Here is a 72,089-nt window from a genome sequence, read left to right on the forward strand (position 1 = left end):
AAGGCAAATTATTTTATTGCTTTTGTTGCGAAGGCGGTAGAAACGTAAATATACTCGCGTAGCTAAAAGAAGATTCTGGGTTCGTCAAATCTACAAGGAGAGAAAAATAAAAGGAGAATATCATCTCCTGGACGAATGCTGGTGAATAAGCGAAAATTACGTAGTATACTAAAATAGATTTTGCGCATGTGCAGATGCATGGTCGCTTATTCGTGCGACAACGGCGAATGAAGTGTGAACCGGCCTTTAAGTTTACATTGTTATTTGTGTGTTAAGGCTGTAAAAGAGAACAGAGAGAAGAGAACTTTTCTTTTGCGTACATTAACAAAGTGTCATCTGCAGGCGCCACTATTAATAATAACTATATCTGAATTTTAGCCCCCCTCACTTTTAAAACAATGGTGTCATTAAAACTGCAATTTCCCGGACTAAGGGTCTGGATCTCAGTAGGCGGGTAAGAAGTTTCTTCGGTAAGCGGGATCAATTTATGTCGATTCGGCATAATTTTCAAAAATAAACAATAGATTCTTATCACAATAAACAATAGAAACTTATCACATGGTAGTTTTCCACCCGAGGCAGTGTCCACGCTATGCTTTTAAAAGTGGAGGGCCCATGCTACTGCTACTTTAGAGTCAACCCGAGGATCAACAAATATTACTTAAAGTTTTTTGAAGTTGAAAAAGTCAGTGTTTTTAGCCAACCTAGAGCTGTGAAATTCACAAATCAGCGGGTAAAATTTAAAGATGTTTTTTAAATTTTACAAAAAAAAACTATAGATAACAAATAGTATATCATCAGATAAATAAAATCCAATTCACTAAATTTACCAAAAATGTTTTTCCTTAGTGGTTTCGAGGCAACGAATTCGTTAGCTTTGTTGACGAAAGATATTTTATCCGTAAGCCTTTTATGGAAAGAAAGCACAGCCAAAAAAAAGAAATAAATGGGGGGGGGCGGACCCTGCCAGGGAAAAGTTTTCATGATCATGCTGAAATATTTCCCCGCTAACCAAGAAAATATTACATAAACATATAATTATGCTGAATATGATGTTAAGGTCAAAAACATCAAACATCACAGGAAACGTGTATTGAATCTTCTCTTTTATTGCCGCCTCATAAGATTTTTTTGCCCGGCAAAATCCCCCTTTTCGTTTTTTTGTGTGCTACTTAATTTCACATGTATGTAAACAAAGTATGACGTTTCATCCGGGTCTGTTTTTTAATTCTAAGCTTACATACGGGTATTTTATTTTACTAACGTTTTGTGCAGCGTTTCGCCAGCGTGGTCACTTTCGGGTTGAACATTGCCGAAGATTGTTGTGTGACAAAACAAAAACAAGGTATATATATATATGTATATAAATTTAGCTTGAGTTTCATTTTTTTACTCCTAAGTTATTGAATGCAAATGTTCTTTTTTTTGCTTCATGTTCCTAATGAAGAAAAATATTGTGTTAATTATAAATTGTAGTTATTTTGGAATCTGATTTTTTTGTACTTTTTCTTTTCGTGTTGTATAGCTAGCTAGTTAGCTACCTTTAGCCATGGTCTGAATTTTCTGTGCTTGTTTATTTTTTACTCTCAAAATTTAATATCAGAAGATAGTTCTTACAGCTGAGGATACAAAGAAAAAAACCCATTGGGCTATCAAGTTTGAGTAACCTGGGGAGTAGTTGGCAATAGGTGGCAGGAGGATAGACGTAGCTTAGCTTATATAGAATGAAGTATGAGTGATAGAGGTATGGTACCTTAAAAAAACTGTGCTGCGAAGAATATGAAATTTAAAAATTTGTGTTGCGGAGTGGGTGAGAGGGCCCCCCTAGGTTCGCAAGCGAAAATTTTTAGATGCCCCTTTCGGTTGAAACCTATAAAACAAGAAGTTACCACATGCTCCATGGTAATCAATTAAACGGTTTTAATTTCGCCAAATTGAAAAAGGTTTAATTTCCTGAAACATAACCTGGGGTTTCTGCATTAGCAGTACCACATTGTGTTTCGGACGCAATATTGTATGGGCCAGTGACATTTTGACCTGATCAGAAAATGTTTAAGAATATTAAACAGAACAAAAATGGTATCATGGCATCAGTGTACAGTTCGGGTTAAGTTACAAAAACGGAAAATATTTTTTTATCGGAAAATTATTTCCTGGTTTAGAAATTATATATGAGATTTCATGATAAAATTTTTTCATTTTTCTGAAATTTTTTCTGATTGAACTCAAAAAATGAATGGTATATATAATATATATGAAGATTTTCAGTAAGTTTCCTATTACATATATATTGAAATAATTTCCGTTTCTGTAACTTAGACCGCACTGATGTATGCTCACCAGCAGGGTTTAAAAAGCTCTCCAATCCCCCTTAATGTTAAAAACAGCCCTTTGTGGCTGAGCAACGTAAACGATTACACATGACGTACTCAGGGTGTCTAGTGCACCCTGAAAACCATAAAAACCCTGAAAGGCCCTGAATATCATAAAAATTAGCCAAAAAACACTTAAAGCCCTGAATAATTATTTCTCTTTCAGTTTGCAATAATTTTTTATGTGAAAAAGTTCAGGGAAAGTAATATAACCTTATGTAGAAACTTTGTTCTATGAGTTATATTTATACTAAGTGGAAATGTTACATTCATAATATTCATATAATATTATATTCAGTGGAAATATTTTAACACTAGTCGATTAGGCCCGTGGAAAAATCCACTTAGGCAGAAAAACAATTGAAAAGTTCTGTCATTTGAATTTTGATGACATCAGCTAATATTTCAGTATATTGAAAATGCCTTTTACTAAAAAACATAATCTGAAAATGCATAAAAAGAAAGTATATAAGTCATAATTTAACAAAAAAGTTCTTAAAATCTAACACAAAATATCAAATGTCAAATCGCATGAAATCCTCCCAACAAAACTTCAGACAAAATATGAAAAACAATGGCGTGCAAGGTGTAAAATCTAGTTAGTAGAAAGTTACAACATTGACAGTCACAACCCAGACAGTTACGACAACAATAATAATAATGTCAGAAATAACACATATCTCTAATATGTATACATCTTATTATGTGATTATGTTGAAAACCTTCAATATTTTAATCTGAAGTGTCGAAAAGAAAGGCTTGCAACAGTAAGCACAGATCTATGAAATAAGTTCTTTACGCATTTTTAACATTGTCTTTTCCCTAAATGCTTATACAACAATACAACCTGAACAATATCAAAAAGCCAAACTTTAACAAACTTTGAAAAATCATTTATTCGGTTGCATACCATCCTCTCCCGCAAAAATATGCACAAAATGTAAAAATTAACCGGTTAACAAAACAATTTTTTGTCTAATGATCCGTACCGACTTTACCAAACATTTTAGCCTGAAATGTCGAAAAAGCAATGAGCAAGGAGTAAATTTCAAATCAACAAAAATCATTATTTTGAAAACATTGTATATATATATATGGTCCTTCCTCACAAAAGTTTACAATAAATGTTGAACACAAAGGTTTATGAGGAGCAAATCAAAATATGAACAAAAATCAGTTCAATTGGCATGTTCTATATTGTCTTCAGCCATAAAATCTTCCACAAAATTGATATGAAACCCATCAAATTCACCTCAGAAAAAGCAGTCATTTAAATGCATACAAAAATACAACTTGTAGAATATCAAATTATTATTTTTAGTATATATAATTGCATATGGTCCTCCCTCACAACAGTTAAATTTTTGCACTAAATTTGAAACACAAAATACAAATTCTAAATAATTCCTATGGTTTTCCTCAAAAGTTTAATCAAAATATAAAAGATGAGAGGTGAACGACAAAATCAAAGTTTGCAGAATTAAATTATTTTGGTATATATATGTCTATTGATATATGCCCTTTATAACAATATTTCAATCCAAAATGTGAAAAAGAAAAACAGTTTGCAACAAAATCAGTTATTCTGATGATATTGCATACACTTTTTCTCCACAAAAGTGTAAAAAAAGAATGGTTGTAGGAAATACTTCTGATTCAACAAAAATCAGTATTTGCATCTTGTACTCATTAAATATTATCCAAAATTTCAAAAAACTGCGTACAGAGTCCTGCCCGGTAAGAATTTATACAAAATATAAAAAAAAAAAAGTTTTTTCAGTGTTGTACTCCCTCAAAAAAGTTGAAACTTTTCTTAATTGAGACAAAATGCCATAAACAAAAACATTTTAGTCAGAACATCTAGAACAACAAAAATCACTACACTTAAGGTACCAGAATTACTACATGTTAAATAAAAATCGTTTCGTCATATTGCATGTAACCGATGTATATAAGTTTAGTTACACAAAATGTGAAAAATACATTATTTGCTTACACAAATTGTGAAAAATACATTATTTGCTTAAAAACAGTCCTTAAACTCTTTTTAAATATTATGTAATACTTTTTTAAAAGTTGTTGTGGCTTGTTAAAATGCTTAAAAAAAAAGGCTTAAAATGTCAATTAAAATAAGTTACAGTCACATTCTTAGCAAAGACCACTAAGATTAGCTTACATGTAAAAAGCAACATAAAACTGAAGCTAACATACAGCAGCTAATAGCTGGTCACTATAAACTGGAGACTTAGCTAGGTGTAAAGAACATGGCTACATATTTATAAATTCCTAGCTACCTAGCTAGTTGTTGTTGGTGTGGTTGATGCTAGCTAACAAACATGTCTCGCATCAATAATATCATCAAAACTTTAAAAAACATAAACAAACCTTACAGTAACCTTTCTATACTTCATTTATATACCATGCCCCTTTTTAAATGCTTTTGTAAAGATTTATTTTGAAGGCAAGAGAAGAGAAATGCGTAAAAAGGACAGCCATCTTTTTTGCAAACACAATTTCCGTTACTTTGTGCTAGAACTTCATTTAACAAACCACACAAAACTCGCGGCTTTTCACGACAAAGAAGACATTTTTTTTTTCGGCAACATCAAAGATTTTTTTCGGCAACATCAAATGAAAATGAAGACATCCACTTTGCCTGTCACAGACACACAGACAGACACACTTAGCGTATTATTATATAAGATGATTTAGCTCTGTTCTTGAAACCTGGAATCGAGCACCCACCCACCTTATTTATATTTTACGGTATCTTTGTAGGACACTAAAAAACAAAGAAAAAAACCTGAAAAATTACAAAATATTGGCGAAAAAACCCTTAATGACCCTGAAATTTATTTCCGAAATTCACTAGACACCTTGTATCTGCAAAATATCCAGCTAGATATGTTCTTTTGCTGAATTCGCTAAAAATTTGGTTTTTGGTTAAAAGTTGCCAGAACTAACAAATTTTGTAGATGATTGTAGTTATTTGAACATTCCTAATCAGAATTATCCCAATCTCATTGACTGCAATATGTTAGCTAGTTATAAAAAATCTGTCCTAAAAATCCTTTTATATATGCTAGCTAAGTAACTGATGTTATGTTAGCTAATCAGCTGGTTTCATGCTACACGTAGCTAGCTAGTCAGATAAGTTCGGTAGCTTTATCATAGATAGTATGCTATCTGGCTTAAGTAAGAATAAGAACTGATTCATTACATGTAAAAAATAGTGATATACATACACTTTCTTCCTTTTCTTGAGCAACCCCTTCCGTCAGTTGCGATATAGCTTAGATTAGATAATTTTGGTAGATTATACCACAAGGTATTAAACCTAGCAGAAATGAAATTTTTTTGTAATGTGTTCTACCAAGTGGGATGGCTCTGCAAGCAACCTAGCGAACTTCCAGCTAGCTACCTTAACCAAAAGTGTCTGGAAAGTGTCAAAAAAATAATTAGTTCACTAAAACTTAATAAAGCTACAGGCTTGGACGGAATTGGTTCACAACTTCTAAAAGCAGGTTCGTCAGTTTTAGTATTTATTTATCAAGTCTTTTGACAAATCTTTTATTTACTGGTTGTATACCTAAATGTTGGAAGACTAAAAGGGTCTCGCCTATTTCCATTTTGCCAATTCCTATTATTTTGAAAACATACAATAAAAGATCATGAAAATAGTAGAATGTAGCTATTTAAAATATACTTAAGAAGAAAAAAAGACGGGTTATATTAATGACCCTCTTCCAATCTGATCTAGACTGTGTTAGACCTAAACTCAACTTCCTCTGTATCAAGTCTGTCCTTATAACCTCCTGCCAAATCTTTCTTGGTCTGCCTCTGGGCTTTCCCCCAGGAACTATCAAGTCTCTACACTCCCCCCTCCATTCTTTGCAAGTGCCCCAGCCAATTCAACAAATCAGAATAAAATCAGAGTCATCGCTGAATGTCACGTTTTTCTTCAAGAACTTGCAAAAAAAAACTCTCCATAAAACAAAACGAAGACTACCCAACAGTGATTACATGGTTACAATTACAATTAAAAACTCGAACAAGCCAAGACGATGAGTATAGGCCCAATCACTTGTGTCAAGTTATCTCAAATGTCAAAACATAGTTGCTTCAAAAGAGTTCAACATGATATCTACACCAACGTCTGTTTTGTTTGGTATTTTCCATGGCACTCTCGTACCTCTTACGCATAAAATTGTTGACTTCAAAATTTCGAAGGACAGTTTTGTAATCACTGTTGAATTTTAAATATTATTGACAACTCATTTCAATAAGAATAACTTCTGTCTTGAATCTAGGACAAATCATTAATTGAAATGATCTGCTAACATTGTGTTCAAATTCCAATCTGAGGATCGAATAGCTAAAGGGAGCTCGTTATTAATTTTGATGTTTGATAGTAAAGAAGTCATTAAAGTTAGTAAACATTTCGTCATTTAAACATTTAACAACTTTGCACATCTTTTTCAATTTTATTTTTTCCCGCCTTTCGATTGATTCGTTTTTTCATTTTTGTGTAGCATTTAACTGTATGTGTGCAAGTGTACTATAAACCAGAACAGGAACAACCATTTCGTAAATTTTAGCAGCAGCATCAAAAAGGGTCTCATTTTTGAGAGTAAGCTCAATCTGCTTGATGCCTTCTTGTGCAACTTATCAAAGTTATTGCTCATTGTTAATGAAGGGTCTAATTCGTTTCCAAGATAACAAATGTGATTGTATGATTTATGTCATGGTCATCCAAGGTGATTTTTAGAGATTTTGTCCCAATAGGCTTGACTGTACCAAATGGCATTGTTTCTGTCCTTCCTTTTTTGAGATTGAATATTAATTCATTGTTGTCAAAATATTTCTTTAAAGCATTCATTTCATCAACTTGAGCTAGAGAAAAACACCACGGTATCGTCAGCATACTAAATACATTTTGCCTTCGATAGATGTTCGGGAAAGTCGTTGTAAAATATTAGGTAGATCAACGGTCCTAATATTGACCCCTGAGGAACTACACTATAAACATTTGACTTTGGTGAACACTGCCTGCCAATCATAACATATTGCAACTGACAATAGAAGTACTTGGTAAACCACCTCAACTCCACGTCTAAAACACCATACGAAGCAAGCTTTTTAATAATAAGATCGTGATTTATAGTATCAAAAGCTTTACTAAAGTCTAGAAATATTGCACCGGTCAACATGTGGATCTGTTTGCCCGATATCCAAGCTGACAATCACTTAAAAGATTGTTACTTTACCAAATTTGTAAACTGCGTACACACGCCTTTTCAAGAAGCTTTGATAAAATCGTAGCACAGATATGGGTTGGTAATTTTCTACAAATGATGTGTTACATCAAATTCAAAGTACCTTCTCATAGCTTCTAACTTCATTTTTTAAATTCTGCTTTAATTCTTTACCTGGACTTTTCTTTCTTTTTCAAAATGCTTTTTGAACCACTTTACCCTTTAACGTTTTGAACTTTTTTCAAGACGAATGAACCATTGCATATTTTTTTTGTGTATCAAGGGTTACCCTTTTTTGAAAGTCAACCGTTAAAATTATTTAAGCAAATCAAATAGAGTCATTTTATTCAGGTGACGTAAACAAAGTAAAACTTCAAAGAAAATTTTGGTGACTAAAGAATAATAAAGACAATCACTTTGCTTTTCAGACAGAAGTGCACAATATCAAGCCGAGTTCCCAAGTTTATTCTCATCTAATTTATTGTGCAGTAAAATTATGCGTTCACACTGAACTGTACAACTGTTCTAAAACGAAGTTAAAGAACAGAAATGTTTGTTAGCACTCAATAACCTTATATTGGCTATACTCTTTACTAGCACACTTGCAGTGCTAGTATTGGTTACAGGCCTATCAATAAGGGAAGAGCAATTGCTCTTGCTCACGCAAAGGCTTGTCCTATTTTGAGAAATGAGATCCGCTGAGCCATTAATTGTTTCTCCAATTCCAAAAAAAGGTTTTCTGGCTGAGCAATATCAATTCATCTCACATGGAAATCAATGTTCCCTTTCTTATTATTTACAGTAACAAGGTGATAAATATGCGTTTATATTCTTACTAGTAGATTAGGCCCGTGGAAAAATCCACTTAGGCAGAAAAACAATTGAAAAGTTCTGTCATTTGAATTTTGATGACATCAGCAAATATTTCAGTATGTTGAATATGCCTTTTACTAAAAAAAATAATCTGAAAATGCATAAAAAGAAAGTATATAAGTCATAATTTAACAAAAAAGTTCTTAAAATCTAACACAAAATATCAAATGTCAAATCGCAAATAATCCTCCCAACAAAACTTCAGACGAAATATGAAAAACAACGTCATGCAAGGTGTAAAATCTAGTTAGCAGAAAGTTACAACATTGACAGTCACAACCCAGACAGAAATAACACATCTAAAATATGTATACATCTTATTATGTGATTATGTGGAAAACCTTCAATATTTTAATCTGAAATGTCGAAAAGAAAGGCTTGCAACAGTCAGCACAGATCTATGAAATAAGTTCTTTATGCATTTTAACCCTATTCGGTCCAGGGTTTTTCGAACATACTATAACCGGGGATTCCGCCCCCCCCCTCAATAACTTTTCATAGGATTGTTCAAATTGAATCAAGCTTGGCACACCTATAGTACATCACAAAAGGAACAAAATGGTGGCAATAAATTTTTGCTTGCGTCAGCACATTTTCTGTGATGTCATCAGAAGTTTAAAAATTGTTAAAAATGCCACTATCTGCTTAAAATATAATTACTTTTGTTCTAGAGCGAATTTTCTGTTTGAAGTTTCTGAAAGCTAAATAAAATGTTATTTAACATATTGTCCTGTTTTTACATGGATCGGATAAAAAATTGCCTGAAAATCCTAGGATAATCCTAACAGGAGTTATTATATTTTCCTCATTATAAGGATTTCATAGAGATTTTTAGGGGTAGTTTCGAGTAATGGCCGATATCAAAGCCTCTGAAAGGTATGGGACCTAAAAATTTAGCATGCAGGTGTCTAATAGATAAATGTTGAAACTCAGTAAGTATCATAGCCATATAACAAAAACAATCAGGGGAGAGGGGAGGGGCAGATTCTGCCAAATAGGGTTAAACACCAATAAACAAAAAGTTAAACTTTGAAAAATCATTTATTCGGTTGCATACCATCATCTCCCACAAAAATATGCACAAAATGTAAAAATTAACCGGTTAATAAAACAATTTTTTTGTCTAATGATCCGTACTGACTTTACCAAACATTTTAAACTGAAATTGCATATGGTCCTTCCTCACATATTTATTCCCGTAATTACATTACTTACAGTTAGTTTAAAGTTTAAAAAAAGTTTATAAAACAAAATATAAAAAAAAATCCTACTTACACAACAGCTCAGTCTAATTGTACAAGCATTTGTTCTTTCAGTATTTTGCATGTGGTCTTTTTCCACAAAAGTTTACACAGCATTTAAAAACAACAGTTTGCAACACAAACAATATAATCGGCAACCATACTATTCTCTGCTGAGAAATTTTAACCACAAATGTAAAAAACCCAGGTAAATTTCCCAAAAAATGTCAGCAACCTTTGTAAAAATATCAACCACTCCCTTGTAAAAATATATAACCTGGTAATTTACATGTGATCTCACAGAAGTTTAACAGGATGTCAACAACAAAACAAAACTTACTCCAAATAAGGCACATACTTTAGTTTTACAAAATCACTCCTCTTAAAGTAAAATTTTTCCTCACACTACCCTTAAAGTTTAATAAGTCTTTGAAAGATTTTGTGGCTTGTTACATCATAATTCGTGCTCAAATAAGATCCCTAAATTTGACTACTAAGGTGGATTTAAATAGCTGAAAGAGGAATAACAACATTAATCATCAGTTAGCTAGCTAGGTTTAGGGAGCTTGAAGGTAACATTAGATAAGACTCCATTACATAAAAACATAACGTCTAAAAATATCTAAAAAGTTCTTATTATTTATGAATCCAAATCTACTTTAAACCGAAGCTTTCATTTTCTACTTCTAACTTTTCTTTGCTACTTCTAGCTCCACTCTTCACTTTCGAAGTAACTTCTTGTGGCTTCTGACTTCACTTTTGTACTTCTATGTTCACATAAAATATATATAAAAAAGAACAGAGTGTAAAACCAATTGGCAAATTTTTTAGGCTAATTAGTCAAATTAGAAATGCAAAAACAAAGTTTTAGTCATAATTCATGTTAAAACAACAACAATCAATTTAACAGTTCATTTTGCGTCAATTTTTGCACTAAATTTGCAACACAAAATACAAATTCTAAATAATTCCTATGATTTTCCTCAGAAGTTTAATCAAAAATATAAAAGATGAGAGGTGAACGACAAAATCAAAGTTTGCAGAATTTAATTATTTTGGTATATATATGTCTCTTAATATATGCCCTTTATAAAAATATTTCAATCCAAAATGTGAAAAAGAAAAACAGTTTGCAACAACATCAGTTATTCTGATGATATTGCATACACTTTTTCTCCACAAAAGTGTAAAAAAAGAATGGTTCTAGGAAATACTTCTGATTCAACAAAAATCAGTATTTGTATCTTGTGCTCATTAAATATTATCCAAAATTTCAAAAAACTGCGATTTGGAACGCATCAAACTTTAAATAGAGAGGGATCAGTCATTTCGGTATGTTGTACAGAGTCCTGCCTGGTAAGAATTTATACAAAATATAAAAAAACAGTTTTTTTGGTGTTGTACTCCCACAAAAAAAGTTAAAACTTTTCTTAATTAAGACAAAATGTCATAAACAAAAACATTTTAGTCAGAACATCTAGAACAACAAAAATCACAACACTTAAGGTACCAACCAGAACTACATGTTAAATAAAAATCGTTTCATCATATTGCATGTTAACTGATGTATATAAGTTTAGTTACACAAAATGTGAAAAAGACATTATTTACATACACGAAATGTGAAAACAACATTATTTGCATACAAAAAATGTGAAAAAAACATTATTTGCTTAAAAACAGTCCTTAAACTCTTCTTAAATATTATGTAATACTTTTTTAAAAGTTGTTGTGGCTTGTTAATTTAAGCCTAAAATGTCAAATGAAATAAGTTACAGTCACATTCTTAGCAAAGACCACTAAGATAACACTACGGTAGCTAGCTTAGCTACATGTAAAAAGCAACATAAAACTGAAGCAAACATAAGCTAGCTACAGCAGCTAATAGCTGGTCAAAGAACATGGCTACATATTTACAAAGTCTGAGCTAGCTAGCTATTAGGTTGTTGTTGGTGTGGTTGGTTTTATGATGCTAGCTAACAAACATGTCTTGCATCAATAATATCATCAAAACTGAAAAAAAACATAAACAAACCTTACAGAAACCTTTCTATACTTCATTTATATACCATGCCCCTTTTTAAATGCTTTTGTAAAGATTTATTTTTAAGGAAAGAGTAGAAATTGCTTAAAAAGAACAGCCATCTTTTTTGCAAACACAATTTCTGTTACTTTGTGCTAGAACTTCATTTAACAAACCACACAAAACTTGCAGCTTTTCACGACAAAGAAGACATATATTTTACGGTAACATCAAAGATTTTTGAAAGGCAACACAAGATCAAATGCATTCTTACCTCTAAAGACTCCCTAAGAAGCACTTTGTCTAAACCAAAAGACAAAATAAACCTGGAAGAACAAAGCAATGTTGTTTACGAAATCCCGTGTAAAGATTGTGATGCAGTGTATATAGGCGAAACAAAAAGAAAGTTTAAGCAACGAGTACAAGAACATATGCGCGCAGTGAGAAACGGAGATTTGAAGAAAAACGAAATTGTGGACTACAGCTGGTGCAGAAGTCATCAGTTTAATTGGGATGAGAAGAAAATCATTGACAGAGAATCCAGAACAACGGCCAGGAAGATTAAAGAAACCATCAACAGTGTGGAACGTAACAAACACATAAACAGCATCTCGTATCAACTTTCTGAGATTTGGTTACCAGCCCTACAGAAAAAGTAGTTACCTACATCCAGGTCCGAAAATGTTAATTACCGTAATTAACTGTAATTATCATCTCGTTTCTAATTGCTTAATTTTTATGAATTTCAATCCTCTGCAATTATATAAATACATGCGCAACACCCTTTTACTTTGCCCGATGATGGGAGAAGGATCTCCCGAAACGTCGCCTACTAAACTATCATGTTCAAGAAATGATAAACTTTCCACAGTAATCAAGGATTTTTTTCGGCAACATCAAAGGAAAATGAACATATCCACTTTGCCTGTTACAAACAGACACAGTCTCTGTATTATTATAAGAGACTAGTCGTTAGCCCGTAGAAAATCCACGGGTTTGCCCGTCCTTTTTATACCGCATTGCGTGCTTCTCGCTATTGCGCAGCTAAGCTACCATTTTGCGTGACAGACAGACAGACGTATACAGGCATTATAATATAGATTACGGAGTTTCATACTGCGCAGGTCTGCGCGCTAACGAAGCGCTTTGTAGGGACAAAGTTTTGGCTTGTTTTCATTTGTCTCAATGACCCAAATAATTTTCATGGTAAGGTTTTTTACAACTATTCTGGTTAGTGCTCCGAGAAGAGGCAGAAATGCAAAATCCTGCCTGATGTTTCTTCAACTAATGTTGTACTTTAACTGACATTTGGCTTTTTAATAACACGTTTAAATGGTGTTGCTAACCCTCTTTGTGGTGTATTGACATGGCTAAGATGTTGGAATCGAAAAAAACTTAAATTACTGACTTTTATAGAGAGGCAAGAGGGACAAGCTATATGCCACAATATACCAAACATTTTGTGTTGTGTTGTGAGGAATAAAGTAATGGTTAAAAAGAAACACTGTTCTATCATCAGTGCACTTTGGCAAGAAGAAATAAAAATTACAGCTAGCTATAGAAAGACTTAAGAGGAAGTTTTTTTACAGTAAGCTATAGCTAGCTAGCTATATATGGATCCGCAAGTTTGACATGGATTAACGTGGAAGAGCATTTAATAAAGGATTTATTTACAAAGTATAGCTAACTAGTTATATAAAAAAGAGCACAGATAAAATCGATTGAAAATAAAATGCACAATTCAATGATATAATGACTGGCTTTGACTTTTCGTTAGAAATTATTGTATATAAATATTACATAACTAGCTAGGAAGGGATATATTAGCATGTTACACTGTATTACTGTGTTCTTAATTTTGGTAAAATGCAAGAATAAATTTAGGCAAGGCCCACTTTTACAATTTTGTGATAACTATAGTAATTTTTGTACATTGACATGGAAAAAATTGGCAACCGAAAATATTTGACGAAAACAGTTAAAGTCACTAAATTTGTTATTTTCCATTAAATTTGTTTATACCACAGTATATTATTTTATTTTATATTTCGCAGCAGTCGAAACTTTGTACTTTACAGATTAAAATTATTCCAATGCAAAATTGAGGTGTAGCAATTTTTAAGGCTAAGTTTGTGTTCAAACTGCACTGTTTAATGTTTTTTGAAGTTGAGTGATATTAGAAATAACTTTTTATGATCTATTTTTAGCATCTGGGCTTAGCATCTTGCCCTCCTACATATCTAAGGAATAAGGCTACGATATGTATGAGTGATCCAGTGTGACCCCTAGCTAACAAAAACTACGAGACAGATACAGCCAGCTTTTTGACAATTTTTAATTTGGTTTATAAAAAATGTAGGTAGCTCCGCCCTGGTTTGTTAAATAAAGTTTCTAAAAACACAAAATAAGAAATTTTAGAATTGTTTTTTTTATATTATAGCTAGCTAGGTATCTGTTTAATGAGCATGAAACTATTAGTTTAGAAAAAAACCCATTGTTTTCTTTACTTGTGTTTAATGAGCTACATTATTTTGGCTGTACTAGTAGCTATATAAATCTTGTATGACATAACTAGCAATTCCTCTTTGATCAGCACTGTGGTATTTTTAAGACAATATTAAAACTTGTGATGTAACTAGCTTCCAAAATAAGGTTTCTTTCTCTTTTGACTGCTAATTTTTCATGATGAGTGTACCCCACAACTTGAAGCAATTAAATTAATAACCAAGTTTAGGTCTTGAACTTTCATAATATACAATCTTATGTCACTACTGAGTATCCTTCAAATAATTGTAAAATCGCAAATCGCACCAGTTTAAAAAGTGAAAATACAAAGGAAAAAGTGAATAATTCTCTGCCTACTGCATGTTTTTCTTAGCAAATGCCTTACGTACGATGGCCCCTATGGTCCACTTCCCTTCTTACTTAAAACACTTCTCTTTTTTCCTCTGAAATCTTCTCTTCCGTTCGAAACACTTCTCTTCGAAAGTGAGAAACACTTTTCTTCCATGAACTCAAAAAATTCCCAGACCTAATTCCGGTCCGGAATATTAATAAAGCTAGATTTGCTAACTCACGTTTTTTGAATAAATTACGGAGTTTTATACCTTGCAGGTCTGGGTGCTAGAGAAGCCCTTTGTAGGGTAGGAGACAAAACTGACTAATTGATTATTATTGCATCATTTGTTATCTTTGTCACATTTGGAAATCAAAAACTTCATTCTCTCTGAACACAATGTGGCATTACTATACTAAGTTTTAAGAAATTAGGCCAATTTGCTTTGAAATGAAAAAGTATTTTTATGCGCATAGACTAAATTCTTTTAATATTTCCTGTAACTTTTACATCTGACCACGTGCAATATGACAAGTGGAATAAATTTTTTCAGAATTTAAAGCGTGTTTGTTAAGTTTTTTTTTATTGTTTTGTTTCTGACATCCTGGTAAAATTTTGTTAGCCTACATGTAAAATGCCAGGTTATTTTTACAGGGGGTTGTAGACATGATTGGAAATGCACTTGGGTTTATGTAGCACGGTTGTTCGTGTTTTTGTTTGTGTTGCAAACTGCTGTTTTTTTTGTGTGTAAACTTTTGTGGGAAAAAGACCACATGCAATATATATACTGATAAAACAAATTTTTGTGGAATTGAACTCCACTGAAGGCTATTGTGTAAACTTATAGCTTTTTTATATCTTTGTTGATTCAAAATTTACTGCTTTTTTATTTTTTACATTTACGTTTAAAATGGTTAGTAAAGGTCACTACAGATCGTCATACTAAGAAGAGAAAAAATTGCGTTCTTAACTGGTTATTTTTACATTTTTGGGGACAGGATGGTATGCAACCGAATAAATGATTTTCCAGATAAGTTTGTTTTCTGACACTTCAGATTGAAGGTTTTCAACATAATCAAACGTAATCACTTTATAAGATGTGAATATTTGAGATGTGTTCTTTCTGAATTTGTTATTGTTGGTGTTGTAATTTTGACTAGCTTTACACTATGAAAGCAACGTATCATCAAATTTCAAAAAAAATATGTGTATAGACGGCTCCTGGGGGACGTTATCAAAATACAAGTTAGCATTCTCTTTTCCAATGTACTCCTGCCTAAGTGGATTTTACAGTGCAAATTTCTAAAGAAGATTTTTTTTAAAACACATATCTCCTTATGCGTTTGCAAACACATATGATCCTATACATTATTTGTTATCAGCGTTTCAATCTATATGCATCACAGGCAACAGATATATAAACTACATTTTGGCAATTTTTTTGTATATGCACTGTTGACGTTAGCAAAACCTGCAAAACAAACTAATCTTCTGACAGAGTGGATTCTTCCACAGGCCTTATAGAATAAAAATATAATCTGAACAAAGTCAATACTTATGACCTTACTTCACTTACGTGATTTATTTTTTTCTTTAGTAACGATTTCCTTACTCTCTCTAACAATTCTGGAGATCAATTTTTCTTCTGTGTTGAATGTTATTTTAATCTATTTATATATTTGCAATCAAATTGAGCATGTATGTAATGGAGCAGTATGGCAGGTACTATTTTTAGGTGTTATTGGCATGTATTTCACAACCTAGTGCCCAGGACTAAATTAATAAATGCTGTTAAAATTAAGTTTAAATGATATTCTTATTTCTTTTCTTTTTTATATTTGTTACTTTTAAACCACAATGTAAAAAAATAAAAAATACAATTAATATTCATTTTATCATGCACACTGATTGCTGAAATATAAATAGATAATAAAATTCTATAAACGGGTCTGACAGACAACTGTGATAATTATTTTGTTCATTTTTATGTCAAGAAAACTTAGATTTACATAAAAAGAAACATTCTAGATGACATTGTAGTGCGTTTTGAATAAGTTTCTGAAATAAAAAAGGAGCTACAGATTGAAAAACAAAACACTTTGGTAAATTAAAAAAATTAAGCAAATCTATATATCTAATGTTTTTTATATACTGTTTTTACAATATAAAAATTAATTTAGTGACAGTGCGTGACAGTAAGTTTTATTAGATTTATAATTTTTATTCTTTTATTTAAAAAGAATGTAAAACAAACACCTTATAACCTTGAAACGATTTAAAATAAATATACTGAAGCGATCATAATGATTTTATGGTATGTGAAACAATTTCCAGTAAATATAATAAAACAATCTTGAAACAGTTGTTTTTAATGAAACGATTAACAAAATAGTGAAACGATTTTCATACGATTTAAAAAGATTAAACAATGAAACGATATGAAATGATTTTTTTGAAGAAACGATCCCTAAGAACATTTCCTTTGACAATGCTGTATTTTTGTGTGTCAAAGTTTACTGAAAAGATTTGCATATTTCCTTGTTTCTTTGGCTGCGAAAGTGTGATGGCTGTCTATATTGATTTCTTTTTTAGGTATCAATATGAAATTATCAAAAACATTGACTGATGTCATTAGCAAAATTTTGGAAACTGTTGGTACCCAGAAATCAACATATTACACTAACCTTGCTAATTATGTTCCAGTTAATGCTGATTTAACGGAAGTAGCAATATTGCCTAATATTCTTGTATGGGATCCAATATCTCATCTATCAGACAAAGAATTGCACTGCCCCCATTGTATGCAAGATGACAATAAAAAATCAAAGTTGGATGTCACTGGAGAATGGGATAAAGGTTTGACTTCTGGTAGATCTCCTCGTATCATCTGGGATTTCAACTGGCACTTAGCTTTGATTGGAAGAATGTACCAGTGCTCATATAAACACAAAATGGTGTCATATCACTCAGGGATATTGAACCAAATTCACCATGAAGATGTACCATTCGTACTCAGTCATGATAGCGGCATGATGAAAACTGTTTTTGACAGTATAGTTCGCTTGGTTGAGAATGGAAATAATTTTGCAGCTATTGAAAGAATATTGAGTGGATCATTTTTGGATCACTATTTTCGATCATTTGGAAAGTTAAAAACATTGGGAATTCCTCCTTATAAGAACCATTTTAAATCGATATCACCAAGTGATAACTTAATAAAAAAGTGTTTTGTTATGCATTATCAAGGGAATGTTGAGCACTTTGATTGGCATTTTCACCATGTACAAGTTAAAATGTTGTCATGCGATCACACTTTTAAGTGTGCAGCCAACATTGGTTATGAAAAGAATGGACGTTGGGTGATGCAATTTGATAGTGTTTTCATCATCTTGAATGAAATGGGGAAAGTTAAAAATTTTCGCTTAACTAAAGGAACCTCATTTGAAGTTATTTCCTCCTTATTTGAAAAGATAGCAGTTCAAGCTGAATTAGTTGAATCTATCTGTATAGATAACTGTTGTCATTGGCGAAACAAGCTCCAAGAGATTTTTCCAAAATGTAGTGTGAAACTAGATTTGTTTCATGCAATTCAGCGACTTACCAAGACCCTCTCTAAAAAACATCCATTTTTCCATGATGTGTGTAGAGAGGTAGGCTTGATTTTTCGGCAGGCAAATGATTTGGGAACGAGTAGAAAGAAATCAACAGCAAGCATTGAACAAATCAATAACTGTCTGGATTGCTTTGTAAAGAAATGGCAAAACATCAATTACAATGGTTGGAATATTTTCAATGCAAATTTTTACAAGGAAGTGAAAAATCTCAAACATCACATTTCTCTTGGATGCGTTTCTAATATTCAAGTGGGTATGGGGACCAACAGGAATGAACGTTTGCATAGGGAATTGAAAAGTCTTGTAAAAAGAAATAAACTGGGAGTACAAACAGCCATTTCTCTTCTTGCCCAAATGTTTTACATTCATAATTGCCGAATTGATGGTCATATGGTTGCACCTCCAATTTGGAGCATAGAGAAAAACTTAGGTAATATACTTCCAATGCATTCATTGACAGATCAATTTAATGAATGTCATGCAAAGATTGATGCTGTTGATCTTGCCTATGAAAGCTTGCTGTTGGATAAATCAAATGGACCCACAGATCATAATTATACAAAGGATGCTCAAAGTAAGTTAGCCTTATGTAACCCACAGTATACAGACTGATTTTCTATTACTTATATATTAATATGCCTTTTGTGTGTGTTTGTGTGTGGCCAAGGACCAAAAATTACCAGTCTCTTTCTTCCGGCTCATAATTTGCCATCATCATAATTTGAAAGGCGTTGCGTTGCATTAAAATCTGTATAATAATACACCAGTTCCGTGTGTCTGTAACAGGCAAAATAGATGTGTTTCTTTTTTTCTAAAGAAACAGCCGCTGTAACATGTTACGTTTGCACGGTTAATTTATTTTTTGTTGTCCTTAAAACTTGTGTAACATTTCGTAATTTGCTGATTGGTCTATAATTAATCAAAATATCTCTATTATTTTCGTTTCTCATGACCAGCATGTCACGTTTCCTTAGAGGGAGTTTTTTGGTTTGAAATTCTCTGTTTTGTATTGTCTCCCCAATTTTTTAAGCCCATTATATATTAGCCTCAAAGCAGGGGTAAGTATCCTGATCAGTGTGAATTTAAAATTTCCAAAATTGATAATTGTTATCCAATTTTTTTTAGCTAGTGGAACAATAACTCTTGCTAAAGTGCTTTTACATATAAGTAGCAAGATAACCAAAGAACTCTCAACTCGACTTTATCGATACCAAGGCTACTCAACTGTTCCAACTGAGAACTGGAGCCCACTTCAATATTATCAGGCTTGTCAAAAAGCACAATCCATGAAGCCAGAAACACTCCAGGAAGTTTTAACTAGCATGCAGTTGACTTTGAGACCATCTACAGGATGCATTTACAATGACCTATTCAATGTGATGAAGGATTTATCTACTAAAGAAGAACTGCCAAAGGAAATGTGTGATTTCATCAATGGATCATTGTCACAAGACGGAGGAATAACTTCCTTTAAAACTTTTTTAGCCAACCATCTTCAGGAATTTAAGTCTACTTCGAGGTAAGGAATGTTAAATATGTGAAACTGCCATTGTTAAGAACATTGTAAGGTGATTATTTCATTTCAAAAATAAAGATTTGCAAACGTTTTCACCTTTCACATAGAACATGTTTGATCAGCTGGCTCTCACAAAAAATAGACTAACAACGGTGCTGTGCAGATATTTGTATTACAAATCATGGGTAATATATTATATATATGCCTGCCATGGGGTGTCAAAAAAATTCTCTTTTTAGCATGTACAAAGGAAATTATAATTTATTCACATCATGTTTTTATTAAAAGTTGTGAACTTGTAGTTAAAAGTTAAAAGTTTTAAAAACGACAACATTTTGATAGAACTTTTGATTTTTAGCATAATAAAATTAGAAGTGAAATAGTAACTTATCATTTATATCCCATTTGGTCTGTTGGACAACATAACCTGGCTGTCAAAATAAGGCCAAAGAATTTTTCTAGATCTTAACTGGAAACTTCCAATAATCACGCTGTCACTGAAAACCTCTTCTTGATTTGCAAAGGTGAGATTATAGAGAATGAAGTATTTCCAGCTTCAATGATGTACAACAGTGGCTCGTTAGAGATAGTTGAGAAGGGGGTGTTGGAAGAAGTGTTACTTGCAGGATAGGTTCTGCTTGGAAAAAGTTCAGAGAGTTACTTCCTTTGTTGACTAGCAGAGTCTTGTCAATTGAGTTATAAGGTAGGTTGTTTGAGGCTTGTGTAAGAAGTGTTATGTTGTATGGTAGTGAGACATGGGCAGTGAAGCAGGAAGATCTTGACCGTTTATTAAGGAATTAAGGAATGATATGAGAATGGTTAGGTGGATGTGTAACTCCAGTCTGAGAGACAGAAAGAGTTCAGATGAGCTAAGAAGCAGCTAAGTATCCGTAGAATTAAAGATTATCCAGATAAGAAGATTAAATTGGCTGGAGCACTTGGAAAGAATGGAGGGGGATAATTGGGTAAGAAAGTGTAGGGACAGAGACAGATCGAGAGGCAGGGGGTTATAAGGACAGACTTGATACAGAGGAAGTTGAGTTTAGATCTAACACAGTCTAGATCAGATTGGAAGAGGGTCATTAATATACCCTGTCCAACCCATGCTAGCATGGAAAACGGACGTTAAGCCGAGAATGATGATGATGATGATGATGATGATTGGAACATTCTATCTATTCATTCGTGACCAATGCAATTTAGTCAACCTTAAAAAATCAGGCTGAAAGTGTGAATCGTGAGTGACAGAAAAAAAAAATGATGTCTTATCACAAGCAAAAAATTAGTGCCAAGAAGCGAGTACAAATTTCACACAATTAATTTCAAACATTTTCCGTTGCCAAACAATGCACTGATGTCAGCATTATTAGATATAGGTAGCTAGCTAATTAGTTTAAGATTGTGATTCATAACTGTAACCCTATTTGGTCCGGGTTTTCCATGTAATATTGGGACAAAGACCAAAGCAAGCAAAATGATTCTTTTTGAGGAAACAAAGTGGTGTTGTGAGTTTCAAGTTCCAAAGATAATTCTTAGAGATATTATATTTTCCCCATTATAAGGGTTTCATAGAAATTTTTAGGTGTAGTTTCGAGTCATAGCCAATATCTCAGCCTCTGAAAGGTATATGGGACCTAAACATTTTGTGTGCAGGTGTCTAATAGATAAATATTGGAGCTCAATAAGTATCGTAGCCATGCAACATAGCATTAAAGCGTTGTTAATAAAAAAACGCCAGAGGAGGGGTGGAATCCGCATGATGGAACTTCCAGGGATAGGCAGGACTGATGTGGGTGAATAAGTTCTAATTGTGTTAACAATAATCATAGCAATAACAATGATAATAATAAATGAGTTATTTCTTTAGATACAATAACTGTATTGAAGGAGAAGTTCTGGATAACAGCATGTCAATGTTAGATAACTATCAAATCGGAATCCTGACTTTTGGGGATGCATTCGGGATTTCAGTTGTTGTCATCCCATCCTGTTTGGACATCCCAATATTACCACTGATAGCTAAAGATTCTGTTGTCAGTAAGCCAGTATTTGTTCTTTATGATGGCGTAAAAGATGCTTTTTTCATTTTGGAAGAACAAATCCAAGGACCTTCTGAGCAAAATGAAATTCACTGCTCTTGTGGCAAAAACGACAAAGATTTGAAAAAAAGGTGTGTATACAATTACAGATGCAAGTGTTTTCGTGCAGGTATTGATTGTTCACTAAAGTGCACTTGTAAAGGTTGTCATAACAGCAGACCCAGCAAAGCTGGCCAGAAACGACGCCGGAGAACACAGCCTGTGCTCTCTTGTACTCCTGTTTGGTCATCCTTTGATTTTCTCCATCAAAGTGATTACACACCAGCTGCTGCTCCAGTAACTACGGTACAACATTTCCTCCTTGAAAGTTGCCTTTTTTTTCTATTGGATGAGCTGAAAAGTCCCTTCACAAATTTAGTTAATGGTTTTGTTTCCGAAAAACTTTTCATCCGTTACCAGCAAGCATGTAAAGACTTCGTCTCACTAGATTCTGAACTTCTCCAACAGCTTTCTGCTCTTGAAAAGGTTTCACTTGAAAACTGGATAAAAGGAAGAAAAAGAAAAAGTAACCAGATGCATCAACTTGTTACATCACTAGTTGTAGAAGAACCACAAACCTGAATAAAACTAAATGTGTTAAAAACCGTTGTGTGATGATAGACTTATATGAGTAATTTTAGTATTGTTGATTAACATCTTTCTCTTTTGTTAGACCATTGAGGATTATTTACTGAGTAACAACACAACATTCCCTGTAGGTCAAGAAATGCGTTTTTCTTGCTTAACCAATTAATAAAGATATTATTTTTTAACCATTGATTGAAAACAAATGACGTCAGATTTTTAAGTTGGTATATTATTAAGTTGGCCCACATGCCACAATTTTTTTTTTGGCAATAAATGTCGAAGTAAGAAAAACTAGGCCGAGGTAGTTATTCTTTGGTGATATTTTTTTATTTGCCAATCTAGTGTTTATATTGTTACATGGTATTTGTTTAGTGTTTTTTTTGTTTTGTCCAAATATATACTGTTTTATAGATATGCTGGTCTTGAACTTTTTGATTTAGGTAATCTAATGCTATTTTTTTGATATTAATGGTAGCCTATTCATAGACCATTTCTGCGTTCTCATGGCTTATCAACCCGCGAGCAGGGTTTGATATTGCGAGTGGGGTATGCCAACAATCTTTAGGTATTATTAAGGCCAAAACTTGCTAATGCACATTTTCTTCATTAGAATTAGATTCGACAGAGACCATAAGAAATGCCACAAAGGTGTAATAGACCCAGAGAAACGCAGTAAGTTCGGGGTTGGTAAAAGACGTTTTAAGCTAAAGGGACAAAAGTAGAGCTCTCATTCCGTTTTATTTCGATTTTACACCCCCTGAAATCAAGAATAGATAAAGGTGTCAGCTGGAGAAAACCATGTTATATCTTTTATCCATTGTTTAAAACGGCTTTGATTAAAAACGAATTGTGGAACCGATTTTTCCTTCAAACTTTTTCCTTCGTTTTTTTATTAAGAAACCTAAACATTTTGTTAAGCCTAGGGTTTTTTAGCCTGAAATGTTTTTGCAATGCTTTTCCCAGGACGGCATTGACGGAAACATATTTGATTTGCTTAAATTGTCGTATATACATTAGTTTGTTATAAATGGATGCATGTTTAACCATATTCCGTCAGGGGTTTTTCAAACATGACCTCAGTAACTTTTAATAGGCTTTTCCAAATTGGATCAAATTAGCACACTTGTAGAGAGATAAAAATGGGCCTGGGGACGAGGTTGGCGTCTCGCTACTTGCGCAGCTAAGATACCATTTTGCGTGACGGAAAGACGTGTACGGGCGTTATAATATAGACTAGTCGTCCGTGGAAAAATCCACGGGTTCGCCCGTCCTTTAAATTAACCCGTGGCAACAAAGTGGACAAAAATATATCACATTTGATATTCGTGTTTCCGTAGCACGATTTTCTAACTCAGCAGTCCGCGCAGAGACAGACAATTTTTACACAGATCGCATAAAAAATGCATGGAAATCTGTTTTTTCCGATTTTCGGGTATGAATAGAATATTGCAAAGAAGAAAGATAAATATGATATTTCAAATCAATTTAACTAAATTCATAACTCACCGTCAAAATACTGAATTTGATTCCCTTTTTCTCCGCCGCTAACCACCAGTGGCTTGGCAACAACAAAAGGAAAGGGACCAAAAATCACTTAACGATACCAGGGTATTTTTCGTCGTCTTCTTTCATATCATAACAACAAGAAACCCTGGGAGACGAGGGTGGGTTCACCTGTTCAGATAGCACTACAAAAGTGAGGAAAATATCTATTTTAAAAGTATTTTGAGTTGTGTATCAAAGATTCCAGAAGTACCACCAGCTACAAACAGTCTACCCAAATTTAACGTAAACGAAATATCCCCAAAAACAAGAAATTGGAAAAGGATCATTCCCTACCGTTTATCTTGTAGAATATAAACGCTACAACAAAGCTATAAAGGAGTTAGAATGTAAAGAGCGGGATAAAACTGGCTAAATTTTGTCAAGGAAGCTAAAACATAAAAATATTTAAACTTAAGAAATGATATAATAAAAAACGTGTACATATCTTTTGCATGTGTATATATTTTATAATTTGTTTTGAAAGTGTCCGAATTATCAACAGACCGTTAATGGCATATCAGAAAAGTGGGACGCGGGATCCTGTTAAGTCGGAGCGCGAGACTCAGGAAACGGAACGCGGGATTCTGATATTGAGGCGCGGTACACAATAAGTCAGCATTCTTTATCTTTAAAAAGCTTAACAAGTAAGATAAAAAAAGTTTTATTTGGAAGTAATATTTCCAGTAAATATTAAAAAAAAGTTGCAGATTTTTCACTTTTTTTGGTATCAGATTGACCAGGACACTTGAAATACACCACGACATTGAACAGGAAGAGCGCCCGTATCGCGCAGAATTCGACGCTCTGGAAAGAGATCGGAGTTACACATCTGATACACGGCCCCGCGAAATTCTTAAAATATATATTTTCCCAGGGTCCCGCGTCCTGCGTTCCGACTCAACAGGGTCCCGTGTCCCACTTTTCCAATACTTGTTAACTTGACCCATATTTAATTTTTTTCATCGCATCATAGTGTCTATTTACTTTACAGCATCAGCTACGACTATATTTTCGAGCATGTTTCATTTACTCCTTTGACAATTTTCTACATTTTTTTCCATCTATAATTTTTACCACCAGCAAAAAGCGTTGTTAACTTTCGGTATTTATTTTAATCTAGTTTTTACACATTTGGAAATATTAGTCCCAAGTCCAACTTCCGATATGCCTGAAAATTATGGTATAAAATTGACAATTTAGTTCCCAGTACTTGTGATCCTTTATCTTGTTGAGAATAAAAGCCACGATTTTGCGCAAATAGCGGATATAGAAATGATTACTACATAACTACTACACTACTAAATACCGTGTTATTATTGTCCCTCATGGAGTTTAGAAAATAAATAAGGTTATTTTCGGTTGAGGAAAGCGAATTAGAAAATAACCACAGAAATATAACCACATCATAGCAATCTATTGGCTTTTAAGTAGTATTTTAACTATTCAAAAATAACCGCTTCGTAAAAAAAACGAGATTTATAAAAAACAATGAACCCTCTCAGTATCCCTTCCAATTATCTATTTATACCATCCTTTTCCCTCTTCCATTTAGCCAAGTTATAGCCAATTAAATTATGAAAAAAAATGAAAAACAGTAATGAGTACGCTGATCAAAATGTTACAGCGTAGCCACTCATATCTTATATTCCAATGTTTCACTCATATCTTATATTCCAATTTTGTTAAAAAAAGAGTTTGGGTGCAAACAGTTACACAGAACAATCTTTCTATAATTTTCCGTTTGGTAGACCATAAGAACACAGAGAAATGCTTTACAGGTAGGCTACTTTAGGCATGCATAAATAACAAACTATTTTTTTTTTTGACGTTAACCTCAACTTTCTTAGCCAAATGTCTGATTATTTTCTTTTTTCTCCTAATAATAACATAGTTATGTATTTTATAAGAGACATATTGGAGAAACGACTTCTTTTATATTTAACTGAAAAAAACAACTTTGTATTAAGTTCTTTAAAATTTGGATCTTAACACGCTTAGCTAACACACGCATTTCTCAATTGTTGAAAACTTTAAAGCATCTATTAAAGAATATTGAAACAATAATGGATTAAACACGGGACGAACCGATTAAAAAAAGTGAGTTCACTCAGATAAATTTTTTTCCGAAATAATTTCAACAGAAGAATTAATTAAACGTCGAGTGTCGATCATGACGTAATGTTGTATTATACACAACGCATGCGCATTTTGGACTCTCTTCGTTCTTATAAAACCACGAGCATTTTAAAACCAACAGTAAGAACAGAGTCGACAGTGTCGGAATGTAGTGCGCTTACACCTGCCCCATGTGGGGTAAAACAAGAAAAAAGCGTTAACAACCAACGGTAAAAAAGAGGGTCATAGCCCAATTGTAAACATGATAGTCATAGCCACAGCAAGACCTCACTTTTGTAACGAGGGTTGGTTAGGGTTACGGGAGGTTATTTTAGCTAATTCGTTGGCGTGAATTTAGTCGCAGTAGTAGTCAGTTTTTTGTTTTCCCGGACCTCGTTAGTTAAAATGTTGAATGTCATTAAATGTTATTTTGTTGTGGTTTGTAATTAATGTTCTCGACAGAGATTTCGCTAATGACTATGAGGAAGTGCACAACAAATTTCACGATCACACGATCTAAATATAAATGTCAAAAATAAACCAACATACATACACAAGCGAGTGTGGTAGAGAAAGTGCTGATAAACCAACATAAATTTTACCAGAGGATAAACATTGCCATATGTACTGACTCAATCACTTTAATAAAAGTAACAAAAGATCGGTTTGAACACACATTTCCATGCGTATGGTCAAATGTTATAGTATCAAGGAATTAATTTATATTATCAACTCGTGTTAAATCATTTAAATTTAATTCAAAAGGGATTGTATGTTTTATGTCCCATGTGTAATAATGCTTAAAAGTACTAGACAAGCGCATGTGCATTCACTCTTTGTTGACGGAAGGCAAAAACAGGAAAAAAGAAAAAAGCAAAAGAAAATGAATTCCAAACAACATTCTAAGAAATGTATGATAAATGGTTATCCTGTCAAAAATTTATGCGGACTTATCAGCATTTTTCTATTGTTCGTGGGTCAAAATTTCCCATTGTGATAATATTTCTACTTTCTAATAAAAATTTGCTCTACCATCAATAACATCAAAAATCCTTTCATACCACATCATCCCATTTCGGACATGTTTGGTCAAAGTTCTATATATAATTATTACATTAATTACATAAGATAAAAAAATATTTGAAAACGTCATCGTAGAAAATTGAATCGATAAAAAGTCAATCCTTTTGTTGCTTGGATATGAAAAAATGCAGACGTAACCTAATGCAATGTCTTCTTTTTGCTTCACACAAGGTCACATTTATGTCACGCGTTTATCTTCACTTTCAGTAACTTGATTAGCTATTCTACATGAAATATGCTACGTTTTGTTTTTCTATAAAGAAACTTGTGCAATACTTACTTATAAAGCGTGCAAAAAGCTCATATTTTTACTCTCATTGTCTGATCATTCGCTAAACAACGCCATAAGAAATTTTTGCAACCTAAAGGCTCGTTAAATATACACACAAGAACATAAAAAAACTGAAAAAAAGTGTCATAACTAGTTTTCAAGATCAGAACGTAGGCCATGGAGAAGGTCACACATGACCACGACCAATAGTCGTTTTGTTTTCTGCGTTTTTAATGAATGTTGTCGTTTGTACATATATATACAAGTAGTAAAAATAACAGAAATTCGACAAACAAAATAAAATAATAAATAAATGTAACAAAAAATTTCATGAAGCAAGAAGATTGTGAATAGCCAAAGGCTATTAATATAACAATCAAGCAAAATAAGAAATTGATGTACAAATCTTTTTTTCATATTTACTAACATTACTGAATATATCCAGAGTTTTGATATCATCGCTTCCGTTTACCTTCTACATTCTCGTGGACACTCAGGCTATCGAATAGTGCAGATCGTTCTAAAAGAATAAAATTAACAATTTATCAACAAGGTAGGAAGGGACATCGTAAATTATTCGACATCAGAACCTTTTTTTGCACAGAAAACCAGTCGTAAAAAATTACCGAAATCAACAATTCACGTTTTTCAATATACTCTGGCCTTACAGTAAAAATTTAAGTTATGAAGATATAAGTTTTAATCTCAAAAATTTATTATGAAAGATAAATTATTAAAAAATTTCAGGTAAAATTTACTCTAAAGAAAGAAATTGACACTTATTCACAAACAAGGACATTCACATTGAGATGACAGCAGCACCGACAACCGAAACATCTAATAAGTGGCAATAAATCACAAAATGAAGTACTGGTGAATGGATAGATTAACATATATTTAAAATATAAGATATAATTAAACTGGGCTTATCAGTCAGTTACAGCGACTGTTCCAATGATTGATTATCAATATAGTCAAGATGCTGTAGCTCTCCAGCAGAACTGGCCTAATTTCACTGCCCGTGGTTTTCTCTATAGCAAATACATACACAACAGAACTATAGAGCAATAAAAAATATACAAAATTTAAAAAGGATTTCCATGTCTTGTTTAACCCCAAGATTACCGATAGTAAAAAGCACCCTTTAATCAAAAAAAATAACGGCTTCGATGAAGGAGGCTTTACTAATATATATTTTCGTTTTGTTTTGAGATCCAATATATGGATTTGGCAGAGAAACTTATTTTAAAAACCTATTTTATTTGACTTTTAAACCAGATCAATATTTCAATTTTTGACTGCAACTAAATTGTAAGTTGTGAGGAATAGTGTATAAAGTACAGTGAGCGCTGGACACAAAGGCTATCATTTTTAGGCTAGTTGTAAGGCCTATATTCCAAACGGCTAAAAACAACGTAAACTAATTTAAACTATGATAGGCAAAATGCAAACGCGCCATGGAGCTGAGTAAGCAAGCAACAATATAAATTGCAAACAAACGCCTGCGCCCAATAGTCAACATGCAATGTAAAAGGTACAGTAGACGTCCGTTAATTCGAATGCCGCTTAATTCGAACTTTCCGTTATTTTAAACAAATTGCCAAGTCCCTTGAGTTTGGTTTAATAAAGTCTTAAGCTGCTTAATTCGAACTCAGATAATTCGAACATTTCGCCAATTCGAACAATTTTTTAGTCTTAAGGCTACATTATGCTCGTTAAATCGAACTATTTTTGTGTATCGATAAATAAAACCTTACGGGGAAATAGAAAAACGTTTTCATTTTTATTTATTTTTATTGCATCAATGGTCGCAAAATTTCTTTCCATTTATCAATTAAATTGGCATTTCCAATAAAATGAAGTTTACAAGGAATTTAAAGGCCTTGCCCATCGCCAAGCAAAGAACGTTAAAAGATCTTTTAAAAAGTTGTAGAAAGTTGTAACAAAGTTATATTAACATAAAACCTTTAAAAGTTTAAAAATTTCATTTTTTCTTAACTTCCGATAATCCGAACATTCGTTAATTCGAACAAATAATTTAGTTCCTTGCGTGTTCGAATTAACGGACGTCTACTCCACCTAAAGCCAAACATCACGAGTCATACACACACACACACACACAAACCTCATATAACGCAACAAAATATATATCTAACAAAATTGACGACACGGAACAGATAATGATTTCAAAAAAACTAATGCACAATAAACGAATAACAGACATTACCGTGAGAACATGTTCATAGTTACGATTGAAAGTACCAAAGGGAGAACGCTATCTTAAAGAGAAACCATGGTAACGATAAAAAGAGAGCTAGTAATCGGCACTAACAAGCACTGGAGTCAAATGTTGAAATTCTATTGACTTTTTTTTGGCATTGATTACTTTCAGTTGATCAACATTTGGAAAGGAGTTTTAAACATGTTTGAATAAAATATTGATTTAGTGCTGCATGTTTTTGATGCGACTATAAACCTAGCACCAACAGGGTGTTTGTGCATCTTTGGTATCCAGTAAATGGAAGAAAGACCGTAATTTTTTTTTTAGCAATTTCATCAGTAGTAGTGTTGGTTTGGGAGTAAGTTTAACTATTTGATACTTCCAAAAAAAAGCGAAAATCTTTTGCATATAAAAGCAAAATTATTTCTCAAAATGGGGTTAGTATTAGCGAGTTTATTTATTTTTTACAACCATGTGAATACATGCATGGACAAAAAAATCGTTTTCACATTATTAAATCGCAAAATTATATGAGTATCAATGACGCGTTTCGCACAATCTTGGGCAAATTTGGCCATTAATAAGTTTTACGTCAATACCTGTTGCGATAGGCCTGCAGAACCCCAGTGATCCCGGTCGAATAGGGTTAAAGTAGTAAATAGGTTTGTATCGCGTGTTTATCCAATTTACGAAAGAAATAGTTTGTCTATTATTCGGCCTAAAGAGCACTATTTACCCCTATATATATTAAAACGGTTTCGGAGAATAGAAACCAGTTTTTTTAAGATGGAAACAACGAAGTTCCAGATGCCAGTTCCCTGAACTGAACCCGTAATTACATGAAAAAAAAGCTTCCTGAAACATTCTTTAGGAATAAATTGAAACTAACACAATATTATCATACTCACTTTTCTTTTTTGAGCTCTTAATGCCAGAATCTAAATAAGTATAAATTTAAAAAAAATCATAATTTTTAACCGGAAAGGAAAAGGCGTTGCTTTTGAGATTAGACTTCAACAGGAAATATCAGCAATATATTCCGATTAAACTATTTCAAATTAAATAGAACAGAACGTCAGGCAATTAAGGCTCTAACATGCTTTATTAACCAGCCTCTTTAATCATCATTAAAGTGGCAAATGACTTGCTGTAGTAGTCTGGGATAGAACACGTAAGTCTGAAAGATCAGCAGAGGCAGAGAAGCAGCTCTCTGATAGTGCTACCTACGAAGAATTATCTGCTAGCCTCGTCCGTCATTTTTGTACACAATTTTGGTTAGATTTGTTTTTCTTACGCTAACATCGAACAATTATCTTAAGTGGCAAATGTGTTCAAAATGGTTTGAATATGATACCCTTGCATCTCAATAATAATCAAAACAACATGACAAAAACTGCTAAATGGGAGGGGTGTTAATAAATGGAAATGGGTGGTGGGTTTTTTTAAAAAAACTGCAAACTCCCGCACCCCTACAATTAGCTGCCGAAGAGTAACAGGCAAAGTGGATGTGTTCATTTTCCTTGGATGTCGACGAAAAACTTATGTCTGAAATATAAAATCTTATGACGTTACGGCGCGACGTCAATAACACAACTTTAACGTCAATATCCTATATTAAATTAATGAAGCCATTACAGTGCACTTAAAATTTTAAAGCCAAATAATTTGGAAATGAGGTGGTGAAATCAATGATTTCCCACCGCGTGGGTAACTAGGGACCACACTGGGTAAGTTTCCCAAACTTGGGACCACAAAGCCGTTTCAGGATGGACAGGTTGATGACAACATCAAAAAACCTTTAAACCCTAATATCTCTGCAACCGTTTGTCAAAAGTACATGATCCTACACATTTTCTTGATCAGCGTTTCAGGATCTATATGATGAAGGCAAGAGGTATAAAAAATTGGAAAAAAATTTGACAGGCCATTGCAGACGTCACTAAAGTTTTTAAATCATATATCTCCTTAAGCTTTCGTTGAAAACATGTGATCCTACACATTATTTTCACCAGCATCTCAACCTCTATAGATTACAGACAAAGTATAAACTAAATTTCGTCAATTTTTTTGTATCTGCACTGCTGACGTCAGCAAAACATCTAAAACAACCTACTTTTCCATTGTTCTTCTGCCTAAGTGGATTTCTCCACGGGCCTTATTGACTAGTTATCTCTATAATAATAAGGAACTTCTTTCTGTCTGTCTGTCTCTCTGTGAGTTTTGCAAAGTGGACTGACTATATTATCAAATAAAAAACAGTATTGCCAACTCACTTTGCCTTGATGAAGCAGTGCCTTCCTGACCTATTGACGGAGATGATGCTAGAATATAAAATAACTTTAATTAATTCCATTTTACCAAGGTGCTAGTGAGCAAAGTTCACTGGTGCACACATCTTCTTTCGAAAAAAAACACTTTCCTCCATATAAAAAGTTTGGTTTGACACATGAATATATTTAAAGTATGAAGAATTAAATTACGAAGGAAATTTGATCAACCGGAAATTGAATTTCAATACTAAAAGCAGTTACAACTCCGTCCACTTGACGTTATGTTGTACCAAAACCTTAACCAACATTTTAAAGTGTTTTTCATAGCAACACTTGAATATGCTAATAGAAATGTCACAAGGAGTCGCAAGAAAAAAACTAAAAAAAAAACTGAAGAAAGATAAACATTGGCAAGCAAATATTTTTGCAAACAAAGTTTTTGTTAGATTCGCATGTAAAAGATTTATAAACGCTCCAAATATAAAAATAGAGTACAAACAAGCTTTTGCCAATAATTTGTGGTCGCAAGAATTTTTAAGATATTAAAGAAATTGGTGCTTATTCTAATTTTTGCATACAAAAAGGTACAGGTCGTTCTGTGAAAATACTGTTTCCTATTGTCTTGTGAAGATATTTTGCATCGAATTCAAAATAATACGAAGAAGTACTGTTGAGAATATTACAAAAATTAAAGGGCTCATAATGTCATATTTTTGTTAACTCTGCGACAAATGCCACATTGAAATTTAAACTAATTGATGCATCCACACATTTTCTAGTCTAATAAATATTTTGCACTCTTTTTGAAATTGCAAACAAATATATAAAAACAGTATTGACAACTCACTTTGTCTTAATGAAGCAGTGCCTTCATGACCTATTGACGGAGATGATGCTAAAACATAAAATAACTTTAATTAATTCCATTGTACCAAGGTGCTAGTGAGCAAAGTTCACTGGTGTACACATATCTCCTTTTGAAATCAAACATTTTCCTCCATATAAAAAGTTTGGTTTGACACATGAATATATTTAAAGTATGAAGAGTTAAATTACGAAAGAAATTTGATCAACCCTAACCCTAACCCTAACTCTAAACGCAGTTACAACTCCGTCCAAATGACGTTATGTTGTACCAAAACCTTAACCAACATTTCAAAATGATTTTCATAGCAACTCTAGAATATGCTAATATAAATGTAAAAAGGAGCTGCAACAAAAAACTAAAGTATGGATATTGGAAGAAAACCTGAAGAGAGAAAAACATCGGCAAGCAAATATTTTTGTAAACTATGTTTTTGTTAATTTTTCATGTAAAAAATATGTGAACGCTCTTAATACAAAACGTTAGTACAAACGAACTTTTGGAATCATTTGTCGTTGCTTAAATTTTTAGGATATTAAAGAAATTGGTACTTATTCTACTTTTTGCATACAAAGATACAGGCTGTTCTGTGAAAATACTGTTTCCTATTGTCTTGTGAAGATATTTTGCATCAAATTCAAAATAATACGAAGAAGTACTGTTGAGAATATTTCAAAAATTAAAGGGCTCATAATCTCATATTTTTGTGAACTCTGCGACAAATGCCACATTGAAATTTAAACTAATTGATGCATCCACACATTTTCTAGTCTAATAAATATTTTGCACTCTTTTTGAAATTGCAAACAAATATATAAAACAGTATTGACAACTCACTTTGTTTTGATGAAGCAGTGCCTTCATGACCTATTGACGGAGTTGATGCTAAAATATAAAATAACTTTAATTAATTCCATTTTACCAAGGTGCTAGTGAGCAAAGTTCACTGGTGCACACATCTTCTTTCGAAAAAAAACACTTTCCTCCATATAAAAAGTTTGGTTTGACACATGAATATATTTAAAGTATGAAGAATTAAATTACGAATGAAATTTGATCAACCGGAAATTGAATTTCAATACTAAAAGCAGTTACAACTCCGTCCACTTGACGTTATGTTGTACCAAAACCTTAACCAACATTTTAAAGTGTTTTTCATAGCAACACTTGAATATGCTAATAGAAATGTCACAAGGAGTCGCAAGAAAAAAACTAAAAAAAAAACTGAAGAAAGATAAACATTGGCAAGCAAATATTTTTGCAAACAAAGTTTTTGTTAGATTCGCATGTAAAAGATTTATAAACGCTCCAAATATAAAAATAGAGTACAAACAAGCTTTTGCCAATAATTTGTGGTCGCAAGAATTTTTAAGATATTAAAGAAATTGGTGCTTATTCTAATTTTTGCATACAAAAAGGTACAGGTCGTTCTGTGAAAATACTGTTTCCTATTGTCTTGTGAAGATATTTTGCATCGAATTCAAAATAATACGAAGAAGTACTGTTGAGAATATTTCAAAAATTAAAGGGCTCATAATCTCATATTTTTGTGAACTCTGCGACAAATGCCACATTGAAATTTAAAAGCAGTTACAACTCCGTCCAAATGACGTTATGTTGTACCAAAACCTTAACCAACATTTCAAAATGATTTTCATAGCAACTCTAGAATATGCTAATATAAATGTAAAAAGGAGCTGCAACAAAAAAACTAAAGTATGGATATTGGAAGAAAACCTGAAGAGAGAAAAACATCGGCAAGCAAATATTTTTGTAAACTATGTTTTTGTTAATTTTTCATGTAAAAAATATGTGAACGCTCTTAATACAAAACGTTAGTACAAACAAACTTTTGGAATCATTTGTCGTTGCTTAAATTTTTAGGATATTAAAGAAATTGGTACTTATTCTACTTTTTGCATACAAAGATACAGGCTGTTCTGTGAAAATACTGTTTCCTATTGTCTTGTGAAGATATTTTGCATCGAATTCAAAATAATACGAAGAAGTACTGTTGAGAATATTTCAAAAATTAAAGGGCTCATAATGTCATATTTTTGTGAACTCTGCGACAAATGCCACATTGAAATTTAAACTAATTGATGCATCCACACATTTTCTAGTCTAATAAATATTTTGTACTCTTTTTGAAATTGCAAACAAATATATAAAAACAGTATTGACAACTCACTTTGTCTTAATGAAGCAGTGCCTTCATGACCTATTGACGGAGATGATGCTAAAATATAAAATAACTTTAATTAATTCCATTTTACCAACGTGCTAGTGAGCAAAGTTCACTGGTGTACACATCTTCTTTCGAAAAAAAACACTTTCCTCCATATAAAAAGTTTGGTTTGACACATGAATATATTTAAAGTATCAAGAATTAAATTACGAAAGAAATTTGATCAACCCTAACCCTAACCCTTACTCTAAAAGCAGTTACAACTCCGTCCAAATGACGTTATGTTGTACCAAAACCTTAACCAACATTTCAAAATGATTTTCATAGCAACTCTAGAATATGCTAATATAAATGTAAAAAGGAGCTGCAACAAAAAAACTAAAGTATGGATATTGGAAGAAAACCTGAAGAGAGAAAAACATCGGCAAGCAAATATTTTTGTAAACTATGTTTTTGTTAATTTTTCATGAAAAAAATATGTGAACGCTCTTAATACAAAACGTTAGTACAAACGAACTTTTGCGAATCATTTGTCGTTGCTTAAATTTTTAAGATATTAAAGAAATTGGTACTTATTCTACTTTTTGCATACAAAGATACAGGCTGTTCTGTGAAAATACTGTTTCCTATTGTCTTGTGAAGATATTTTGCATCGAATTCAAAATAATACGAAGAAGTACTGTTGAGAATATTTCAAAAATTAAAGGGCTCATAATGTCATATTTTTGTGAACTCTGCGACAAATGCCACATTGAAATTTAAACTAATTGATGCATCCACACATCTTCTAGTCTAATAAATATTTTGCACTCTTTTTGAAATTGTAAACAAATATATAAAAACAGTATTGACAACTCACTTTGTCTTAATGAAGCAGTGCCTTCATGACCTATTGACGGAGATGATGCTAAAACATAAAATAACTTTAATTAATTCCATTGTACCAAGGTGCTAGTGAGCAAAGTTCACTGGTGTACACATATCTCCTTTTGAAATCAAACATTTTCCTCCATATAAAAAGTTTGGTTTGACACATGAATATATTTAAAGTATGAAGAGTTAAATTACGAAAGAAATTTGATCAACCCTAACCTTAACCCTAACTCTAAACGCAGTTACAACTCCGTCCAAATGACGTTATGTTGTACCAAAACCTTAACCAACATTTCAAAATGATTTTCATAGCAACTCTAGAATATGCTAATATAAATGTAAAAAGGAGCTGCAACAAAAAAACTAAAGTATGGATATTGGAAGAAAACCTGAAGAGAGAAAAACATCGGCAAGCAAATATTTTTGTAAACTATGTTTTTGTTAATTTCATGTAAAAAATATGTGAACGCTCTTAATACAAAACGTTAGTACAAACGAACTTTTGCGAATCATTTGTCGTTGCTTAAATTTTTAAGATATTAAAGAAATTGGTACTTATTCTACTTTTTGCATACAAAGATACAGGCTGTTCTGTGAAAATACTGTTTCCTATTGTCTTGTGAAGATATTTTGCATCGAATTCAAAATAATACGAAGAAGTACTGTTGAGAATATTACAAAAATTAAAGGGCTCATAATGTCATATTTTTGTTAACTCTGCGACAAATGCCACATTGAAATTTAAACTAATTGATGCATCCACACATTTTCTAGTCTAATAAATATTTTGCACTCTTTTTGAAATTGTAAACAAATATATAAAAACAGTATTGACAACTCACTTTGTCTTAATGAAGCAGTGCCTTCATGACCTATTGACGGAGATGATGCTAAAACATAAAATAACTTTAATTAATTCCATTGTACCAAGGTGCTAGTGAGCAAAGTTCACTGGTGTACACATATCTCCTTTTGAAATCAAACATTTTCCTCCATATAAAAAGTTTGGTTTGACACATGAATATATTTAAAGTATGAAGAATTAAATTACGAAGGAAATTTGATCAACCCTAACCCTAACTCTAAAAGCAGTTACAACTCCGTCCAAATGACGTTATGTTGTACCAAAACCTTAACCAACATTTCAAAATGATTTTCATAGCAACTCTAGAATATGCTAATATAAATGTAAAAAGGAGCTGCAACAAAAAACTAAAGTATGGATATTGGAAGAAAACCTGAAGAGAGAAAAACATCGGCAAGCAAATATTTTTGTAAACTATGTTTTTGTTAATTTCATGTAAAAAATATGTGAACGCTCTTAATACAAAACGTTAGTACAAACGAACTTTTGGAATCATTTGTCGTTGCTTAAATTTTTAGGATATTAAAGAAATTGGTACTTATTCTACTTTTTGCATACAAAGATACAGGCTGTTCTGTGAAAATACTGTTTCCTATTGTCTTGTGAAGATATTTTGCATCGAATTCAAAATAATACGAAGAAGTACTGTTGAGAATATTTCAAAAATTAAAGGGCTCATAATGTCATATTTTTGTGAACTCTGCGACAAATGCCACATTGAAATTTAAACTAATTGATGCATCCACACATTTTCTAGTCTAATAAATATTTTGTACTCTTTTTGAAATTGCAAACAAATATATAAAAACAGTATTGACAACTCACTTTGTCTTAATGAAGCAGTGCCTTCATGACCTATTGACGGAGATGATGCTAAAATATAAAATAACTTTAATTAATTCCATTTTACCAACGTGCTAGTGAGCAAAGTTCACTGGTGTACACATCTTCTTTCGAAAAAAAACACTTTCCTCCATATAAAAAGTTTGGTTTGACACATGAATATATTTAAAGTATCAAGAATTAAATTACGAAAGAAATTTGATCAACCCTAACCCTAACCCTTACTCTAAAAGCAGTTACAACTCCGTCCAAATGACGTTATGTTGTACCAAAACCTTAACCAACATTTCAAAATGATTTTCATAGCAACTCTAGAATATGCTAATATAAATGTAAAAAGGAGCTGCAACAAAAAAACTAAAGTATGGATATTGGAAGAAAACCTGAAGAGAGAAAAACATCGGCAAGCAAATATTTTTGTAAACTATGTTTTTGTTAATTTTTCATGAAAAAAATATGTGAACGCTCTTAATACAAAACGTTAGTACAAACGAACTTTTGCGAATCATTTGTCGTTGCTTAAATTTTTAAGATATTAAAGAAATTGGTACTTATTCTACTTTTTGCATACAAAGATACAGGCTGTTCTATGAAAATACTGTTTCCTATTGTCTTGTGAAGATATTTTGCATCGAATTCAAAATAATATGAAGAAGTACTGTTGAGAATATTTCAAAAATTAAAGGGCTCATAATGTCATATTTTTGTGAACTCTGCGACAAATGCCACATTGAAATTTAAACTAATTGATGCATCCACACATTTTCTAGTCTAATAAATATTTTGCACTCTTTTTGAAATTGTAAACAAATATATAAAAACAGTATTGACAACTCACTTTGTCTTAATGAAGCAGTGCCTTCATGACCTATTGACGGAGATGATGCTAAAACATAAAATAACTTTAATTAATTCCATTGTACCAAGGTGCTAGTGAGCAAAGTTCACTGGTGTACACATATCTCCTTTTGAAATCAAACATTTTCCTCCATATAAAAAGTTTGGTTTGACACATGAATATATTTAAAGTATGAAGAGTTAAATTACGAAAGAAATTTGATCAACCCTAACCCTAACCCTAACTCTAAACGCAGTTACAACTCCGTCCAAATGACGTTATGTTGTACCAAAACCTTAACCAACATTTCAAAATGATTTTCATAGCAACTCTAGAATATGCTAATATAAATGTAAAAAGGAGCTGCAACAAAAAAACTAAAGTATGGATATTGGAAGAAAACCTGAAGAGGGAAAAACATCGGCAAGCAAATATTTTTGTAAACTATGTTTTTGTTAATTTCATGTAAAAAATATGTGAACGCTCTTAATACAAAACGTTAGTACAAACGAACTTTTGCGAATCATTTGTCGTTGCTTAAATTTTTAAGATATTAAAGAAATTGGTACTTATTCTACTTTTTGCATACAAAGATACAGGCTGTTCTGTGAAAATACTGTTTCCTATTGTCTTGTGAAGATATTTTGCATCGAATTCAAAATAATACGAAGAAGTACTGTTGAGAATATTACAAAAATTAAAGGGCTCATAATGTCATATTTTTGTTAACTCTGCGACAAATGCCACATTGAAATTTAAACTAATTGATGCATCCACACATTTTCTAGTCTAATAAATATTTTGCACTCTTTTTGAAATTGTAAACAAATATATAAAAACAGTATTGACAACTCACTTTGTCTTAATGAAGCAGTGCCTTCATGACCTATTGACGGAGATGATGCTAAAACATAAAATAACTTTAATTAATTCCATTGTACCAAGGTGCTAGTGAGCAAAGTTCACTGGTGTACACATATCTCCTTTTGAAATCAAACATTTTCCTCCATATAAAAAGTTTGGTTTGACACATGAATATATTTAAAGTATGAAGAATTAAATTATGAAGGAAATTTGATCAACTCTAACCCTAACTCTAAAAGCAGTTACAACTCCGTCCAAATGACGTTATGTTGTACCAAAACCTTAACCAACATTTCAAAATGATTTTCATAGCAACTCTAGAATATGCTAATATAAATGTAAAAAGGAGCTGCAACAAAAAAACTAAAGTATGGATATTGGAAGAAAACCTGAAGAGAGAAAAACATCGGCAAGCAAATATTTTTTTAAACTATGTTTTTGTTAATTTTTCATGTAAAAAATATGTGAACGCTCTTAATACAAAACGTTAGTACAAACGAACTTTTGCGAATCATTTGTCGTTGCTTAAATTTTTAAGATATTAAAGAAATTGGTACTTATTGTACTTTTTGCATACAAAGATACAGGCTGTTCTGTGAAAATACTGTTTCCTATTGTCTTGTGAAGATATTTTGCATCGAATTCAAAATAATACGAAGAAGTACTGTTGAGAATATTTCAAAAATTAAAGGGCTCATAATGTCATATTTTTGTGAACTCTGCGCCAAATGCCACATTGAAATTTAAACTAATTGATGCATCCACACATTTTCTAGTCTAATAAATATTTTGTACTCTTTTTGAAATTGCAAACAAATATATAAAAACAGTATTGACAACTCACTTTGTCTTAATGAAGCAGTGCCTTCATGACCTATTGACGGAGATGATGCTAAAATATAAAATAACTTTAATTAATTCCATTTTACCAACGTGCTAGTGAGCAAAGTTCACTGGTGTACACATCTTCTTTCGAAAAAAAACACTTTCCTCCATATAAAAAGTTTGGTTTGACACATGAATATATTTAAAGTATCAAGAATTAAATTACGAAAGAAATTTGATCAACCCTAACCCTAACCCTTACTCTAAAAGCAGTTACAACTCCGTCCAAATGACGTTATGTTGTACCAAAACCTTAACCAACATTTCAAAATGATTTTCATAGCAACTCTAGAATATGCTAATATAAATGTAAAAAGGAGCTGCAACAAAAAAACTAAAGTATGGATATTGGAAGAAAACCTGAAGAGAGAAAAACATCGGCAAGCAAATATTTTTGTAAACTATGTTTTTGTTAATTTTTCATGTAAAAAATATGTGAACGCTCTTAATACAAAACGTTAGTACAAACGAACTTTTGCGAATCATTTGTCGTTGCTTAAATTTTTAAGATATTAAAGAAATTGGTACTTATTCTACTTTTTGCATACAAAGATACAGGCTGTTCTATGAAAATACTGTTTCCTATTGTCTTGTGAAGATATTTTGCATCGAATTCAAAATAATATGAAGAAGTACTGTTGAGAATATTTCAAAAATTAAAGGGCTCATAATGTCATATTTTTGTGAACTCTGCGACAAATGCCACATTGAAATTTAAACTAATTGATGCATCCACACATTTTCTAGTCTAATAAATATTTTGCACTCTTTTTGAAATTGTAAACAAATATATAAAAACAGTATTGACAACTCACTTTGTCTTAATGAAGCAGTGCCTTCATGACCTATTGACGGAGATGATGCTAAAACATAAAATAACTTTAATTAATTCCATTGTACCAAGGTGCTAGTGAGCAAAGTTCACTGGTGTACACATATCTCCTTTTGAAATCAAACATTTTCCTCCATATAAAAAGTTTGGTTTGACACATGAATATATTTAAAGTATGAAGAGTTAAATTACGAAAGAAATTTGATCAACCCTAACCCTAACCCTAACTCTAAACGCAGTTACAACTCCGTCCAAATGACGTTATGTTGTACCAAAACCTTAACCAACATTTCAAAATGATTTTCATAGCAACTCTAGAATATGCTAATATAAATGTAAAAAGGAGCTGCAACAAAAAAACTAAAGTATGGATATTGGAAGAAAACCTGAAGAGAGAAAAACATCGGCAAGCAAATATTTTTGTAAACTATGTTTTTGTTAATTTCATGTAAAAAATATGTGAACGCTCTTAATACAAAACGTTAGTACAAACGAACTTTTGCGAATCATTTGTCGTTGCTTAAATTTTTAAGATATTAAAGAAATTGGTACTTATTCTACTTTTTGCATACAAAGATACAGGCTGTTCTGTGAAAATACTGTTTCCTATTGTCTTGTGAAGATATTTTGCATCGAATTCAAAATAATACGAAGAAGTACTGTTGAGAATATTACAAAAATTAAAGGGCTCATAATGTCATATTTTTGTTAACTCTGCGACAAATGCCACATTGAAATTTAAACTAATTGATGCATCCACACATTTTCTAGTCTAATAAATATTTTGCACTCTTTTTGAAATTGTAAACAAATATATAAAAACAGTATTGACAACTCACTTTGTCTTAATGAAGCAGTGCCTTCATGACCTATTGACGGAGATGATGCTAAAACATAAAATAACTTTAATTAATTCCATTGTACCAAGGTGCTAGTGAGCAAAGTTCACTGGTGTACACATATCTCCTTTTGAAATCAAACATTTTCCTCCATATAAAAAGTTTGGTTTGACATAGAATATATTTAAAGTATGAAGAATTAAATTACGAAGGAAATTTGATCAACCCTAACCCTAACTCTAAAAGCAGTTACAACTCCGTCCAAATGACGTTATGTTGTACCAAAACCTTAACCAACATTTCAAAATGATTTTCATAGCAACTCTAGAATATGCTAATATAAATGTAAAAAGGAGCTGCAACAAAAAAACTAAAGTATGGATATTGGAAGAAAACCTGAAGAGAGAAAAACATCGGCAAGCAAATATTTTTGTAAACTATGTTTTTGTTAATTTTTCATGTAAAAAATATGTGAACGCTCTTAATACAAAACGTTAGTACAAACGAACTTTTGCGAATCATTTGTCGTTGCTTAAATTTTTAAGATATTAAAGAAATTGGTACTTATTCTACTTTTTGCATACAAAGATACAGGCTGTTCTATGAAAATACTGTTTCCTATTGTCTTGTGAAGATATTTTGCATCGAATTCAAAATAATATGAAGAAGTACTGTTGAGAATATTTCAAAAATTAAAGGGCTCATAATGTCATATTTTTGTGAACTCTGCGACAAATGCCACATTGAAATTTAAACTAATTGATGCATCCACACATTTTCTAGTCTAATAAATATTTTGCACTCTTTTTGAAATTGTAAACAAATATATAAAAACAGTATTGACAACTCACTTTGTCTTAATGAAGCAGTGCCTTCATGACCTATTGACGGAGATGATGCTAAAACATAAAATAACTTTAATTAATTCCATTGTACCAAGGTGCTAGTGAGCAAAGTTCACTGGTGTACACATATCTCCTTTTGAAATCAAACATTTTCCTCCATATAAAAAGTTTGGTTTGACACATGAATATATTTAAAGTATGAAGAGTTAAATTACGAAAGAAATTTGATCAACCCTAACCCTAACCCTAACTCTAAACGCAGTTACAACTCCGTCCAAATGACGTTATGTTGTACCAAAACCTTAACCAACATTTCAAAATGATTTTCATAGCAACTCTAGAATATGCTAATATAAATGTAAAAAGGAGCTGCAACAAAAAAACTAAAGTATGGATATTGGAAGAAAACCTGAAGAGAGAAAAACATCGGCAAGCAAATATTTTTGTAAACTATGTTTTTGTTAATTTCATGTAAAAAATATGTGAACGCTCTTAATACAAAACGTTAGTACAAACGAACTTTTGCGAATCATTTGTCGTTGCTTAAATTTTTAAGATATTAAAGAAATTGGTACTTATTCTACTTTTTGCATACAAAGATACAGGCTGTTCTGTGAAAATACTGTTTCCTATTGTCTTGTGAAGATATTTTGCATCGAATTCAAAATAATACGAAGAAGTACTGTTGAGAATATTACAAAAATTAAAGGGCTCATAATGTCATATTTTTGTTAACTCTGCGACAAATGCCACATTGAAATTTAAACTAATTGATGCATCCACACATTTTCTAGTCTAATAAATATTTTGCACTCTTTTTGAAATTGTAAACAAATATATAAAAACAGTATTGACAACTCACTTTGTCTTAATGAAGCAGTGCCTTCATGACCTATTGACGGAGATGATGCTAAAACATAAAATAACTTTAATTAATTCCATTGTACCAAGGTGCTAGTGAGCAAAGTTCACTGGTGTACACATATCTCCTTTTGAAATCAAACATTTTCCTCCATATAAAAAGTTTGGTTTGACATAGAATATATTTAAAGTATGAAGAATTAAATTACGAAGGAAATTTGATCAACCCTAACCCTAACTCTAAAAGCAGTTACAACTCCGTCCAAATGACGTTATGTTGTACCAAAACCTTAACCAACATTTCAAAATGATTTTCATAGCAACTCTAGAATATGCTAATATAAATGTAAAAAGGAGCTGCAACAAAAAAACTAAAGTATGGATATTGGAAGAAAACCTGAAGAGAGAAAAACATCGGCAAGCAAATATTTTTGTAAACTATGTTTTTGCTAATTTTTCATGTAAAAAATATGTGAACGCTCTTAATAAAAAACGTTAGTACAAACGAACTTTTGCGAATCATTTGTCGTTGCTTAAATTTTTAAGATATTAAAGAAATTGGTACTTATTGTACTTTTTGCATACAAAGATACAGGCTGTTCTGTGAAAATACTGTTTCCTATTGTCTTGTGAAGATATTTTGCATCGAATTCAAAATAATACGAAGAAGTACTGTTGAGAATATTTCAAAAATTAAAGGGCTCATAATGTCATATTTTTGTGAACCCTGCGACAAATGCCACATTGAAATTTAAACTAATTGATGCATCCACACATTTTCTAGTCTAATAAATATTTTGCACTCTTTTTGAAATTGTAAACAAATATATAAAAACAGTATTGACAACTCACTTTGTCTTAATGAAGCAGTGCCTTCATGACCTATTGACGGAGATGATGCTAAAACATAAAATAACTTTAATTAATTCCATTGTACCAAGGTGCTAGTGAGCAAAGTTCACTGGTGTACACATATCTCCTTTTGAAATCAAACATTTTCCTCCATATAAAAAGTTTAGTTTGACACATGAATATATTTAAAGTATGAAGAGTTAAATTACGAAAGAAATTTGATCAACCCTAACCCTAACCCTAACTCTAAACGCAGTTACAACTCCGTCCAAATGACGTTATGTTGTACCAAAACCTTAACCAACATTTCAAAATGATTTTCATAGCAACTCTAGAATATGCTAATATAAATGTAAAAAGGAGCTGCAACAAAAAAACTAAAGTATGGATATTGGAAGAAAACCTGAAGAGGGAAAAACATCGGCAAGCAAATATTTTTGTAAACTATGTTTTTGTTAATTTCATGTAAAAAATATGTGAACGCTCTTAATACAAAACGTTAGTACAAACGAACTTTTGCGAATCATTTGTCGTTGCTTAAATTTTTAAGATATTAAAGAAATTGGTACTTATTCTACTTTTTGCATACAAAGATACAGGCTGTTCTGTGAAAATACTGTTTCCTATTGTCTTGTGAAGATATTTTGCATCGAATTCAAAATAATACGAAGAAGTACTGTTGAGAATATTACAAAAATTAAAGGGCTCATAATGTCATATTTTTGTTAACTCTGCGACAAATGCCACATTGAAATTTAAACTAATTGATGCATCCACACATTTTCTAGTCTAATAAATATTTTGCACTCTTTTTGAAATTGTAAACAAATATAATAAAAACAGTATTGACAACTCACTTTGTCTTAATGAAGCAGTGCCTTCATGACCTATTGACGGAGATGATGCTAAAACATAAAATAACTTTAATTAATTCCATTGTACCAAGGTGCTAGTGAGCAAAGTTCACTGGTGTACACATATCTCCTTTTGAAATCAAACATTTTCCTCCATATAAAAAGTTTGGTTTAACATAGAATATATTTAAAGTATGAAGAATTAAATTACGAAGGAAATTTGATCAACCCTAACCCGAACTCTAAAAGCAGTTACAACTCCGTCCAAATGACGTTATGTTGTACCAAAACCTTAACCAACATTTCAAAATGATTTTCATAGCAACTCTAGAATATGCTACTATAAATGTAAAAAGGAGCTGCAACAAAAAAACTAAAGTATGGATATTGGAAGAAAACCTGAAGAGAGAAAAACATCGGCAAGCAAATATTTTTGTAAACTATGTTTTTGCTAATTTTTCATGTAAAAAATATGTGAACGCTCTTAATAAAAAACGTTAGTACAAACGAACTTTTGCGAATCATTTGTCGTTGCTTAAATTTTTAAGATATTAAAGAAATTGGTACTTATTGTACTTTTTGCATACAAAGATACAGGCTGTTCTGTGAAAATACTGTTTCCTATTGTCTTGTGAAGATATTTTGCATCGAATTCAAAATAATACGAAGAAGTACTGTTGAGAATATTACAAAAATTAAAGGGCTCATAATGTCATATTTTTGTTAACTCTGCGACAAATGCCACATTGAAATTTAAACTAATTGATGCATCCACACATTTTCTAGTCTAATAAATATTTTGCACTCTTTTTGAAATTGTAAACAAATATAATAAAAACAGTATTGACAACTCACTTTGTCTTAATGAAGCAGTGCCTTCATGACCTATTGACGGAGATGATGCTAAAACATAAAATAACTTTAATTAATTCCATTGTACCAAGGTGCTAGTGAGCAAAGTTCACTGGTGTACACATATCTCCTTTTGAAATCAAACATTTTCCTCCATATAAAAAGTTTGGTTTAACATAGAATATATTTAAAGTATGAAGAATTAAATTACGAAGGAAATTTGATCAACCCTAACCCGAACTCTAAAAGCAGTTACAACTCCGTCCAAATGACGTTATGTTGTACCAAAACCTTAACCAACATTTCAAAATGATTTTCATAGCAACTCTAGAATATGCTACTATAAATGTAAAAAGGAGCTGCAACAAAAAAACTAAAGTATGGATATTGGAAGAAAACCTGAAGAGAGAAAAACATCGGCAAGCAAATATTTTTGTAAACTATGTTTTTGCTAATTTTTCATGTAAAAAATATGTGAACGCTCTTAATAAAAAACGTTAGTACAAACGAACTTTTGCGAATCATTTGTCGTTGCTTAAATTTTTAAGATATTAAAGAAATTGGTACTTATTGTACTTTTTGCATACAAAGATACAGGCTGTTCTGTGAAAATACTGTTTCCTATTGTCTTGTGAAGATATTTTGCATCGAATTCAAAATAATACGAAGAAGTACTGTTGAGAATATTTCAAAAATTAAAGGGCTCATAATGTCATATTTTTGTGAACCCTGCGACAAATGCCACATTGAAATTTAAACTAATTGATGCATCCACACATTTTCTAGTCTAATAAATATTTTGCACTCTTTTTGAAATTGTAAACAAATATATAAAAACAGTATTGACAACTCACTTTGTCTTAATGAAGCAGTGCCTTCATGACCTATTGACGGAGATGATGCTAAAACATAAAATAACTTTAATTAATTCCATTGTACCAAGGTGCTAGTGAGCAAAGTTCACTGGTGTACACATATCTCCTTTTGAAATCAAACATTTTCCTCCATATAAAAAGTTTAGTTTGACACATGAATATATTTAAAGTATGAAGAGTTAAATTACGAAAGAAATTTGATCAACCCTAACCCTAACCCTAACTCTAAACGCAGTTACAACTCCGTCCAAATGACGTTATGTTGTACCAAAACCTTAACCAACATTTCAAAATGATTTTCATAGCAACTCTAGAATATGCTAATATAAATGTAAAAAGGAGCTGCAACAAAAAAACTAAAGTATGGATATTGGAAGAAAACCTGAAGAGGGAAAAACATCGGCAAGCAAATATTTTTGTAAACTATGTTTTTGTTAATTTCATGTAAAAAATATGTGAACGCTCTTAATACAAAACGTTAGTACAAACGAACTTTTGCGAATCATTTGTCGTTGCTTAAATTTTTAAGATATTAAAGAAATTGGTACTTATTCTACTTTTTGCATACAAAGATACAGGCTGTTCTGTGAAAATACTGTTTCCTATTGTCTTGTGAAGATATTTTGCATCGAATTCAAAATAATACGAAGAAGTACTGTTGAGAATATTACAAAAATTAAAGGGCTCATAATGTCATATTTTTGTTAACTCTGCGACAAATGCCACATTGAAATTTAAACTAATTGATGCATCCACACATTTTCTAGTCTAATAAATATTTTGCACTCTTTTTGAAATTGTAAACAAATATAATAAAAACAGTATTGACAACTCACTTTGTCTTAATGAAGCAGTGCCTTCATGACCTATTGACGGAGATGATGCTAAAACATAAAATAACTTTAATTAATTCCATTGTACCAAGGTGCTAGTGAGCAAAGTTCACTGGTGTACACATATCTCCTTTTGAAATCAAACATTTTCCTCCATATAAAAAGTTTGGTTTAACATAGAATATATTTAAAGTATGAAGAATTAAATTACGAAGGAAATTTGATCAACCCTAACCCGAACTCTAAAAGCAGTTACAACTCCGTCCAAATGACGTTATGTTGTACCAAAACCTTAACCAACATTTCAAAATGATTTTCATAGCAACTCTAGAATATGCTACTATAAATGTAAAAAGGAGCTGCAACAAAAAAACTAAAGTATGGATATTGGAAGAAAACCTGAAGAGAGAAAAACATCGGCAAGCAAATATTTTTGTAAACTATGTTTTTGCTAATTTTTCATGTAAAAAATATGTGAACGCTCTTAATAAAAAACGTTAGTACAAACGAACTTTTGCGAATCATTTGTCGTTGCTTAAATTTTTAAGATATTAAAGAAATTGGTACTTATTGTACTTTTTGCATACAAAGATACAGGCTGTTCTGTGAAAATACTGTTTCCTATTGTCTTGTGAAGATATTTTGCATCGAATTCAAAATAATACGAAGAAGTACTGTTGAGAATATTACAAAAATTAAAGGGCTCATAATGTCATATTTTTGTTAACTCTGCGACAAATGCCACATTGAAATTTAAACTAATTGATGCATCCACACATTTTCTAGTCTAATAAATATTTTGCACTCTTTTTGAAATTGTAAACAAATATAATAAAAACAGTATTGACAACTCACTTTGTCTTAATGAAGCAGTGCCTTCATGACCTATTGACGGAGATGATGCTAAAACATAAAATAACTTTAATTAATTCCATTGTACCAAGGTGCTAGTGAGCAAAGTTCACTGGTGTACACATATCTCCTTTTGAAATCAAACATTTTCCTCCATATAAAAAGTTTGGTTTAACATAGAATATATTTAAAGTATGAAGAATTAAATTACGAAGGAAATTTGATCAACCCTAACCCGAACTCTAAAAGCAGTTACAACTCCGTCCAAATGACGTTATGTTGTACCAAAACCTTAACCAACATTTCAAAATGATTTTCATAGCAACTCTAGAATATGCTACTATAAATGTAAAAAGGAGCTGCAACAAAAAAACTAAAGTATGGATATTGGAAGAAAACCTGAAGAGAGAAAAACATCGGCAAGCAAATATTTTTGTAAACTATGTTTTTGCTAATTTTTCATGTAAAAAATATGTGAACGCTCTTAATAAAAAACGTTAGTACAAACGAACTTTTGCGAATCATTTGTCGTTGCTTAAATTTTTAAGATATTAAAGAAATTGGTACTTATTGTACTTTTTGCATACAAAGATACAGGCTGTTCTGTGAAAATACTGTTTCCTATTGTCTTGTGAAGATATTTTGCATCGAATTCAAAATAATACGAAGAAGTACTGTTGAGAATATTTCAAAAATTAAAGGGCTCATAATGTCATATTTTTGTGAACCCTGCGACAAATGCCACATTGAAATTTAAACTAATTGATGCATCCACACATTTTCTAGTCTAATAAATATTTTGCACTCTTTTTGAAATTGTAAACAAATATATAAAAACAGTATTGACAACTCACTTTGTCTTAATGAAGCAGTGCCTTCATGACCTATTGACGGAGATGATGCTAAAACATAAAATAACTTTAATTAATTCCATTGTACCAAGGTGCTAGTGAGCAAAGTTCACTGGTGTACACATATCTCCTTTTGAAATCAAACATTTTCCTCCATATAAAAAGTTTGGTTTGACACATGAATATATTTAAAGTATGAAGAGTTAAATTACGAAAGAAATTTGATCAACCCTAACCCTAACCCTAACTCTAAACGCAGTTACAACTCCGTCCAAATGACGTTATGTTGTACCAAAACCTTAACCAACATTTCAAAATGATTTTCATAGCAACTCTAGAATATGCTAGTATAAATGTAAAAAGGAGCTGCAACAAAAAAACTAAAGTATGGATATTGGAAGAAAACCTGAAGAGGGAAAAACATCGGCAAGCAAATATTTTTGTAAACTATGTTTTTGTTAATTTCATGTAAAAAATATGTGAACGCTCTTAATACAAAACGTTAGTACAAACGAACTTTTGCGAATCATTTGTCGTTGCTTAAATTTTTAAGATATTAAAGAAATTGGTACTTATTCTACTTTTTGCATACAAAGATACAGGCTGTTCTGTGAAAATACTGTTTCCTATTGTCTTGTGAAGATATTTTGCATCGAATTCAAAATAATACGAAGAAGTACTGTTGAGAATATTACAAAAATTAAAGGGCTCATAATGTCATATTTTTGTTAACTCTGCGACAAATGCCACATTGAAATTTAAACTAATTGATGCATCCACACATTTTCTAGTCTAATAAATATTTTGCACTCTTTTTGAAATTGTAAACAAATATATAAAAACAGTATTGACAACTCACTTTGTCTTAATGAAGCAGTGCCTTCATGACCTATTGACGGAGATGATGCTAAAACATAAAATAACTTTAATTAATTCTATTGTACCAAGGTGCTAGTGAGCAAAGTTCACTGGTGTACACATATCTCCTTTTGAAATCAAACATTTTCCTCCATATAAAAAGTTTGGTTTGACATAGAATATATTTAAAGTATGAAGAATTAAATTACGAAGGAAATTTGATCAACCCTAACCCTAACTCTAAAAGCAGTTACAACTCCGTCCAAATGACGTTATGTTGTACCAAAACCTTAACCAACATTTCAAAATGATTTTCATAGCAACTCTAGAATATGCTAATATAAATGTAAAAAGGAGCTGCAACAAAAAAACTAAAGTATGGATATTGGAAGAAAACCTGAAGAGAGAAAAACATCGGCAAGCAAATATTTTTGTAAACTATGTTTTTGCTAATTTTTCATGTAAAAAATATGTGAACGCTCTTAATAAAAAACGTTAGTACAAACGAACTTTTGCGAATCATTTGTCGTTGCTTAAATTTTTAAGATATTAAAGAAATTGGTACTTATTGTACTTTTTGCATACAAAGATACAGGCTGTTCTGTGAAAATACTGTTTCCTATTGTCTTGTGAAGATATTTTGCATCGAATTCAAAATAATACGAAGAAGTACTGTTGAGAATATTTCAAAAATTAAAGGGCTCATAATGTCATATTTTTGTGAACCCTGCGACAAATGCCACATTGAAATTTAAACTAATTGATGCATCCACACATTTTCTAGTCTAATAAATATTTTGCACTCTTTTTGAAATTGTAAACAAATATATAAAACAGTATTGACAACTCACTTTGTTTTGATGAAGCAGTGCCTTCATGACCTATTGACGGAGTTGATGCTAAAATATAAAATAACTTTAATTAATTCCATTTTACCAAGGTGCTAGTGAGCAAAGTTCACTGGTGCACACATCTTCTTTCGAAAAAAAACACTTTCCTCCATATAAAAAGTTTGGTTTGACACATGAATATATTTAAAGTATGAAGAGTTAAATTACGAAAGAAATTTGATCAACCCTAACCCTAACCCTAACTCTAAACGCAGTTACAACTCCGTCCAAATGACGTTATGTTGTACCAAAACCTTAACCAACATTTTAAAATGATTTCCATAGCAACTCTAGAATATGCTAATATAAATGTAAAAAGGAGTTGCAACAAAAAAACTGAAGTATGGATATTGGAAGAAAACCTGAAGAGAGAAAAACATCGGCAAGCAAATATTTTTGTAAACTATGTTTTTGTTAATTTTTCATGTAAAAAATATGTGAACGCTCTAAATACAAAACGTTAGTACAAACGAACTTTTGCGAATCATTTGTCGTTGCTTAAATTTTTAAGATATTAAAGAAATTGGTACTTATTCTACTTTTTGCATACAAAGATACAGGCTGTTCTGTGAAAATACTGTTTCCTATTGTCTTGTGAAGATATTTTGCATCGAATTTAAAATAATACGAAGAAGTACTGTTGAGAATATTACAAAAATTAAAGGGCTCATAATGTCATATTTTTGTTAACTCTGCGACAAATGCCACATTGAAATTTAAACTAATTGATGCATCCACACATTTTCTAGTCTAATAAATATTTTGCACTCTTTTTGAAATTGTAAACAAATATATAAAAACAGTATTGACAACTCACTTTGTCTTAATGAAGCAGGGCCTTCATGACCTATTGACGGAGATGATGCTAAAACATAAAATAACTTTAATTAATTCCATTGTACCAAGGTGCTAGTGAGCAAAGTTCACTGGTGTACACATATCTCCTTTTGAAATCAAACATTTTCCTCCATATAAAAAGTTTGGTTTGACATAGAATATATTTAAAGTATGAAGAATTAAATTACGAAGGAAATTTGATCAACCCTAACCCTAACTCTAAAAGCAGTTACAACTCCGTCCAAATGACGTTATGTTGTACCAAAACCTTAACCAACATTTCAAAATGATTTTCATAGCAACTCTAGAATATGCTAATATAAATGTAAAAAGGAGCTGCAACAAAAAAACTAAAGTATGGATATTGGAAGAAAACCTGAAGAGAGAAAAACATCGGCAAGCAAATATTTTTGTAAACTATGTTTTTGCTAATTTTTCATGTAAAAAATATGTGAACGCTCTTAATAAAAAACGTTAGTACAAACGAACTTTTGCGAATCATTTGTCGTTGCTTAAATTTTTAAGATATTAAAGAAATTGGTATTTATTGTACTTTTTGCATACAAAGATACAGGCTGTTCTGTGAAAATACTGTTTCCTATTGTCTTGTGAAGATATTTTGCATCGAATTCAAAATAATACGAAGAAGTACTGTTGAGAATATTTCAAAAATTAAAGGGCTCATAATGTCATATTTTTGTGAACCCTGCGACAAATGCCACATTGAAATTTAAACTAATTGATGCATCCACACATTTTCTAGTCTAATAAATATTTTGCACTCTTTTTGAAATTGTAAACAAATATATAAAAACAGTATTGACAACTCACTTTGTCTTAATGAAGCAGTGCCTTCATGACCTATTGACGGAGATGATGCTAAAACATAAAATAACTTTAATTAATTCCATTGTACCAAGGTGCTAGTGAGCAAAGTTCACTGGTGTACACATATCTCCTTTTGAAATCAAACATTTTCCTCCATATAAAAAGTTTGGTTTGACACATGAATATATTTAAAGTATGAAGAGTTAAATTACGAAAGAAATTTGATCAACCCTAACCCTAACCCTAACTCTAAACGCAGTTACAACTCCGTCCAAATGACGTTATGTTGTACCAAAACCTTAACCAACATTTCAAAATGATTTTCATAGCAACTCTAGAATATGCTAATATAAATGTAAAAAGGAGCTGCAACAAAAAAACTAAAGTATGGATATTGGAAGAAAACCTGAAGAGAGAAAAACATCGGCAAGCAAATATTTTTGTAAACTATGTTTTTGCTAATTTTTCATGTAAAAAATATGTGAACGCTCTTAATAAAAAACGTTAGTACAAACGAACTTTTGCGAATCATTTGTCGTTGCTTAAATTTTTAAGATATTAAAGAAATTGGTACTTATTGTACTTTTTGCATACAAAGATACAGGCTGTTCTGTGAAAATACTGTTTCCTATTGTCTTGTGAAGATATTTTGCATCGAATTCAAAATAATACGAAGAAGTACTGTTGAGAATATTTCAAAAATTAAAGGGCTCATAATGTCATATTTTTGTGAACCCTGCGACAAATGCCACATTGAAATTTAAACTAATTGATGCATCCACACATTTTCTAGTCTAATAAATATTTTGCACTCTTTTTGAAATTGTAAACAAATATATAAAAACAGTATTGACAACTCACTTTGTCTTAATGAAGCAGTGCCTTCATGACCTATTGACGGAGATGATGCTAAAACATAAAATAACTTTAATTAATTCCATTGTACCAAGGTGCTAGTGAGCAAAGTTCACTGGTGTACACATATCTCCTTTTGAAATCAAACATTTTCCTCCATATAAAAAGTTTGGTTTGACACATGAATATATTTAAAGTATGAAGAGTTAAATTACGAAAGAAATTTGATCAACCCTAACCCTAACCCTAACTCTAAACGCAGTTACAACTCCGTCCAAATGACGTTATGTTGTACCAAAACCTTAACCAACATTTCAAAATAATTTTCATAGCAACTCTAGAATATGCTAATATAAATGTAAAAAGGAGCTGCAACAAAAAAACTAAAGTATGGATATTGGAAGAAAACCTGAAGAGGGAAAAACATCGGCAAGCAAATATTTTTGTAAACTATGTTTTTGTTAATTTCATGTAAAAAATATGTGAACGCTCTTAATACAAAACGTTAGTACAAACGAACTTTTGCGAATCATTTGTCGTTGCTTAAATTTTTAAGATAGTAAAGAAATTGGTACTTATTCTACTTTTTGCATACAAAGATACAGGCTGTTCTGTGAAAATACTGTTTCCTATTGTCTTGTGAAGATATTTTGCATCGAATTCAAAATAATACGAAGAAGTACTGTTGAGAATATTTCAAAAATTAAAGGGCTCATAATGTCATATTTTTGTGAACTCTGCGACAAATGCCACATTGAAATTTAAACTAATTGATGCATCCACACATTTTCTAGTCTAATAAATATTTTGCACTCTTTTTGAAATTGTAAACAAATATATAAAAACAGTATTGACAACTCACTTTGTCTTAATGAAGCAGTGCCTTCATGACCTATTGACGAAGATGATGCTAAAACATAAAATAACTTTAATTAATTCCATTGTACCAAGGTGCTAGTGAGCAAAGTTCACTGGTGTACACATATCTCCTTTTGAAATCAAACATTTTCCTCCATATAAAAAGTTTGGTTTGACACATGAATATATTTAAAGTATGAAGAGTTAAATTACGAAAGAAATTTGATCAACCCTAACCCTAACCCTAACTCTAAACGCAGTTACAACTCCGTCCAAATGACGTTATGTTGTACCAAAACCTTAACCAACATTTTAAAATGATTTCCATAGCAACTCTAGAATATGCTAATATAAATGTAAAAAGGAGTTGCAACAAAAAAACTGAAGTATGGATATTGGAAGAAAACCTGAAGAGAGAAAAACATCGTCAAGCAAATATTTTTGTAAACTATGTTTTTGTTAATTTTTCATGTAAAAAATATGTGAACGCTCTAAATACAAAACGTTAGTACAAACGAACTTTTGCGAATCATTTGTCGTTGCTTAAATTTTTAAGATATTAAAGAAATTGGTACTTATTCTACTTTTTGCATACAAAGATACAGGCTGTTCTGTGAAAATACTGTTTCCTATTGTCTTGTGAAGATATTTTGCATCGAATTTAAAATAATACGAAGAAGTACTGTTGAGAATATTACAAAAATTAAAGGGCTCATAATGTCATATTTTTGTTAACTCTGCGACAAATGCCACATTGAAATTTAAACTAATTGATGCATCCACACATTTTCTAGTCTAATAAATATTTTGCACTCTTTTTGAAATTGTAAACAAATATATAAAAACAGTATTGACAACTCACTTTGTCTTAATGAAGTAGTGCCTTCATGACCTATTGACGGAGTTGATGCTAAAATATAAAATAACTTTAATTAATTCAATTGTACCAAGGTGCTAGTGAGCAAAGTTCACTGGTATACACATATCTCCTTTTGAAATCAAACATTTTCCTCCATATAAAAAGTTTGGTTTGACACATGATTATATTTAAAGTATGAAGAATTAAATTACGAAGGAAAATTGATCAACCGGAAATTGAATTGCAATGCTAAAAGCAGCTACAACTCCGTCCAAATGACGTTGTTGTACCATAACCTTAACCAACATTTTAAAGTGATATTCATAGCAACACTTGAATATGCTAATATAAATGTCACAAAGAGTTGCAACAAAACAACTAAAGTATGGATATAACAAAAAAACATGAAGAGAGAAAAACATCGGTAAGCAAATATTTAAACTATGTTTTTGTTAATTTTGCATGTAAAAAATTTGTGAACGGTCTAAATATAAAACGTTAGTACAAACGAACTTTTGTGAATAATTTGTGGTTGGCAAAATGTTAAAGATAGTAAAGAAATTAGTACTTATTCTACTTTTTGCGTACAAACGCACAAGTGGTTCTGTGAAAATATGTTTCATAAAGTCTTGTGAAGTTATTTTACCTCCATTTTAAAAAGTACAAAGATGTACTTTTAGGAATAAATAAAAAATTAAAGCGCTCATAAAGTCATATTTTTGTGAACTCCTCAACACATCCAAGATTGAAATTTAAACTAATTGATGCATCCACACAATTACTGATTTAATAAATAATTTGCACTCCTTTTGCAATCGCTAACAATTACAGTGGACTCTATAAATTGAACTCCTATAACTCGAATCTCTCCTTAACTCGAACGTCGCACGAAGTTCAGAAAGCTATAAGTATTCTTGCATATTTTAGGCTCTTTTCAAATTTCAGGGAGGCAATGATGAGATAACTAAAGGACTTAAATAAAACTGTTGAAAAGATGTCCTTCATACAAGAAAGCAAACTCTAATTTCGGATTTCTTTTCTTCCCAAGAATAAATCGTTGAGATAAAATATTTTGTATTTTTTATTTTTTCAGCCTGTTCTTAGCCTACGAGGTCGAGATTTTATCCTACACAACGAAAGATTTTGTCCCCATTCCATATAAGGGAGAAAATTCGCGTTTAATTGGCTATTTATACAAAATTTATACAAAAACTTGGAAAAACTCCAAACTCTCTATTACCAGAACCTTTCTATAACTTGAATGGCTTCCGATTCCCCATGGCTGCTCGAATTATAGAGAGTCCACTGTATATAAAAAACAGTATTGGCAACTTACTTTGCCTCGATGAAGCACTGGCTTCGTGACCTATTGACAGAGATGATGCTAAAGATATAAAATAATTTTAATTAAAATGTGAAGAGAGATAAATGTTGGCTAGCAAATATTTTTACAATGTTTTTGTTAATTTTGCATGTAAATTATTTGTGAACGACCTAAATATAAAACTTTAATACAAACAAACTTTTCTGTTTGTTTTGTAAAAATGTACCACTCCTTCAGTAAAAATATTGTTTCCTGATGTCTTGCTCATGTATTCTGCCTCTATTTCGAAAACTTTCAAAGGCATGTGAGAATGAATAAAATTAAATATTAAAGAAAAGGTGCTTATACACTCATATTTTCGTGAATTCATCCAAATACGTTAAGTTGAAATTTAACCTCAGGGAGGCATTAATATAATCACCAATGTAAGCAATATAAGAAACAGTATTGAACTATACTCACCTTGAGTCAGAGAATGAGTACTCGATAGAATGGGTTGGTGAAGCCACATTGGTGATGCTAAAAATACAAAATAAACTTAATTTGTTATAAATTGTCAGGGTGTTGATAAAAAAAGCTTACTAAGGCACATAACATTTTTGCCAATTGTTATATATTCCTTAACAACACATAGAATTCCCAGGCATCACAAAGAGATTTGTATGGTACGAATTGTATATTTGTATTATATAATTGCACAGAGTCAGATTTAAACCAAATCCAATTTCTCTACTAAGTGCACTATCAGACCATGATGTAACACTAGTCCACTAGTCTTGCTTTGTCTAAATGTGATTTCATTTACAGATAAGCAATCAGAGTTGCCCGCAGTGAAATTACTAACAGTCTCAATCATCTCCTCAACACTTTCAGTATCACACAACAAAAGTTCTCTTCGCGGTACTTGAAAAGTAAATGTGCAGTTAATGAATATTATAACAAGAAACACAGAGTTGTTTCAAATAAAGTGGTTGACATTAAAAGGTTTATGATTCTCTTGAATGTAATGAAATAAATAAAATACTGTTGAATTATTTGGAAATCAAAAATTTGCAAACAATAACTATCGGTAAAAAAAAAATCAAAAATTGAAAATTGAAAAAATGTCCCCAGTTCTGTCTAAACATTTTGGTTTTTATTTTTTGTTTTCTGTTAAATAATATCCCAAAAATTTAGTACATGCAAAATAGGTGATAAATATCAATTTGCGAAACCCACCTGCGTTAGAATTAAATATTTTTATAGTATTTAAGATTTTGGAGACATCACCAAAAAAACCAGCAAAAATTCAGTGGTTCAGGTTTTGGTGGTTGAAGCCTACATGTGTGAAAAGTTTCATGCCAATGCCTTTTATAATTTAAAAGTTAGATGAGCAGGGGAAAGAATCTCTCCCTCCTGAATAGGGTTAAATCTGATATCTATATAATAATATGCCAGTTCTGTGTGTCTGTAACAGGTAAAGTGGATGTGTTGTCTTTTCTAAAGAAACAGACGCGGTAACATGTCAATTTTGCTAAACTTTTATTTTTATTCAGTCTTTTGTGTGCTTTCAAATTGATTTAAAATATTTGTTTCAAAAAAGTCACGGTTAATTTATTTTATTATTCTCAAAAAAACCTTTGTGTAATGATGTAAACTTTATTACACAAAAGTCACGGGTAATTAATTTTTATCATTCCCTTAAGCACGTGTCTATTGTCAACTGTTATATGAAAAGCAGATTGGTTTTACTTATTCCCGGTTAAATGGAATTAACAACAAAACGTTTTGACGAAAAGAACAATGAATTTTATGGTTAATTTCGCTCACTATTTTGCTGTTTGTTTATCTATAGTGGATTTTTTCACGGGACTAAATACTAGTCAGAGGGAATAATACAGTGAATTTACGTCATACTTTACAGTAAAATTATGACGAAGGGAGGGTTAAAACTCAACCATTTTGAACTGATTTTTTTTAATTAAGAAATCTATTTGAAAATGAGCAAATTGTAATGAAAAAACAATTAGGGTACTAAATTTTGTGCATTATGTATAATTTCGTAGTAAAACATACCTTGATCATTCGCTGGAGGCATAGCTATAAAAAAGAATTTTTTGCATTAGCATTTGTATTTAAAAAGGCTTCTTGAATTTAGTTCACTATTCACAAATAAGATTTTTTTCTGAAAAGGGTTAAAAGGCAAAAATAGAAACATAGATATATAACTGGAATACTAGTGCATAAATAATAATACTAGTGCACTTTCAGGCATACTATTGTTGAAAAAATAAGTATCATTTTATAACAACCCATTTTGGAACTAATTTCACCTGTACAAGGACTAATCAACTTGATTTCACCTAATACTAAAATAATACTAGAAATGTGACGATTCCAGAGAATTTGATAACAAGCTATATTTATCGATAGCTATTTAGAGATAATTCATGAAAAAATGAACAGAATTATTGATAAATAAAATGGATTAGCAATAAGGCCATCAGCAATAAATAATGCTAAGCTGTAATTATCGCTATATTGATTTGCTTCGTCAGCTAATTATACCGAAAGTAAGACAACATTTTTTAATGTTAGTGGATTAAATAACTTGCAAAACAGCAAAAACAGTTTGCCTAATTTTGTTCATAAATTGTATTAATATTCTTTTTAGAATAGTGAATATAATTTGTTTCATCGCTGTAAAAAATAAAACATCAATTTAGTTAGTTTCTTTTAATTTTTCTTGTTCTGCAAAATACCGCACGCTGTGAACATGTGGCGCTGTGCAGACCTCTTTATTTTAGATTCTTCTTTTGGACGCAATGGCTGCACTGGTACAAAACCTTATTAAATTAACTTACTAATTTATAACAAGTAAGAAACAAGTTCTTTTTGTAAAAAAGCCCAAGCCAATGAATTTATAGCTTTCTTAAATCTAAAACAAGACTGGGTCAAGGGAGCTAGCTAGCCTCAGCTGTTGCTTTGGAATAATTTTAGTTGTGATCGTTTAATTTGCCAAACTTTTAGTCAGAAAAATTATATTATATCAATTAGGGGGTGATTTTGTTTTGTGACACTTAAAGCCCTGTTTACACAAACCACACAACATACAAAACAATACTCAAAAGACCTGCTCTTTTCACTGCTTACATGCCTGGAGATTTTTTACACAAAATTGCAATATCAAAAATATCATTATTAGACACTGACACAATATAGCTTTAATATTCTTTTTTGTGGCAGTGAATTCCTGTATCGGACATTTCAATTAACAGGAGATGGTGTCGTAAGAAATTTGATTATTTGATACCCAATTTTGGCATTACATATTCCAATGAATTTAGAATTATGGTGTTACATGGTGGAGAAGAGTTTTGTTTGCTTCAGAAATTTTGATGATTCCCATGGTCGACTCCTGAGTTATATATTTTTAGTAATGTATTTAAACTAAAAAAATAAATTTAGCCTCTTTTTTTTGGTCACACACGATAGTGAAGTTATCTATAAATTAGGTCTGTTCATACGTCAAAGCTTCTCTCAAAATCCGCTCTTCACGATTTTTTAATTCTTTACACAAAGTTATTAATAAATAAATGCAAATAAATACTAGGAAGTGACATTTTGGATTTGTGGAAAAAATCATAATCGCGAAAATTTAATTGTTGTTATTTGTTTATTTGATTTTTTCACCAAGTTACTTCTCAATAAAGGCTAGTAGAAAGTGACATTCTTGAAATTTTCGGAAAAAAATCATAACACCATATTTGCCACTTGTAATCTAGCTAGTTCAAGGCTAAACTTGTATTAAAATGATTATCACTACTTTTTTCTATTAATGGTTTAATATCTGATCTGCAAATTTTATTTGGTCCCACCTGCGGCCTCTGGTTTCAAAATTAGCTAAAAATATGGTTTTCACATTTTTTTAAAATTGATAAAATATAATCTGAGAACAGGAGATTATTAACAAATTTTAGTTGATTTATTGTCTTCGAAAAAATATGCTACCACCCAAAATTAATCGTAACAAAGGTTTTCATGCTTGTCTAAAAATATCATTGTGTATTCTCATGTTTGATAATCGCGTGTAAGCATTAAGATGTAAACTTGTTTCATTGTACAGAAATATTTTTGATATGGTGTACATTATTGGTAAGTAGCACAATTTACATTTTAGAAAGTCTGCAGCCAACTGACTATAAACTTACAAAGTTACCGTTAATATACAATGTCATGTACTCACGTAAATACAATGACTTCAATTGACATTAGTTATTTGTGTTAAAATTGGTTAACAGAAATTTGTTTCTGTGTCTGCACTTAGATACCAGTTCACCTTTTTTATTCATAAGGTTATTTCCTTTAAACATCAAAATTTTGTGTTTTTCGTTAAGGCAAAGGTTACATTTTTTGGAATTGACCTTATATGGCGAACATTTTCTAATTATTTTCCATCGAATTTTTGGTATTTCATTGTTTTTCTTTAATCTTAGGCCGTGTCGATCACGTATCTTTTTGTGTTAAATGACTTTTTATGGTTAGCATAACGCTTCTTGAATACTACTTCACTACCTTAAAGCTTGGATTAGGCGCCCCCTTCAAACAATCGCCCCCCTCGAATAAGCGCCCATCCTAGACCTAAGATTATTGAATAAGCGCCCCCCGAATAAGCGCCCACCCCTAGATCTTCAGAAATGGGCATTTATTCGAATTTTCAACAAAAATGAACCGGAATGGTCGAATAGGGATTAAAAGACATTTGTTTTAGTTTTCTTTATTATCTATTTGACGAGGATGTAGATTTAGAAATAGATATTCTTTAAAATAAAAATAGAAGTCTTTCAACTATTGATATATGGTTTTTATGTTTTCCCAAATCCTCTTTTTTTTGTAATAAGCGCTCCCGTCGATTAAGCGCCCCCCTCGAATAAGCGCCCACCCTAGAGGCTCAAAAATTTATTAAGTGCCCGGGCGCTTAATCGAAGCTTTACGGTAATACCAATATAATTTGCCTCATATCGCGGATTGTGTTCAGATATCACGTTGTCTTGATAAACAATGCATGGTGTTTTTTTCGTTTTGGAAGGGTTTGGTGTTAATAATGTTCTTGTTATGCGCATCTATATGTTGTTTCATGCTGGACACGCAACTGTAACTTACTTTCATGTTGTTTCTGTTAAATGATTTATAATACTTGTGTTTCTGGGTAAAATGCTTATCAATTAGCGAGAAAAATATCTTTGCGATTCTTACTTTAACATTTAAGCTGTAGGGAGGATTATACCAAATTTTATTTCTCTTTCTGTTTTTTCTCTTATTATTTTTTTGATTGGTTAAATATATTCTCATTTGAAGAGAGCAGTGAAAGTCAGTCTTCTAAGGCTATTGGAACTTGTTTAATAAGTGAAGGAGGATGGTTAGATTCTACATGTAGGTAATTGGTTTCGTCATTAGGTTTATGGTAAGGAGCGTAGGTTCCGTTATTCAAGTTAAAGGTACAGTCCAAATAGTTTACTATTTTCATGTTAATCTGAATTATTATTGATAATCCACAGTCCTTAAATGTTTTTTAGATGTCTTTCTTAATTTTTTCTAATTGTGGTCCACTTTTCTTCTAAACACGGCAAATCCATCGTCTTTATACAAACCAATGTCGGTTTTTTCATATTTCCTTGCTACAAGATTTAGTATATACATTCCTACAAGTTCGTATGATGGAGCTGAAACTTGGAAAATAATTAGAAAATGTTCACCATATAAGGCCAATTCCAAAAAATGTAACGTTTGCCTTTAAGAAAAACACAAAATTTTGATGTTTAAAGGAAATATCCTTTTGATTAAAAAAAGTAAACTGATATCTATTTGCGGAAAAAATTTTACAGAATTATTTTCTTTATAGGCAGTATGTCAGAATAATTTAAAAAATAATTTTCTGAGGAAACAATGCGAGATTAAAGAATAATTTTATGAGAAAACAATGCAAATATTAAAGAATAGTTTTTATAGGAAACAAGGCCTGAGGTCGTTGATTAGAACACGTGTTCAATTGTCTATGTTGTCATGAACATGGAAATTTAAATTAACTGTTGCTTTACCCTTTTAGTGCTAAAAATGTCAAAAAAATAAACTTAGTGTAGTGGACAGGGCTTATTAAAAAGTGTGTACTTCAGTTTTACCTTCAATAAGGAGGAAAGCAGTTCTTTTATTTTTACCATTAAAAACAGCCCTGAAAAATATAATTTTACCAATGTTCAGTTCAAAGGACGTAAAGTGTCAATATTGTGTTCTTTATAAACGAGTTTCCCAAATCAAAAAAAACAACTGTGTTGCCATGGACTTCATACGTAAGATCCCCTCCCAATGTCTGTCTTGATATGGTCTTCCATTCTTGAAGCTTAGCAGAAAAATTTCCTGCATAAAAAGCAAACTTAAAAAAAACACTAAGATTACCTTGTATATTTTCTCTATTTTCTCCCAAATGACTACAAAATCAATAAAAATACAAAGACCCTCTTTCCCCAAAAATTTGGACGTCTTGTAAGGATGACTCTATACATTATATAAGAAAAATTGCCAATGTTCCCCTTCCCAAGCCTTGTTACAAAGTTTGTCTGGGATAGAAAGTGACACATTTTATTTAATTGTAACACAGAGTACATGAAATGCGCTCCCTATTAAATTTCTTGGTTTACTGATTTTGTTACAAACTTTGAAAAGAAGTGATAGTTTCCTACAGTAAGAAATACGTGAAAACGCGCACCCTGTTGAAGTAAACAAAACACATAACTATCAACGTGTTAGACGGCTATCCTCTTCCTTCATTCTCTAGATTATGATCCTGTGAAAAATGAAATTTATCCTAACTAAACCTAGCTAAAAATTAAGGTAACTAGCTAATCTTTCTTGGTCATTTTTGAATCTTCTGATTGCTTTCTTTATCTAGAAAAAATTTATCTAAAAAGAAGAAAATTTATCTAAAAAGAAGAAAATAACACAGAGCAAGTATCCCCAAGTCCCTGATTTGCTACATAGTTTTATTCTGAAATAAAAACAAAGCTACATAGCTAGCGTTTTTCTCTGCTAACGCCGCCATTTTTTTATTATAATTTATGCACTGATAGATATGTAAAAGATATATCGATAAATTTAGCGATAAATAGCCTGAGCTATAATAATTTCCAATAGATAATAACATTTATCGGTAATCCTCTTACTGTTAGCAATATAGCGATAATCGAAAATTATCGCTATATAACTTGTTATCAAATTCCCTGAAATTGTCACAAATACTCACAGAATCTGTGGTTAAAGTTGGAGAGAAAAAATAAACAGGCAACACTGTGTGCATTATTTCAAAAAAAATACAACCATACTTGGTTTTTACTAATTTTGACATGCAGAGACAGACTCATAAAATAATTCATAAATTTTTGATGGTCTTGTGAGCTTTTAATATAACCTTTCTTACAGCATATATTACTGACATATACAAGCAGTATTTATAAGAATCAGTATTGATGAGGAGCCACAAGATTTCTCACAATAAAGAACAGCCGAAATAACTAGTGTACTAATATTAGATAAATAATCATGAGGTGTGCAATTACACATCACTGATTTGCTGACAGAGAGTGTGATTACAATGTAGTTGTGATTAAAATGTAATTGCAATGGAGCTGAGGGAAAAAAATAATAAAAGGTTTGCTAAATTTCAAGTGGGTTCAAGAATTATCAATACTTCATAATTAAAAATTTCACAAATTTGTAAAAAGTCAATTTTCAAGCTCTAAAGGCAAATTCCCCTTCAGACAGCGATAGCCATAAACATCAGAATAAAAGAAAACACTGCATTGCAAATTTAGCTTTAGTCGACGTAAGAAGTTTAATGTGTCTCTGTCACTAAGAAGGACTTGATTAAATTATTAAATTAAAATATTACTGACAATTCGTGAATTAAACTGTAACTACACTTGTTATTCACCTGATTACTAATACAGAAAATTTCTGACAGCTATATTATAAAGTTTGTTTACAGGATAATATATACGATAGATAGAACAAAAATGATCAATTCAACATTCACTTTTGATAGACAATGGACTCTCCTTACAAATGATAATTGTTACCTGTTAGGTTCAAAACATAAACTTGTCCATTTCTTGTTGGTGTCACAGAGACCGATTTTTTATTATTGATAAAAAACTTCTTACTTCCCCGAGCAGGATAAACGCTGAACTCCTCACCAATTGCAAATTTTATAGGGTAATCCTTGACTTGTTGATTGTCAATTTTTAAGGTGCCCGCAATACGTTCATTTTCTATACCAACAACAACTGATATAGGTAGATAGCTCTCAAATTGAAAACTGCATTCCATATCTGAAATAACAACAACAAAATATTAGGATGTTGTCGACTCTTGTAAGAGATATTTCCCAAAAGTTTTTTTTGAGAAAGGTTAGTCTAGTAAGGTGAATCTTCAGCCACAATTTACTTTGCAAATATTAGCAAATTACCTGCAGGTAGTACAAACGTGTGCTCAATTAGACACATAAAAAATGTTTAATGAATCAAACTTGACAGTTGAGACCCCTTCAGTTTAAAGAATGATGTTGATTTTACTATACTTAATTCAGATCATTAGTCACAAACCTTGTCAAAAAGTTTAACATTTTCAGAGTTATTATTAACTTGCTTGCAGTGCTAGTATTGGACACCAGCCTGACTGATTGACTATGACACGTTCAAAGGTTTCTGACGTCACACAATGCTAGGTTGATTGATTTTCAGTTAAAAATGATATGTCAAGAATTTCGCTTTCCTGTTTATGATAAAAAGTATACCTCTCTAAAGACAAAGCACAGAAAGAATATTGTTGAACATTATTACTGGAATTCCAATAATGATAAACAGATACGTTTTTCTATTACATTACATGCTTTTTTTTCAAATTTCCAGAAAAATTCAACTCAGTATATTCTTAGCAGAATTATTAGTGACTACAATCCAGAATATTATCTACAAATTGTCATAATTCAGCTTTTTAAGGATAAAAACTTCAAAATTAAGTCATAGAAATGAGATTGTGTTCGCAGTGTTTAGTTCGAATGAAATTAGGATGACAATTCTTATAAATGCAAATCCTTAACATTTTATAGGGATGATGATTCTTAGGATGTTTTATAAAACTGACTAAGAATTTAGTATTGACTATTGATTATGCGATATGGTTGTTCATTTTATAATGAAAAATACAAAAATTAAAGATGTTTTGTTCTTATTTTTAAATTTTAAAATCCCTCTGCTCTAAAAAAGTGAGCACACTGTCTAAATCCTCAAAAGCACTTATCAATTCCAAAAAACTCATTAGTTCTTCAGCGAGGAATATTCTATGGTTTGTTTGCAAGATCTAAGATTGTCCCAAAATAATGCATTGGGTTATTTAACACGACACGTAGGGTAAAGTAGGATTATAGATTGTCTTAATGTGTCAATTTGTTAGTTAAAGGTAGTGGCTGCTTAGTTTTCAGTTAATAAATATAATAAAAGTCTTACTATTTACAGATTTCAAGTTAAAAGTTGTTTCTCTGATTTTTGAAGCTTTTCCTCCGTTTCTATGATCACATTCTCCATTTTAAAAACAGCACTATACACGAAAACGAGGCTTTCATAATATGTTTCTAACAGTGGTCATATTTCATCAAAATTCCATGCCCAAAAGTCTCAACGCAATGAATGTATTTATAAAAAGAACAAATATGGGTTTAATCCCCGTTACCAAGAAGTGACATCTTGCATTCCTTTTAAAGCTTTTAAAAAAAGGAATATCCTTGTACCCATTGAGAGAAAATAATGTAGGAAGAAAGAAAAAATATGTAAGGAAAATTATTGTCATATAAAACATACTTTAAAATATTTAATTCTTATATTCAGAAGGGATAATTAAAATATCAAATAAAGTTTTATGTGACTGCTTAGAAGTATTTGTGTTAAAACCAGGCCCTAAGTTTTAGACACACGCACTGAAATGTTAAGGTTGCGAGAGATTCATATTTCATGTTACAGGGGTCTGTGATTTAAGTGAACTGTTCACTCGTGACCTGTGTGATTTTCGATCACAAGTATAATTGCAAACTCGTTACCAATGCTTCTTAGGTTTTTTGATTGGAGGGAAACTCAGATGATATGTTACCAAATTTAATTCCCCCTTTAATATATACATTTTATTTTGTTTTACCATCTTTTTCTTTCCCTTTTTCTCCAGAACTCGAGTAAAGATCGGCAGCAGCTTTGGAGTCCACCAGTTTCATAATGGTGTATCCAACACAAATATGTTGCTTCCAGGCAAAGCCATATAGATCTTCCACCTATTTGACAACTTTATTACCAGTTCCTGAATTTTTAACAGGGATTTAGATTCAATGTAGGGGGTGTAGGGAATAACAATAGACTCGAAAGAATATCAAAATCAGGTTTAAGAACATTGTGAATATCTAGCATAAATAAACTAGTCAGTCTGAATTCCATAGTCTCATAGAAAACTGCGAAAAGAGTAAGCACCCAGTTAAATGTAATTAGGTCATGGGAGAGGTTAGGTGCTCTGAAACTTAGTTCAGTTAGTTAGAGATGAAAAATGACGCCCAGGGTGTTCATTGGCATTCACTTATAATATTTTCCATTGTAAGCCTAAATAATTCTTTGCAATGGAATAAGAATTGTCCAAAAGTCACTTGTACTTTGTTTATTTGTGAGCAGTGGAAAGGGTAGATAATTCCTAGTACATTTTTTTTGACCAAATGTAGCCACTTAAGCAGTGTTTAAGGTTGTAGCACTAGCAATCAGGTCAATGATTGCTTTGGGTATAGCATTGGCAATTGCCCTATATGAATTTTATTATTTTTTCCATCCAACCTGGAAAAAACCCACACATATAGCACACTATATCGCCCAGTCATTCTGTCTGTTTTAAAGTCATTGGTCTTGCTTTGATATTGATATCGATGTACTGGGAACAAATGGTCACATAACATTTATTAGGGTTTAAATTCACACACTAGACAATAATCAGATTAAATACCATTTTTATTTTGGCACTTCTTATCACTCTACAGACCCTCATTGCAGCGCAGTTAATTATGTGTACCAGACGTGTTTTTTTTTTTTGCTCTAGCAGATTTTTCTTTGTCCTCCCTTTCTGCAGCAGATCTTATGTATTCGCATATTTTACAATGTGTGCTATGCTTTGTATACATTTGTGCTCATAATATTCATTTCACTTTAGATTTGTATACTTACAATACTTATAGTATTCTTTTAAAATAACAAATCTCTTTACCAGGCGTTGTGTTCAATATTTTGCTAGATAAGTGTCTTATACTGGCCTACCAGATAAATAACATGATAGTTCATTATTTAGCAACAAATTAAGAACTGCCCCACCTTTAGGGATAAGATTAGGTAGTTCTGTTGCTAGCATTCTGCTGAATCTAGTTGTACACATTGCCCTAGTTCTGCATAGAAAGTATATTTTGTCTTCAAAAAAGCACAAGGTCAATTTTTTTCAATATTATTAATTCAAGCAGCCAAATGCGAATTGTACGAATATTTCCTTATGTTTGTCAAGGTGAAAGCAATTAGTCGATTCCATAAATAAAAACTTAATGAAAGCTGTATACGTACCCTCAGATTGTGGAAACAATTTTCTGTGGCATGCTTGGTAACCCTACAATTACAATCAAAAAAAATTCAAAAAGAAAAATACTTGATTTTGATGCTGTTATTATCAACAATTATAAAAGATGAAAACATGAGAATTAGTCCCAATGGTTCTACCTTTTTAAAAACAATTCTTTGACTTGGTGATAATATTCTATATGCTTCTTTAGATCGTGGCGTCAATAACTATACATTTAGTAAAAAAGATTAAAAATACATAAAAAGTTGCTTTTCCAGGACTGAAATTGCAGTTGCAGATAACCTATTTCCAAGCTTCCATGTATTAAATGTCATTATATGGTAGCCTTGAAATTCGAATTTGCTGCTCTGCTGAGAAAAAATATCTTTACTGTAATTATTTCAAATAAAATAGCACAAATTATTACAGAAACAAATTCTTTGATTAAATGTTGATTTCACAAGGTTCAATCAAATTCCTTACACGCACGGTTTATGTTTTTTTCACTCAAAGTTGAGGAAATATTGAAAAAAACAAGGTGTGCCAAAAAATGAACTGGAGATGAGTACAATCATTTGAAATAAATAAACTGAATAAACACATTAGAAGGAAAGAAGTTTGATTTTAGCAAAAGAAATTGTGTATCATATTAGTTTTTTTTCCAATATGAGACATGACAAAAAAGTCCCTGGACTGGAGAGGCATAGTTTACATTGAAACTTTTGCGGATGATCTTGGTGTGTAAAAAATGTTTATTACCATTGTTTTGGCCGTTAAACTGCCATTTTCAGGTCATAGTCACATATAAAGTGAAAATTTGTAAGTATAAATACGTGATTTGTTACATAATAACAATCAAAATGTTGTCGATAATACAAAATTTGGTGAACAAGTGGTGGTGTTTTCAGTTTAAAAGAATCTTTTTGCTTGAACATTAACCAGATGGTTGGAAGTTGCAAGAAATCGAATAATGGTAATGAACATTGGCTCTGAGTCATGGTTGTAGGAATCAATCGTGATATTTTTGAAGGTATCAAAAATTTATACTTCAAAGTATATGCCAGTGTTGTTACTCCACCTCTACATAGACTAGTTTAATCACAAAGAACAAGATAAAAAATTAAATGTTGTTTTACGTTTTAATATCATTGCACTTTGTGACACATAATATCTGCCGCATATATTTTTAATATGATTTCCAATTTACAGCTATATTTCTTGATATTGGGTTACTTTCTACAAAATGCTTTATTGTGAAAAATTCATATTAAAATTCTAGTCTATTCAAAATTTTACATAAGGTCGATAGAAACACAATAAACTTTGGCAAGAGAACATTAAACAAAATCAAATTCAGAATTTGAACAAAAGTACATCGTGGAGGTTGCATTTCATAATTTGTTCTCTTGGTTCATTGGAGTGATTTAAAATTTTAATTCTCATCAAAAAATATATGGTATAATCTTCAAATACTAAATTTAAAAGTCAAAATACCTCCTTGAAGTCACTTCCCAAACTTCTGTGTTGTCTGTCTCCATGTTTCAATTCTGAAAAAAATGAAAAAGGTGCAGTGGACATTATTAGTTGAGTTGATGTGTGAAAATGATTGACGTTTAAGCGTAGTTAGTTAATATTTTTCAAGAGAGAAAATATTCCATAAAGGGATACAAAACAAAAAAACTGTTGCAGTTTATGATCCACTTTGCTCCTCTTGTACCATATTTAGAGACAATGGTCTTGCTAAGCAAAAAATTTCATTTCTTAGACGTGGGTTCAAATATTGCCTGGTTCATAGTTTTTTTGAACTCAGGTCTATGTTGTGAGAAGTGCAAGTGTTGCTTTTCTTCTTATCAAATGTGGCAGCAAACCTTGTAATATCTCTAATACTGTGTTTGCACTGAAAACTTATGTGGAGTCAAACAAAAACAGAGTTAGAAACAGAAAATGTTCATCCAGTTACATTCATTGGTCAAAATGCATAAATTAATTTGGAGACTTTTCATTTAATAAATGATTCATAATTGCGTGAACGCCAAATGCGATAGCAGTAGTACGATAACGGAAAATATTAAGTTGATAATTAACAGGAATTGAGAAATTAGTATCTTGCTTGTGGAAACGGTTGTAGCTTTGATACTAATTTATAAAAGCTGTCCCTAAAATTTTGCACCCTCTCTGAACATGGTACTACATTGTGAAAGGACTAGCCGAGGTAAGCCACAAGTAACTATGTGCTCCAACGTTGAACACTCTGTGGAGCTCTTAACAAGAGATGTAAACTGTGCCACACATTCAGAAGCGCCTTGGTACAGTTATATAGTAAATGAAGTGAAGTGCACACAACTTAATGGTGTTTCTGGTGTAATATGTTTTTGAAAAAATAACTTTTCAAAATTTAAGCTAGAATAAAAACACAGATTATGATCCGTTGTTACCCCGTCAAAGCAAAAACGGCTGGCCAACCTTTTTTATTTTTCAGAGAATGTTCCCGGTGAAAGTTACAAAAATTGTTACTCCAAGCAAAGCGCTTAGTACAGGTAAACAATGTGACACATCCATATAACTAGGTGTAATTAGCCTTTTCCGAAAATCACAGAAAGATCAAAGGGATATCGGTAGCCATTTTGTGTGATAGAAAGACGCACACAGGTATTATAATACAGATTTTATCCACCAGTCACTTGTTCTTCCAGCTTTCACCCGGTAAGTTCGGACACTACGTTTCCTTTTTCATCCAAAGACTTAATTCTCTTTTTTTAAAACTTCTCAGAAAGCATACTCAAAATTTCCAATTGTTGTATAATACAATGCAGTTTGATAAAAAATCTAGTGACAATCAGCATGTATATACATTATAAATTTTTTTTGCAAAAATTTACAGTCATGATTACTGGTCTCCTTTTATGATCAATTTGTATACAGAAGTTATTCGTACTCCTCTTGTTACTAGTTTACATTAAAGAATTTATACAGATTCACACAATAAAATTGAATCCAGAAAACACAGAAGAGAATGGACAGGACAATCACAACCATGGTTGACTTGGAATCTGAAAATAGATGCACTTAAAGGTTGGTTGCCACAAGTGGACGTTTTGAGTTGATACAACATTTTGCATGGCAAGTTCTGTTTGAAAGTGAGCCCTCACAAACATAACAACGTACACATACACTGTTCCAAAACTTACTACGAAGACATGACATAGCACCTGCAAAACCCTTTTTTAATTCAAAATAAATAAAACAAAAATATAGAGATACTTACCTGCCATATAAACAATCATTTCTGACCTCAGAAAATCAAACTCTTCAATGATGTCAGCAGACCAATTATTTGCATCGGAAACAGCATTTTCACCTTGGAAAACTAAAAAAATCCATTGAAAATAATCCCCGTAGTTTGATTATAATAATAACAAGTATATGATGTGGTTTGAATCCGTTTGCTCTAACATTTTTTGTAAGTGTAATGTTTAAAAAAATACAAGCTAAAATGTTATAGAATGTCACAAAGGTTTTTCAAACATTTATATTGATCTATATATGCCTTTAAGAATGCTCATTTAATGGTATGCATTGTAGTGAAAGTGTTTCTGTCACTATTTAAGGATAAGGCAATAAAAAAACGATACCAACTTAAAATAAACAAAAAATCAC

General features: G+C 31.5%; 1 protein-coding gene and 1 long non-coding RNA gene across 3 annotated transcripts; one reads left to right on the plus strand and one right to left on the minus strand.

The window, feature by feature from the left end:
- Positions 1-592: 592 nt before the first annotated feature.
- On the plus strand, positions 593-22,808 carry LOC130636992 (uncharacterized). The gene is made up of 5 exons (XM_057446847.1): positions 593-733; positions 1,276-1,345; positions 17,193-18,788; positions 19,340-19,733; positions 21,598-22,808. The coding sequence occupies exons 1-5, from the start codon at positions 593-595 to the stop codon at positions 22,388-22,390; spliced, it is 2,994 nt and encodes a 997-aa protein (XP_057302830.1). The 3' UTR covers positions 22,391-22,808.
- A 3,236-nt stretch (positions 22,809-26,044) lies between these two features.
- On the minus strand, positions 26,045-34,073 carry LOC130636456 (uncharacterized). 2 transcript variants are annotated; one of them, XR_008982267.1, is made up of 5 exons: positions 33,604-34,073; positions 32,749-32,796; positions 31,905-31,952; positions 30,540-30,569; positions 26,045-27,930 (listed from the first exon to the last, which is right to left on the minus strand). It is a non-coding gene; the product is annotated as an uncharacterized LOC130636456 (long non-coding RNA). The 2 variants fall into 2 exon arrangements; XR_008982266.1 differs by lacking the exons at positions 32,749-32,796; positions 33,604-34,073 and having other exon boundaries at positions 31,905-32,633.
- Between the last annotated feature and the right edge of the window lie 38,016 nt (positions 34,074-72,089).

This window comes from Hydractinia symbiolongicarpus, chromosome 3 (genome assembly GCF_029227915.1).
Source record: "Hydractinia symbiolongicarpus strain clone_291-10 chromosome 3, HSymV2.1, whole genome shotgun sequence".
NCBI classification, from domain to species: Eukaryota; Metazoa; Cnidaria; class Hydrozoa; order Anthoathecata; family Hydractiniidae; genus Hydractinia; species Hydractinia symbiolongicarpus.

Excerpts from the sequence above, each read along its gene's own strand:
- LOC130636992 (XM_057446847.1), top strand. The coding sequence starts at position 593 with ATGCTTTTAAAAGTGGAGGGCCCATGCTACTGCTACTTTAGAGTCAAC. Across the intron at positions 1,346-17,192 it reads TGTGACAAAACAAAAACAAG|GTATCAATATGAAATTATCA; the intron begins GTATATATATAT and ends TTTCTTTTTTAG. Across the intron at positions 19,734-21,597 it reads GAATTTAAGTCTACTTCGAG|ATACAATAACTGTATTGAAG; the intron begins GTAAGGAATGTT and ends TTATTTCTTTAG.